This window comes from Cucurbita maxima, unplaced genomic scaffold (assembly GCF_002738345.1).
Source record: "Cucurbita maxima cultivar Rimu unplaced genomic scaffold, Cmax_1.0 Cma_Scf00012, whole genome shotgun sequence".
NCBI lineage: Eukaryota > Viridiplantae > Streptophyta > Magnoliopsida > Cucurbitales > Cucurbitaceae > Cucurbita > Cucurbita maxima.
In genome coordinates, this window is record NW_019272028.1 from 5,233,593 (window position 1) to 5,299,634 (window position 66,042).

General features: G+C 35.8%; 4 protein-coding genes across 4 annotated transcripts; all 4 read left to right on the forward strand.

The window, feature by feature from the left end:
- Positions 1-803: 803 nt before the first annotated feature.
- Positions 804-2,613, forward strand: LOC111487013 (heavy metal-associated isoprenylated plant protein 37). Its single transcript, XM_023134216.1, has 3 exons — positions 804-1,034; positions 1,201-1,276; positions 1,483-2,613. The coding sequence occupies exons 1-3, from the start codon at positions 996-998 to the stop codon at positions 2,388-2,390; spliced, it is 1,023 nt and encodes a 340-aa protein (XP_022989984.1). The 5' UTR covers positions 804-995; the 3' UTR covers positions 2,391-2,613.
- A 2,218-nt stretch (positions 2,614-4,831) lies between these two features.
- On the forward strand, positions 4,832-5,440 carry LOC111487021 (putative calcium-binding protein CML19). The gene has a single exon (XM_023134224.1). The coding sequence runs from the start codon at positions 4,946-4,948 to the stop codon at positions 5,366-5,368; it is 423 nt and encodes a 140-aa protein (XP_022989992.1). The 5' UTR covers positions 4,832-4,945; the 3' UTR covers positions 5,369-5,440.
- A 24,318-nt stretch (positions 5,441-29,758) lies between these two features.
- LOC111487018 (leucine-rich repeat extensin-like protein 3) lies at positions 29,759-30,474 on the forward strand. Its single transcript, XM_023134222.1, has one exon. The coding sequence runs from the start codon at positions 29,853-29,855 to the stop codon at positions 30,279-30,281; it is 429 nt and encodes a 142-aa protein (XP_022989990.1). The 5' UTR covers positions 29,759-29,852; the 3' UTR covers positions 30,282-30,474.
- Positions 30,475-41,933: 11,459 nt separating this feature from the next.
- On the forward strand, positions 41,934-42,464 carry LOC111487020 (extensin-2-like). The gene has a single exon (XM_023134223.1). It carries the CDS (start codon positions 42,016-42,018, stop codon positions 42,436-42,438), a length of 423 nt encoding a protein of 140 aa, XP_022989991.1. The 5' UTR covers positions 41,934-42,015; the 3' UTR covers positions 42,439-42,464.
- The last annotated feature ends 23,578 nt before the right edge of the window (positions 42,465-66,042 follow it).

Consider the following 66,042-nt stretch of genomic DNA (forward strand, 5'->3'; position numbering starts at 1 on the left):
CCCTCAACCTTTTTTTTTTTTTTTTTTTTTGTGCTTCGGGTCATTGTTGAATGTTACCTTCGGTTGAGCTTGGATGTATGTTTTTTTTTAGAATACATTATATATACTAAGAATGATTTCATTGTGCTAAGTGATTGATAATATTATCTCTTTAATTAAAGCATGAATGAATGTAACAAGTTAAGAGTAGAGTGCTAGAGTTAGGATGATTTTACGTTAATCTAGGTCAGGACACCTTCAATAGACTGAATAACCCAAGATCGTGACATGAGATTAGAGAATTTGAAACTTTAAGCACTCCAATAATTATGTAAACAAAATGCTTTACTCCAGGAACGAAGAAATGTATTTTATTTTAAAGTAAATCTACTATGATACATAACTTAATTCGTGTATCTAACTTTCATAACTCCTTAAAACTAACCAAGTACATAGGTCGCTTGTGTACTTTGTATCCTACATGTATCTTAGCATAAAAAAGAGTAAAAAAAAGACAACCAACAATGTTGTCCCTTATTTAAAAAAAGGTACTTGAGTTAGACCCAAAAAAATGGGGCATTCATCCAAAAACAAACCAAGTCTGTGAAGTAGAAAGAGAGAGATAGAGAACAGATAACCATAGAGACAGAGAGATCGAGTAAATGGAAGGTAGTAAGCAGCCAAAATATGGTAACTGAGCGATAGACAGAGAGAAAGAAGTGGGGCTGTCAAGTCGCTGTTGTTTTATTTGTTTCCTCAGTGTTTAACGTTAAATCACATCATCTCACAATTTCAAAACCCCCCTTCTCTCTATCTCTCTCTCTCTTCCCACTTTTTCAAAATCAAAATCTCTCCTTTTCTTTTCTTTTCCTTTCCCCCTTCTCTCCCATGTGCCCCCTTTCCTTTGTTTGCTTTTGAGGTAACTCCCTCAGTCCTCTGAATAAATTAACCCCCCTCCTCCCATGCCTGCCCATTAACCCCCCTTTCTCTCTACACTAACCCCGACCCCCCAAGAAATGACCAAAGAGGATGATTATAAGCTACTAAAGTTTCAGGTTTTCCCCCTTTCTCTACAACCCACTTTCCACAATTCTTTGTTTTTCTTAAAAAAGTTGCCTTTTTTTTCTCTTTACTTCCTGCTCGCTAAAGGAACATTTTGTTGTGTGTGTGTGTGTGTGACTCTCTAAATCTCTGTTTTGAGTATTTGTTTTCTTTTTATAGACTTGTGATCTCAGAGTCAACATTTACTGTGATGGGTGTAAGCAGAAAGTGAAGAAACTTCTTCACAGGATAGAAGGTTTGTTCTTCTTTTTTCTATGTTCTTAGTAATGTAAAATAATATGTTAAGTAGACGGCTGTTTAGTTGGATCTAGCTTGTTTGGTTACTGGGAAAGTGAGAGAAAATAAGAAACATTTCTGTTTGGTTTTGAAATTTTGTGATGAATCTTGTTTAAAACAGAGGAATTTAAGGAATCTTTTGATGAATGTATGTTGTATGAACAGGGGTTTTTCAGGTTGCTATAGGAGCAGAGGATCAGAAGGTTACAGTTTTAGGAAGTGTAGATTCTGCCACTTTGATCAATAAGCTGGTCCGAGCTGGGAAACATGCTGAGCTTTGGTCGCAGAAATCCGACACCAGCTCGAAACCAAAGAGCAACGACCATAAATCTTCTAACAAGGGACCCAAACTGACTCCATTTTACTGCCAAGATGATGACATTGATGGTTGTTTTGGTGATGAGGAAGGAGCGTTTCAGTTCAGGGCAGCTAATCTTGATCTCCACAGGCAGCGAGCGACTCCCAGGAAGACAATAGGCCCAGGTCAGGCAGTTGCCAGAAAGAACATCCCCTCTAGGATGGACCAGAAAACCTTGGAACCTCTGAACATGAACATTCCTCAACCGTTTGGCATGGGCAGAGGAAGTATCAATCCCGGGGAGCCGAAAAGAGCGAATAACAATGACCTGAATTCAATGATGAACATGGCGGGATTCAACGGCGGCAACCATTTAAATTTTGCCACACCTTCTTCAATTGGTGTCAATTCAACAAACACCTCTCAAGGAGGATACTTCAGCTACCAGCCATCTTCAACCTCTGGATTCCCCATGGCAACTGGTCAGTACCATCATCATCATCAGCAGCAGCAGCAGCAGCAGCAGCAGCAGCCATTAATGAACATGAACAACATGGTAAACAGGCAGGCAATGAACCAGCAGCCTCAAATGATGTACAATAGAGCTCAATTGGTTCCACCAAATACAGGATATTACTACAATTACAATTGTAGCCCTGTTTATCCAAGTTATCCTTGTGCAGAGGGTGGTCATTACTACCATGGACAAAGTAGTAACTCTGCAGCTGACATGTTCTGTGATGAGAACACAAGCAGCAGTTGCTCAATCATGTAAGAAAGAAAGGGACAAAGATGATTGTGATGTTAAGGTTATTGGGGTGTTGTTTTTGCTTTGTATGTTTTAGGTGGGGGTTGTTTTTTTGTGTTGAAGGGCTGTTTTCCTTTGTTTTTTGTCTTTTGGAAGTGGCAGTGGCAGTGGCAGTGTATTTTGTGGATTGTTCTTCAAAGATTATGTTTTGTGAAATTTGAAGCTGTCTCGTCGGTTAGTTTTGTTGTTCCCTTTCCTCTGTTTCATATTAAAACTGACTCTGGTGTCTGGTTATGAGGTGACCTGTGGAGGACCAAAAAAAAGGAAAAAAAATGGTTTTTTGTTTTAGGGTTTATGGAGTGGTTGGGTTTTGAACCGATTTGATTCTGTGCAATTTTGGTTGGGTTCTAATTGACGAGTGAAATGGTATCGTCTTATGATGTATTTTGTCTTTGAATTATGGATTGAGTTCTTCACCAACTTTATGACACTTAGTCTTGTCTCGACACTCACTTGATGGGTTGAGCACCGCTTCTGTGTCACAGCCTTGATGGTCTACGTGTGGGGTTCATAACCTATTGTTTTCAAAGTACGGTTGTGACATACTCTCTTAACCACAATAAGAAAATTTTATACTGAAGCAAAGAATCCCTTCACTTGTTGGCAATTGTTCCACTGGTGCGCCCCTCTTGATTTTGCTGCACCTTCATTCTTCTATGGCTTTGACATCCAACTTTGTGCTTTTTCTCAAGCAAATATTAGGGTTGACATTTATTGTGAAATCACCCACTTTAGACATGGGACGATGACTCAAGAAATACACGTGTGCTCACGTCTAAGATCACTTCTGCAGCCTTGCTTGCCTCTCTTGTGCTCACTTTGCTTGGAGTACTTCTAGAATCATTGCTTGCCTATTTCTTGCTCACTCTCTCAGAACTTCCACCTTCTTGCTTTATTGATGGGTAAGACTCCTCCCACTCAAGGAGTTTGGCTTCAACCTCCAAAATTATTCTGATTTTGACCCACAAATGTCTGGCCCAATCTGACACTCGTGATGTATTTATGAAATATTTAATTAACCTTTAAAAGAATGTCTGGTCTTATATATTTTTTTTTTTTTACATATTTAAGAAAACATTCATCAAATTTTGTCTTCTCTTTAACATGTTAAATGTCACACTTCTAAACAGTGTCAACTAGATCAATACTATATAACCTATCGATCTTTGAGCTTCCCTTGTGTTTTTGGACAGTGTCAATTGGATCAACCCTAGAGCCAAACAATCATTGAGTTTCTACTACATTTGTAGACAATGTCAACTCGATCAACCTTGGTGCCTATTGAATCTTGAGCTTCCATTATGTGTCTGGTCAACGTCAACTAGATCAACCTTAGAGTCGATCAATCCTTGAGTTTCCACAGCGTTTCTAGACAGTGTCAACTAGACCAACCCTACAGCTTACCGATCTTTGAGCTTCTACAGCATTTTTGGGTAGCATCAATTGGATCAACCCTGGAGCCCATCAATTCTTGAGCTTCCACTGCGCGTGTCAACTGGATGAATCCTAGAGCCTACTGATCCTTGAACTTCAACTATGTTTGTAAACATCGTCAACTAAGTCAACTTAGCCTACCATATTGTGAACTGGATAAAACCTTGGCCTTGAGATTATAGTGATTGGTTTTGCAGGAGAACGAGAATCCTCCCAACCTATACGGCAATGAGCATTTTTCATAACTTATATTACAAGTCTCGAATCAAAATGATTCCTTTGTGAAAGTAAAGGTATTTTTCATAAAATTTTTAATCAATCACACCAATAAATACTCGGAGTCTAAAACTCATCCAAAGAACTTACAAATTATTTTACTTTAGAACACCCCTTCCAATTTGAATATACTAAAATTTCAAAAATTACTTTCAAGATAAACTCTCGAATTTGAAACAAATAATTCAAACACCGAAAATGATTCTTAGAATTTGGTTAAAAAGTTATGGTTGTTGGGTTAAAAAGTTTTGGTGTTAAAATTAAAGTTTTGGTTCTCAGAATTTGAAGAAATCAGGAAGTTTCCTTCCATTGAAAAAAAGAGAAGAAAGGTGTAACGGTCTTCTCCTTCTTTTCTTCAATGCTGCTAGAAGCTTCCACCACATTCCCTAATGTTCCATTTGTTAGACGAACACGACTCTCCACAATGGTATGATATTGTCCACTTTGAGCATAAGCTCTCATGGCTTTGCTTTGGGCGTATTCCTCACTTATAAACCCATGATCATTCCCTAAATTAGCCGATGTGGGACTTTCATCATCCAACACCATTCACAACATTAAACTTCAATTACCCATATTCTTAAAATCATGTTTTTTTTTTTTTTTACATTGTTCAAATAATGATTTATTGTAGAAATTTCTTTTCTCATCCACCGCGTCTACGGATCGAACCAGTTTCCTCATCCCTTTCGTTATCTCTGTATTTACACGCAATCCCAACGCGCAAATTCCCTCTACATAAACACCTCCAACTCAAATTCATCACTCAAATCAATCACCCAAAACAAATCAATCTTCCCCAATTCCTGGAGATGCCCCAATTCTCGCGCTACCAGAGAGTATTCAACAGTATAGACTCCGACTGCGACGGCAAGGTCTCCTCCCAAGATTTGCTTACCCGGTTCGCGGCGGTCACAGGGGAGCACCTCACGGAGGAGGAGGCGGCAGCGGTGGTGGCGGCCTACGATTCCGACGACGATGGGCTATTGGAGATTGCGGAGTTCGAGAGGTTCGTGGAGGAGGGGGATGGAGAGGGGAAGGAGATAAAGGAGGCTTTCAAGATGTATGAAATGGAGGGATTGGGTGTGATTACGGCGGTGAGCCTACGGCGGATGCTGAGCCAGCTGGGGGAATCGAGGAGCATCGGAGATTGCAACAGAATGATCGCTAAGTTTGATGTCAATGGCGATGGAGTTCTCTGTTTTGATGAGTTCAGGATTATGATGTTGCTCTGACATTGGAAATTCTTTTTAGAACACAAAATGTAGTTTGCACTTGCATATATAATATAAATTTATTTTATTTTATATCGGTTCTTTTGTTCATCACAAGCACACTCGGTGTTTAGAGGATGTTTACTTGGGGCAGGAAATCTACTAGACATGAACTATTTTTATTATTTTTTATGACTTAGTCGACTTGTTGTGGAATAATCGGTATTTTGGGTTGAGCGCAACATCATCATATCTGTTTGGATGATATGACATCAACTATGTAAGTTTAGTTATCGACCCTTAGCACAAGACCACGAAATCACACTAAATCTAAGGGAGCGACATGTGTGCCAGCCAACTACTAGGTTTAGCTACATGGTGGCTCGTCCATCTTAGACAAATTTATAACAATACAACCCTATTTAGGAGGTCAAAGATATTTTTACACACGCTCGAGCACTCATCTTGAGCTAACTACTCATGCAGTCCCTAGTTCCCTCTCAAGATTGATTTACATAATCATGATATCAACCTTTGACCCACTTTTATACACGATAGTAACTTAAAGTAGCCTTGTCAAACTATCATGTATGATCGATTTAGGACAAGCTCGACTGTACAAGTTCTTGATTACCTACCCCTTGGTAGGGGAACTCCTTGGTTTGAGTTTGGTTGACAAACAATGCTAAAAAGTACCTCAGGAAATAGGAAATGGTTTTGACTCGATGATATCCTTCCTAATAAGTATTCTTAGTCATTGTTAGTTGTTGAGGTTTTTGAGGTTCTTAGGATATTTAGGTGGTTCAAATCTCAAACTCATATTTTAAGGAAACTTTCGACCACAAATTGCCATTCACGATCCTAAGATGCTCAATCCATTAGAAATTATTTGACCTAGATTAACATTAGACCATCCTATCTCTAGTGTCTTAATCTTAACCTAGTAAATTAATGCATGATTTGTTAGAAAGATAATCCTATCAATCCCCTAAAGCACAAAATATATTATTTGAATATTCATGCAAGCTCAACAAGGAGATGATGTTCATCAATCACCTAAAGCATAGATCACAACATTTCTTCCTCATTTCTAACACAGCGAAAAGTATCTAAAATAGCGTGCATATAAAAATCTCATCCCAGAAGAATTTTAGTAATTTATACCTCATGCATTGCATTCTCATCCAAATTTCGGTTTTGATGTCATAATCATGCATATTTTAACCATCTAAAGTCAAATATTACTCACATGCTAACATGTCCTAGCGATACCTACAAACGTCTAAATGGCTACTTAGGCGACGTGTTCCATCTCGAGTTATTTTTCGATTTGTTAGGAGATCCAAATTTTGTAAAACTGATGTGGTGGGTCGTAATTGAAGTTAATTTAAGGTGAAAATAGTTGAAGGGAGGTTGAAATAGACAAAAACTCACCCTCCACGCGCCTCACGTGCGTGTTAGAGAGCCGCTCCCAGCCGACCTGCTTTCCAACTCTAGCAGACACTGATATTCTCTTGACGCACGTTTCTCATCCTTCTGCATTCTCAGCTTCGACGTTTCCTTTCTGTGTTTTTTTGTATCTTTAATAGGTCAACACGTGGTCCCTCCTCTGCTGGACGCGTTTCTCCCCCCTTGCTTGATGCATGCTCTCTGGCTTCCTCGAGGGCATGAGTTCGAACCTATTGCAGCGTGTCCATCAAAATTCAACTATTATTTTTAAAATTTCTGGATTTCGTTTCAGTTTTTGTGTTTTTCCTATTTTCTCTTGATTTTCTTTATCTTTTTCTACGTAAATTGATCGGTTCCTTTAGTAGAAGTGTATGACTTGAGATCGAAGTAAGATCCTACAAACGAGTTATTTATTGAGCATTTTTATACTCGTTCATGCAACATATTTTATTTATAGAAAATTAAGCTGTCCAATTGAGCTAAAGAGCATTCACCGTAGAGGTAGTTTTGAGTTTTGATGTCTCAGACTAATTGTGACCTCCACATCTCTCTCCTCATGGTTACATGTACTCACAACCAGATTAGGAAGATAGTAGATTTTGACCCTCACATGTACGACCAACCAAACGGTAACTCTTAACTCTCAAAAGTCTCTCATTCAACCATGTGAGAGCCAAGACAGAAAAGTGCCATGATATAATTGATGAGGACGTTGCATCATCCAACAAATTGTGACCCTCACATGTAGACTGACCAAACAGTAACTCTCAACTCTCTAAAGACGCTCATTCGACCATGTGAGAGCCAAGACAGAGAAGTGTCGTGATATGAGGAGGACGTTACATCATCCAACAAATCAAAAAAAATGTGCATTGAAACCAAGATGAGACATACATCCAACCAATAAAAAAAAAATGTGCATTGAAACCAAGATGAGACATACGCAATCTAAAAACAAGTAGACAATAGTGTCAAAGATTGAAGTTAAGTCGAGGTTCTAGTAAGAGTTTATGCATGCAACTTTGGAGTTAAGTCCATCCATACGAATATGAATGCTTGTCAAATTTGGTGGCGATTGGACACTCGTCAAATGCTATGCAAGACCATATAACCATTCGTCAAAATTAATGCTACTCTTGTCAGTCTAAATATCTCTCTCTAGGACATGTATCCTATGTGAACTACCCTAAGCACATACGTGTGTCATAATGTGAATGAGTGATTCAAGACGAGTGTCTTGTGTCTTGCTTTGAAATGAATTTTTTAAGGACAGTGACGAACGACACGATTGTGCCTAACATAGTCACCTACTGTCTAGTAAGGTATTCATAAATGACTTAGCATGGATTTGGGATAGTCCATACCTCGCTAAAATGTAGATGAATAGATGTTTGAGATGTCCTAATGATAAGTTGACTCATGGATTGATTCTTGATGGCTATTGTCGAACAAGCTATGATGGCAGATGACATTCTCAGACTTTGGGATCACATCACAATATGTAAGCCATGTTGAAAGCCTAGGTGATAAGAGATGAAATGTAACAATGCATATGAGAGACCTTATGAGATGTAACAATGCATATGAGAGACCTTATGAGATGTAACCATGCATATGAAAGACTTTCGCCTAAATTAAAAGAAAGTTCAGATGACTTGATTAAGTGTAGAAGCAAGTCCGCTAGAGTCATAGACGATTGAACATACATGCACGAATGGTGTGTGCGGCTGAACAAGTATTGATTCCACGTAAGTTCAATTGTCAAATACAAAATGGCGTGTGCGGCTGAACAAGTATTGATTCCACACGTAAGTTCAATTGTCAAAGGCAAACCTTTTCTAAGATCATCATGCCTGGCCATGAACAAGTTTTGATAAACCTTTTCTAGGATCACAATGCCTAACCATGGCACAGTATACATATCTATTAGAATAGAGTTAGGATTTTTTCCTTTTTGTTAATAGTATATTTGATATATTTTATCTTATTTTTAAGATTTAGTGGGTAGAATATTTTCTTTATATTCTATTTGAATGAACCGAATGAAAATTAAACTTTTCATATTCCAACTAATTATATTTTTCATATTAGCATGGTATCAAAACTTCTTAATCTTAACAAGATCACTGCTAGTTTTGTGGAGCTATTCAGCATATATATATATATAATATTTTGCTAGTCCTGTCTAATTTAGCGGACTTGGCTCAGTCAACTGGCTGTGTTTGGTTTGATCTAATTAGGTTGATTCTAGCAACTTCAGGATCCATCATTTGGCCTCAATTTCAAGTTTTTAGGGACACACGGTAGGTAATGAGTCTCCATTATTATTTTTTTTTATTTTTTATTTTATTTTTTTTGACCCTGTGTCTACTAAATTTAGTAAGGAGTTTCTGCCTAAGCTTTGGTTTTCTTGGAGATAGAATTTAAATTTCTCATTAGGATTGAAAGACTTATGATAAGTGTTGATTTGGGGTAGTTTTCCAACCCATTAATTTTTGTTTGAGATATATTAGCATTACTCTCAAAGTGTTGGTATTAACGTGGGACGTGGGTATTAACGTAGTTATTTTCTTTTAGGGTTTGATTGAATTAAATATATGTTGAAGGTTAGCATTTGGGAGGCCATTCGGGTAAATGATTTTATTTCTAAAATGTTTTAAGCTATCATTTATTGATGGTTAAACTGTGTCTTTTTTTCTCAAATGTTGTCATAATATGATCGATCAATTGTTATGTAATAATATGATCGATCGATGATATGTATGGTAACTATTTATTAATTTTATACACTTTTGGATGATGCATGCAGAGTTGGCATGTACGAAATTTATACCATTGGTAAGAAGGTGATGTGCCTTACAAATCTAAGGATCTATCAGGCATGTTTTTCTATTTTGATCAAGAGATTTTGGATGGAGGTGTCTTTTATGTTTTTTTTTATTTGGGTAGAACAATTATATTAATGATATAATTAAATTATAAATTTAATTCTTTTTTAAACAAAATTGCAAAGTTAGTTATTAGATATTTTGACCTTTTGTCTGATGGTATACATTCATGGATTGAGATATTTTGTGCATGGTTAAAAAAAAGTGTTGGACTAATTTTGGGTTGTTCATCTGCATTACTAACTCTCGACATTACTAACAGTAATAATAGTATCATGCTCATTAGGAATGCTACCTGATCAGCTTAAATAAGAGAGTGCTACCAAATCCAACCATACCATTGGGTTGATCGATAACAATCAATCACCACTTTTAAGTTTTTCTTTTTCTTTCTATTGTTATTAACTACTATAATACAATTTTTTAGACTTCCAAAACACAAAAGTGACTAAATATATTCAATGACAACCCTTAGAAATGCAGACAACATAGATGCCTCGAGTCGACGTCTCTTTGTAACTACAAAACTTTCAAGCATTCTCTTACTTCAACCAATGACATCATTCATCAAAAAAAGAAAATGTAGAAAAGGTTGCTCAAAGTGTTCTACCCTCTTGTTTTTAGACTAAGGTAGTTTACTTTGCCTACGTAGTAGATGTTCGGTGTCCTGGGTTGAGGAGCTACCTCATAATACTCTGTTGGGACTATATTGTGTTTGCTCCCTTGAACATTTATGGGAGGTTAGTTGGCGACCCCCGAGTGCCTTCCAATTACTATGCTACCTGTGTGACTCCACGCCTTCTTTTTGGAAGGATTAGAGCATCTAGTCCTCTCAACACATTATGCTATCTTGTTAACTAACTAAATGAATCTAGGTCAAACTCACTAGCGCTCTGGCCAAGCGATAGGCTTCTAGGAACCCATATCGTCAAGTTTGACCAAGGTCAAATAGGATGGCGCATCTTGGTGATTTGAGAAGTTAATATTGTGTGTAGAAATGGGTTAAGAGCTTAAGTCGTGATTCCATAAATCAGTTTTTAGAGGGAACAAAGACTATATAAGTAGTTTAGCTCATGATTGGTGTCACTATAGTGTGTGAAGAGTCTCCTTAATAGACTCAATGTACTGTAATCCAGCCTTTAGAGGGACGAGGGATCATATGAGTAAATTAAGTTACTAGCCAGCACATAAGTCGATCCCCTAGATGTTGACAGTATTATTTTCCTATAGAGGAGCCGCCAGTTAACTTTACACGTGTTTAAACAAGATGTTATATTATTCAAGGAGATAAGATGAGGTCATGCTTGAAACTACGATATCGATGGCTCATTGATTTTGTTATTCAAGCTTACTAAGAATGAGAACAGAAATTCAGCTCACCTTGAGATGAGATTCGTCGCCCAACAATTCTGCGACACTAAGACCTAGTGAGTAGCTCCAAGACCCCAAAAAGATTATGTGACACTAAGAGAATCACATGAAACTTTGACGTGCTCCTAGAATCTCACATTTCATCCTAGAATCTCACATTTCAGGGTATACCCCTGCCTTTTCTAAGGTGCCATTACTTCCCCATCAGTTGTCTTAAACTTGTCTTATTGCTGCTTTGTCTTAGTATAGTTGTGGAATTATGTCCGTACTTATTAGAGCCTATATAAAATTCTGTAAAATTTTACTAGAAATTAAATACAATAAAAGCCTACAAGTAGGCTGCTTACTAAGTATTTTTATACTCACCAATTTCTTCATTTTTTTTAGGTGTTTGTTGACAACTAGTCAAGGTGGGAGAGCATTAAGAAATTGTATAGTCATCTGTATAGTTTTAGGTCTTTCATATTTTGTTTGAAATTGTATCTCGAACCCATTTACCATTTGTAATAAATTCGAATAACACCGGCTTGTAGTTGGATTTCATTTTGTTTTAATTCTACAAAATTTCACCATAGTTTATTTAGTTTTATTTTATTTGTCTTATCTTTTTAATCACTATCTAAATTTCTTTATTTGTCTGATCTTATTAATCACTATCTAAATTTCGAAGCCTTGAAAATTGAGACACGACACACTTTTCTTCCAAGTTTCATTTTTTAAGAAGGATAGATTCAAAGAAGCCTAGGCATGGCCGTCACAAAATTCTCCAATCCTTCTTTTTCTCTCTTTTCTTTTTTATGGCTTACTTTTCTTCTTTACTAACCGCCCTATTAGATGCGTCTGTGTCTTTCATATTGGTTCTCATGTCAGTCTCCTCCAAACTCTCCTCTTTCTTCTAATCCACCTTTTTCTTCTCCAAATTCATGCCATCAATTATACTCCTTACACAAACATGTTAGCTTTTTTTTTTAATGCCACGCTTTACAAAACTTATAGTTCTGGTTCAACCCATGTAGCGTTTAGGTATAACATGTGCGATATTAATAAGATTGATCGAGCAATTTGATCGTATTTTTTCACATCTTTTATAAAATTGTGTAGCATATTTATGACCAATTTTGCGAGGAAATTAGAAACCAATATATAAGAGGAATATTTTTTTAGAAAAGGAACCTCTAAATAAAAATAATTGATGGAATAATTTTGGAGTGAAGACAATGCCTATAAAGCTTGGTGTTATGAAAGAAAGATACTACCCATCAAACTTTCTTATCATTTTCTCTGTCATTATTAACACCTCATGCTTTTGCTCTACCTTTTCTAAAACTTCATCATTTTATACAACCACATCCATCCCATTAATTTCTCTTCTAACAAAAACACATCACCATGTAGATATTTAAAAAAAAAAAAAAAAAAAACTATTATTATAAAAAAAATATTTTATAAACAAATTAGTTTAAATTCTTTTTATTAGTTAGATCCATAGTCAGTGATATTTTGTTGATATTCTTATAGTTGGTCGATTATTTTATGACATAATGGAAATACCTGTTTAGTGTTCATGTGGATGTTGAGCTGCCCAACATTCTTTAGCATGAAGTCATCCATGGTTATATATAACGAAACATGCCTAATTTTAGAGTTCTTATGATTAAATGGAAGATGTATTTTGTTGGTACAAATAGTATTATTAATTTTTTTTTTTTAGTATTTAATGAATATAATTTCATATCATTGGAATCACTCTCATTCAAATGTGGTATTAGTTCATTTATGTATCTCTTGTACATTTCGTATGAAAGCGAAATCTTTTCTAGTAGGATGTGGTTACAGAAGCTAGTGAGCATATCATGCTATAGTAAAGGCGGAGTACATTAATGAACTGACACCACATTCGTAGGATTATGAGAGTATGATGGTTAAGAAATACTTAAAAAAAAAAAAAATGGTAGTAAATACCTATACCAACAGGATACACCTTACTTTTCGGTAGTTGAATCATGGAAACTCTACAATTAAACGTATTTGGCTTAAATCAATCCTATGTTGGGTGATCTCATGGAATTTTTTTTTAAGGATGCATGTGAGTGATGAAAAATGATGTTAAAATGATATGTATTGGTCTATTGAGATAGTTTTCACCCTTATAAGCACTTTAAGATAAATAAGTAATGTGGTCATATCCTAGACACGGTAGAAGAATGTCAGGCCATCTAATGTCGAACTCATATTTCAAATTTTATTCTAAATCGTACAATATCCTCATAGTCTACTTTCTCACCTTAATCAATCTTAATAGGTTTCATATGAGTAAGTTTCATGAGTGCGAAAAATTGGATTGTTTTTGAGACAAATGACTGAAACGTTATCACATCAAAATATTGGAGGAACAATTAAGTTGATATGTATTGAGATTTATGTAAGCCTCGGAGTAGTTGAGAATTTAATTTAAATACTAATTTAATTATTTTACTTGCCACTTAATGTTATCCATTATTTGAAAAATGGAAGGTCATTACAAAATGAGTTGACATACGAGAGAATTATATTCAAATAACCTAAAGGATTTATAATAAATAAATAAGTTTAAAGCTCAAGTTCAATTGATATGTAATTTTTCTTGGCTTTCTTTTTATCTTTGGATTTTAACGAGGGCCTTTACTAGGCAGTGCTAAACTTCTGTGCAAGATCTCTTTACCTTAATTTTGTTTGATCTAGGGTTTACCCGTCCGTTTTTAAAAAACTCGAAGCCTCCTATTATCAAAAAGTGAACTCTGGAAGGCATATGACAATCAAGTAAGTAACCACATGAATTCTAGGCAAGTAATATTTGGAGGGATTGCTTGGAAATGCAGGCTTGCTAGTATAACCAGCTTTAAGTGGATAGTTTCATCATGTTTAGAGCCTTTATGATCGGTTAAGCCTTTGTTTTGTCACACTTGATGCAGGTATATTGTGTATGAATGAGTATTCTTCATATAAATTACAAGTAATAGAAATGAGTTAAGATTAGGGCAATAGAGTCATTTTGGCTAGACTATGAACTAGGTTGGAACACCTACAATTGTCCATGCATGGTAGGAATGTGAGTGATGACCAGAGGATTTAGTCCCTAGAGATCCCAACAGAACTAGACTCGAGTAGTTCGAATAGAGAAACCTGGAGACGTAAATCCAAGTCAAAGCCACCAAGTCGTTCTAGGGACCAAGAAGATCACCACGAAAACCTAGGAAGACAAAGGTAATATCATAGACCGATATTATTCAGTACGGTGTCTGGAGAGCATCCATTTCCCTTTCCACTCTGGTATTAGTATTGTCAAGCTAGGCATGGAGCAAGTTGGGGATTAAGTGACCTAATAGTTTTGTTGGATCACCCTACATGGCAAATACGTTTCATGGGATAGTTCTGTTGGATCACCCTACCTGGCAAATACGTTTCATGGGATAGTTCTGTTGGATCACCCTACCTGGCAATTACGTTTCATGGGATAGTTCTGTTGGATCACCCTACATGACAAATACGTTTTATGGGAGGGCATTGATCATGTGGATAGTCATTGGAGTTGGCACGTACTGAGGGTTGCAACCCCGACTTTGGGTGACTATATGGTCCTGTGGGACGGGATTGCCAACTAACCTCCCATGGAAGACGACAAAGTGGTCTTCAAGAGCTTTGCAGCCACATAGGGTTGTCGACTCGAGGTGTCTATCTTGTCCAAATAATTTTGTAGTCAGGCATATCGTACATGTCTTTGTATCTTGATCTCGTTCTCTTTTTTAAGAACCAATTGAACATATGTACATATATATGTTTTACCTTGATTTGGCTATGTTGATGAATGTTTTTAAAATTGTGTGTAACTTTGTAGTAGTTTTCTATTGTGTTCTCATACATCCATGTTGCATTGCATTATGTTTTGGTTTGGACCTAGTTCTCGATTCTCGAAGTTTCAAGTTTTGAATAAGGTCAAGTGTCTTATCCTAAAATACTATTAATATAATTCACTTTATAATTGTAACAAATGATTGGATTTAAATCATTTATGGAGAGAAAATGTCAGTGAAGGTATCCTATATAGAGTTTGTATCATAGCTCGATTTTCATAGTTTCGAATCTTGGATTGTGACTAAAAAGACAAATAAAAAGCAAATAAAAGAAAAAATTAAAATAAAATAAAAGATAAGCTTGCCATAAAATATTAACTAAAACAAAAACAACAACACCACAACTAAATACAAAATAGTGTTGTTCAAATTTATTACAAAAAGGGAAATGAGTTCCAGTACAATTACAAATCAAAATACATATGACTAAAAATATAGAAATGGACCGATGCTTCAGAACGACCTCCTTTGTGACCGTGCAACTCTTGAATGCTCCTCTACCTCAACTGACCTCCTGAAAAACACATGAAAAAAAAAAATTGTGAGTATAAAAATATTTAGTAAGCAACCTATTTGTATGCTTTCATCTCATCCTTAACCTATCAAGTTACCAAGGGATTTTCTTTTGCCTTTAAAAAATTTGGGCTTAATTCCATAGTTATTTGAACTTCTGTGTAGGTCTCGAAGTTTGGAGCGATTCTCTTACGTGTCATAGACTTATTGGAATTTGGCAACTATTTACTAGTTGTGAATGCCTGTTACAGTGAACTAATTTTCTAATTTTTTGTTGTCATGTTTAGTACCGTTGCTTAGCCCAAGTAATGAACCTATGATATCTTGGTTTGAGGTGTCACCTCATCACATCTCGTAAGACAATATGGCGTCTCATTTGAACACATCAGTTTACTGGTGACTTTTCTATAAGAAAAATCATATCATCAATATCCAGGGGAGCGATCATGTATGTCTGCCAGCTACATAGTTTACCCATGTGGTCCCTCATCCCTCCCAAAGCAGATTTATAGTACAACAAGCATGTTCAAGAGACCCATGACTATTTCTACCGATGTAGTGGGACCTAATTGACTAAACGCGCTACACTATCTGCCCTAGGCCTGGTTCCCCATACTTGTTTACTACCTCTTGATCCAACGCTACTAGTGCTAAGGGCATAGAGGAGAAGATATGAGGTGGAGTCTCGGTGATACTATACTTTTTAAATTCTCTTTGTTTCTGTTTTAGCAAAAAGAATTCCCGTCTTTTTACGCCATAGAGTCAACCATAATCACGATTCATGCTTTAGACTAGCTCGAAAATCAGATCGTGACAGCCACACTCGTTTAACTTTGGGCTAGCGGCGGAGGGTGAGATGTATCCGAAATGGTTGCAAATTGACGGAAATCGACTGAAAAGGGATGTTGTCGAGTGAACGGCGAAGGGTTGGAGTCAAGGGTTTGAATACAGTTACATATCTCAAGCGGCCGATGGTTGCACCAAAGGTTGAAGGTTAGGAGAATGTCCAAATTTCTTGAAAAATCCGGCAAGGGCATGACAACAACTCCCACCTTCATGGCGAGCCCTGTCGGTGGTCGGTCGCCACTTGTCGCCACTCAGCACCTACATTTTTTTTTTTTTTTCCTAAATTTATTTCGGGGATTTAATAGAACTTTTTTTTTTTTTTTTTTAATTATTCTAAGGATCAAATTAGAAATGGAAATATAAATTTTAGAGTAAAAAATATATTTTAATTTAGCTTTCTTATTAAAGAAATAAAAAGTAATCCACAAGAAGAAATTATGATAATCCATTAATGGATGAAAAAATATAATTTTTAAAAAGGGTGTAATTTTCATGTGAATTATTGGCTTTAACGGCCAACTATATATAATAATTTGTATCTCAAATGTTTCCTCCCTCTAATTTGATAATGAAAGTTGTTCCATGGAGACAACGGGTTAATTTTTTCAAAGAATCTATTTTAAGTCTACACTCTACCTAAGATAATCAATTTGTTGTTAAATATATATTTTTTTACTTTTTAATATTTTATTTATGTCAAATTAATAATTTCATATGTTGGTCATTATGTTTTTATTAATCGTTCATGATTAGGAAAAAAAAATTAAGATCGACTTAAAACAAATGAAAAAAAATAAAATAAAATAAAAAAATCAATAATAGCATAAAAAAATGTTAATTAAGATTTTGTTTTTAGTATTTTATGTAATGTTGTGATAATCCATAGTATAGCGTTTTATAAAAGTTATAAAATTACTCGACTTTTTATAGCATCTTATATAGATTATAAAAGGGTTGTAATAGAAGCCTTTCAATACCATAATTTCTTCTTGATAGCATATTATAAAACCTATAAAAAGTTTTATATAGTCTAAATAAAAAGCTATGGTTTGTCAATGATACCATTTATTTATAGCTTTACCCAAAAGCTATAGAAGCAGCTTATGAATGATCTAATCTTTTGCTATTGGTAGGGTTTATAGACTTTTTCTTTTATATATATATATAGTGTAGATAAATATCTTTATTGTGTCTTTTGTAGCTTTTTTTAATAGGTTTGTAATGATATGGCTCATGATTCATGTAATAACGGCACAAGTACACTCTCAATTTCGATGAACGAGATAACTTTAGCAATATAATAATCTATTATATATAATTATATGTCATATATTCATTTACTATACAGAACTATTTATAATTATAATAAATAAGTCATTGATTTTTAAATAAGTTCAACTGCAACTATACTACCAACAACATCTTCCATATATTATTTTTAGGTCGGGCTTCTATAAAAAAAAACATTGATATTCCATATATTATTTTTAGGTCGGGCTTCTATAAAAAAAAAACATTGATATCTATAATGACTCTATTTTTCTACTATAATAAAATCATTATCGTATGCATGACGTGACATTTTTTATGTGAAAATCTTTATTTTAAATAGTTCATAATGAAGTTCACGATTAAAAGTCAAATCTTTAAACCAATAAAAAAAAAATATAAGAAACAAAAATAAACTATATATCCAAAATTAGAAACAAAGTATTGCCTAATCTCCAAGACTATAAAGTAAGATGAATTGTAACTACTCTAATATAGGTTCCATGGTCTTAACATGTTGCTTCCATCATCCGAACATGGTGTCTTTACCTGAAATGGAAGAACATGGTGTCTTTACCTGAAATGTAAGAGTAGCCATGACTTGAGTATTTTAGGAAATACTCAGTAAGTGACTCACTATTGCGGTTGTGAAATGTAAACATATGCAACATGGTGAGACCTATCATTTAAAATATCATTTCATTCTCTTAGGCGGTATTCCAGTCTAGCCTAAATTGCATGCATAGTATTTTTCTACACATGGCTCACATATGAAAACGTGGACTCACCAAGCGGGCTCGCACACCTCCTGAGCTTGCTAGTCGAGCTAGCACTCGCCGACGGGGTGTTGTCAGACACCCCAAGGGAATAGCGGTCCTCGTATCATCATGGTGAACATGATTGTCATAATCAGTCTTATAGTGTATGCGTCCGTACTCATCATAATGGAGAAGTATCCCGATGCATATGTACACACAGTTATGCATGAGGTTCCCATACTTTCCATCATGGGATAATAAATGATGCAAGACAACCTCTATTCTTCCCTAACATATTAAACCCGGTAATTATGCACGTATAATTCTTATGCATCATTTCATGTATAACATAACTTATATGACATGGCATAAGGAGGTTTGTGCATCATTGGTTTCTTTATTTCAAAACATATTATGACATATTGTGGCATAACATAGCATAACATAATATGTCATCGCATATCATAGCATGTAATAACATAACATAACTTATCGTTGCATATCATGATATTTCGTTTATACCATAGCACAATTTGAAATACCATAGTGTAACATATCATAACATCACATATCAAAACATATCACACATATGACATGTACAAAGGTCATTGGGCACGTGTCATCATGCATAAAACAATTTATCATAAAAATGTCTAGATCGAAGAAAAAGATAAGCAGTTATTAGTTTAGTTCGTTATTTTAAGTTACAACATCTATACTTTATGACCTATTTTTCATAACCATCCTATGTAGTTCTTATTTCTCCAAATTATGTTGTATTCCATATTTTTGTTTTTAAATTGTGTTTGGGAGCAAAACTTGAATTAAAAAAATATTTCAATATTATTTCGCTATTTGATCACATACTCCAAATATTATTTATGTTGGTAAAATATAAGTTTTGGAGAATAAACCTTGACGGCCTCTTTTTAAGACAATCATTCTTTCACCAACCGATAGAGATTCAGGTCACTCCAAATCCAATTCCTCCAATATTATGGCTAGGATTAAGAACTTTATTTATGGCATCTTTCACCTTTTTGAAAGTTTAAACCAACTTAAATTTGTTATCATATTCATGCTTATGTTATTTTAAAGGTAGAAAAATGAAAACGTGCACGTCCCATAGTCATGAAAAATAGATGGATACTCTTTTAAAATAAATTAGAATAACTTGTTTTATCCACTTAAGATAAAAAAAAAAAAATTTACCATCAATACACTAAGTTTGCAAACGATTCAAAAGAAAAAAAAAATGTCTCGTATATTAAAAGCAAACAATTAAAGTAATGTAGAAGACAAAATAAAATATAATGGCTATCTCACGTGGCAAGAAACGGTCCTCATGTCATAATTTCTACCTGCCCTCTCCCTTATTATTAAGAGGATATTTTGGAGATATATTAGTTAGAATATATCTGAGATATTTAGGGAGTTGTTAGTATAAATTTGATTAATGGTATATTTTATTTATTTACCAGATTTAGTTAGATATATTTTTTTTTCTATTTTTAGGTATTAGTTAATAGTTTGTATCTATTTAAACGAGGTAAACCTGAATGAAGATCATACACTTTTCCAATTCTATTTTCTATTTCTATTTCTTAACATGGTATCAGAGCATCGATCGTCAGCCAAATCCAGCTTTAAAATTTCGGATGTTGATTTAACACATCCTTACTATATGCATCACTCTAATCAGCCAGGATATTCACTTGTTCCAATCAAATTAAATGGAGCAAATTACCAATCTTGGAGTAAATCAGTTATGCATGCTCTTATTGCCAAGAAGAAAATTGGCTTCATTGATGGCACAATTGAGGAACCGTCCCAAGATGCAAATTCAACCGAATTCGAACTCTGGAATCAGTGCAACAGTATGATAATATCTTGGTTAACTCATTCAGTTGAAGCAGATATCGCTGAGAGTATTATTCACGCCAAGACAGCTCATCAAGTGTGGGTTGATCTTCGCGATCAATTCTCACAAAAGAATGCTTCAGCAATTTTTCAAATACAAAACTCAATAGCAACGATGTCACAAGGAACCATGGCACTGTCAACATATTTCACCAAGCTCAAAGCACTCTGTGATGAACTGGAAGCGTACCGCACACCATTTACGTGTAACCAACGTCAAATACATATTGATCAACGCGAAGAAGACAAGTTGATGCAATTGCTCATGGGGCTCAATGAGTCTTATAAAACGGTGAGATCTAACATATTGATGATGTCTCCATTACCTAATGTGAGGCAAGCTTATTCATTACTTGTACAAGAAGAGATGCAGCGACAGGTAACTTCTGAACCTACTGAGAATTTCTCGATTGCATCAGCAGTGCAGAAGAAAACAACATATTCAAAATTCGCCAAGGACAAATCATGTGAACACTGCAATAAAAGTGGTCATACAATCAATGAGTGTCGAATTCTTAAGTTTCATTGTAAGTTTTGTGATAGAAGGGGACATACAGAAGATTAGTGTCGACAGAAAAATAATTCTACAAGGACAAGACAAGTCAATCGACACAATCATCGTGGATACCGATCATCTGCAAATATGGTCGATGTTTCACAGTTGAATACAGAAGAACAGTCACCTAATTCCATTCCAAATTTTTCTTCTGAGCAATTACGACAGATAGCACAAGCCTTATCTGCAATCAATCAAAACCCTTCTGGTAATCTGACAATCACATCAATGTTGCAGGTTTGTTTCCCATATCTACATTATCTGTTAACTCTGCGAGTTCTAATTCATGGATTCTCGATAGTGGAGCTACGGATCATATAGTATCAAAATCTTCTGTTATGACTGATTCAAAGGCTGCCATCATGTCTACAATAAATTTGCCTAATGAAGAGACAGCACGTGTGTCACATACTGGCAATATTTTCCTTAGCCCTAACCTTAAGTTAAACAACGTTTTATGTGTGCCTTCATTCAATTTAAACCTAATGTCGATCAACAAACTTACCAATAACTTGAAATGTTATGTCACCTTCTATCCTGATTCTTGTGTTATGCAGGACTTGGCTACGGGGAAGATGATTGGCTCGGGTAAACAATTTGGAGGTCTCTATCATATTTCTTCATCTCCAATCAAATCTTCAGCTCATCAAGTATCTCAGTCATCTGATTTGTGGCATTTACGTCTAGGTCATCCTTCTTTTTCTCGTTTTAAATTTCTAGCTGATCAATTGCATTTAATAATGCGAGTTATTCTCATAATTGTAGTATCTGCCCGTTAGCAAAACAAACTAGGTTGTCTTTCCCAAGAAGTTCAATAACAACCCATTCTGCCTTTGATCTGATACATTGTGATGTTTGGGGACCACATAAAATTCCTACCCATTCTGGTTTGCGTTTATTTCTCACTATTGTTGATGATTTTACTCGATGTACTTGGGTTTTTCTAATGCAACATAAGTCAGAAGTACATCATTTGTTAATGAACTTTGTTAAATTTGTTCAAACTCAATTTCATACTACTATCAAGATAGTTCGATCAGACAATGGGACTGAGTTCCTATCTTTGCAACCATTCTTTACTTCTTGTGGTATTGAATTTCAGCGCACTTGTGTCTATACTCCACAACAAAATGGAGTCGTAGAACGTAAGCATCGCCATATCCTAAATGTAGCTAGGTCTCTTCTTTTTCAGTCACAGGTTCCACTTAATTTTTGGGGAGAGTGCGTTTTAACGGCTGTTTATCTTATAAATAGAACACCATCACCAGTGTTATCTAACAAGACACCCTTTGAAGCACTCTACAAACAATCACCTACATTTCATCATCTTAAAGTTTTTGGTTGTAAATGTTATGCAACTATAGTACATCCTAAGCAAAAATTTGAACCTCGGGCAATTCCTTGTGTTTTCGTAGGATATCCTTGTGGTCATAAAGGTTACAAATTGTATGACATGCAATCTCACAAATTCTTTATCAGCCGTGATGTTAAATTTTGTGAAGATGATTTTCCTTTTTCATCAGCTTCACAAACTTCGACATTAGCTCCTTCGACTCCTGTTGTTCCACTTCATGATCCATCCTACTTAAGCATCCATCCTCCACCTTCCATTCCTCCTTCACCTCCTATCCCTTCACCTACTACTTCGTCGTCTCCTCCAACTTCTCCAGATTTGCCCACTGATTCCAATCCTATCCCGCCTGATACATCAGCTCCACTCCGACATTCTACTCGCACTAAACAGCCTCCAGCTTGGCATAAGGATTATGAGATGTCTTCTGGAGCCAATCATTTAACCTCTAGCTCAAGTCTCGGCACTGGCACCAGGTATCCCCTTCATCATTACCTTTCGTTCTCTCGTTTTTCTCCTACTCAACGTGCTTTTCTAGCTCTTATTACATCCCAGACAGAACCTAAAACCTATGACGAGGCAGTTGGCGACCCTTTATGGCAGCAGGCTATGAATGATGAAATTGTAGCTTTGGAACGTAATCATACATGGTCTCTCGTTCCTCTACCACCTGGTCATAAAGCTATTGGTTGTCGCTGGGTGTACAAAATTAAATACAACTCTGATGGTTCTGTTGAACGTTATAAAGCTCGACTTGTAGCAAAGGGATACACTCAGGTTGAAGGTATTGATTACACAGAAACATTTTCCCCTACAGCAAAACTTACTACACTTCGTTGCTTACTCACTGTTGCTGCTGCTCGAAAATGGTTCACCCATCAGTTGGATGTTCAAAATGCCTTTCTCCATGGTAATCTAGACGAGGAAGTTTATATGTCTTTACCACCAGGTCTTCGCCGACAGGGGGAGAATACAGTATGTCGGCTCCATAAATCTCTTTATGGATTAAAACAGGCTTCTCGCAATTGGTTATCCATATTTTCTACAACTATACAAAATGCAGGCTACACTCAGTCCAAAGCAGACTACTCTTTGTTTACCAAGAGTAAAGGTACTTCTTTCACTGCAGTTTTAATCTATGTTGATGATATTCTGTTGACAGGAAATGATCTCAAAGAAATGCAATATCTCAAGACTAGTTTACTCCAGAAATTTCTTATCAAAGATTTAGGAAATTTGAAATATTTTCTAGGCATTGAATTTTCTCGGTCTAGAAAATGAATTTTTATGTCTCAAAGGAAGTATGCTCTAGACATCCTTCAAGACACAGGCCTTACACGAGCACGTCCAGAAAAATTTCCTATGGAGCAAAATCTGAAACTTTCTTTAACTGAAGGAGAGAAATTGAACGATCCAAGTAAATACAGACGGTTGATTGGCAGATTAATATATTTGACTGTCACTAGGCCTGACATAGCTTATTCAGTTCGTATGCTTAGCCAATTTATGCATGAACCAAGAAAACCACATTGGGAGGCAGCTCTTCGAGTTCTGAGGTACATCAAAGGCACTCCTGGTCAAGGACTCCTACTGCCATCTGAAAACAATTTAAGATTACAAGCATATTGCGATTTTGACTGGGGTGGTTGTCGAACTTCCAGACGGTCTATTTCTGGGTTCTGCATTTTCCTTGGAAATTCAATTATTTCTTGGAAGTCTAAAAAGCAGACTAATGTGTCCAGATCATCAGCAGAAGCCGAGTATCGAGCTATGGCAAATACTTGTTTAGAGTTAACTTGGTTAAGATACATTCTTCAAGACTTGAATGTTCCACTGTCCGAACCAGCATTATTATATTGTGATAATCAAGCAGCATTACATATAGCAGCCAATCCAGTTTTTCACGAACGTACGAAACACATTGAAATAGATTGTCATATAGTTCGAGAAAAGTTACAAGCTGGAATCATCAAACCGTGTTATATTTCGACCAAAATGCAATTGGCAGATGTTTTTACTAAAGCTCTGGGAAGACAGCAATTTGACCTTTTGAAGGACAAGTTGGGTGTGATCGACATACACTCTCCAACTTGAGGGGGAGTATTAAGAGGATATTTTGGAGATATATTAGTTAGAATATATGTGAGATATTTAGGAAGTTGTTAGTATAAATGTGATTAATCGTATATTTTATTTATTTACAAGATTTAGTTAGATATATATATTTTTTTTTCTATTTTTAGGTATTAGTTAATAGTTTGTATCTATTTAAACGAGGTAAACCTGAATGAAGATCATACACTTTTCCAATTCTATTTTCTATTTCTATTTCTTAACACTTATCTAAAAGCATTTTGAAAAAAGTTGAGCATTGCAATGCTCGATGAGACTAAAGTAGTCTCATGGTTGATATGCATACAATCACGATAAAATATCAAGAAACCAAGGTGCATATAAATTGTTAAAACAAGTCCACTCTCATACACACAAATGAGTAATTGTCACCATTAAAATCGCATGACAATGATATGATCTCCATGCATACAGATAAATGATTGCTGCAAGGCGATATCGATATCACGAGGAGGTGGTATAATTCTCCTTCACATATATAGATAATTGTCCTCCAGGCTATAACCTATAATCCAATGTAATTTTCATGCATGCAAATAGGTAATTACAACAATTTTCATGCATACAAATAAGTAATTGTCTTGTGTCTTACGGTAAGTCTCATGTATATAGTCTATGATTTTCATGCACAAAAATAAGTAATCACTTCGGATTTACATGCATATAAAAAGGTCCCACAATATTCAAAAACTCGATTATTAGTATGAAGAACAAACCAATGCACAGAACATTCATGTATATGCATACTAATAGTTGAAATACATTTAAAACGAGAGTTATCCAATAAAAGAGTGTCTTACATTGAATCCACACTAAGCAATAGATTAATACTGCTTCATTCACCCTTAAACTAGCAACCACTTATAATTGCTGATCAAAATAGCCTAAATTAACCTCTTTTAATGTAATTTTAGTTTAAAACACAAAGAACCATAAAAATGAACCTTAAATGAAATCGAGAGAAAAAAATTGAGTCAAACCGATTAGCTGGCTCAGAGCAATTGATCTAAGTGAATCAAATCTAGCGTTTCAAGTGAACTAGGTAAACGATCCAACAACAAGAACGATCCAAGCAATCTTGTGGCTCGTGTATGGTCTCCACGAGTGTGAGGGGTCGGTTCCTCCTTTCGACAGTATGAAAGAACGCCTTCAACATGTTCACTGCATGATTTCCTGCATTTCCTCCAGCGACAGTTGGCATCTTCTCCTTCCACAACCACGACATAACATGTGTGCCGACTATCCCTCCTGAGTGATCTACAACTAAGATTGATGGTGATTTAGAACTCAACAACCCTAGCTTGAGACCACATTGATCGAACTTAAGAAAAATTCGAAGGAGAATTGATCTTACCTTTCTCCAATTCTTATTCCAACTTATGAGGGTTGAGGCACGACGTAAAACGATGGTGCAATCGATGACAGGCAATGAAGAACTCAAAGGAATTTAGTTGTGAAAAACTAAATAAAAATATGACCAAGCTTCTTTGGGAAGAATATGAGCTGAGTATCACAGTCATGCTTGTTCAAGGTGTGTTGTCTACAACCGCATGGCTGATGTCTCGGTCATGCTTGTCTTGGACGTGTTGTCTATGGTCGTGTGTTCGTTCCAAACCTCTTTTACATGCTTTCATCTAAGATAGGTCTTTACTATTTCATGTTGTGTCAATACTGGGTACATGACCGTTCACCAAAATCGTGTCTACACTGGCCAAAGCTAAAATGACCCAAAATGTACGGGAGGGGATGCTACTAGTAGTCAATTCTTCCTACCCTGAGTTATATGCTATTTAATTCATAGTGTTTCTTTCTTTGCTTATAGCCATATAACGTTGCTTTCTTCAATTCTTTCAAATAATTTTCTAAAATATTTCTCCCAAACATGACTCGAGCCTCAAGCAAACATCGATGTTGTCCGCAACGTCCGAATTTCTCATGGCTGACTTGTTCGCTGGGTTAGAACAAATGTTGTACAGTCAATGTCCCACTGTCGTTAGAGTGCAATCCGATTGGCTGAAATCGAAGAACAATTACTCTGCATGAATGAAGTTCGTGATGGAATAGGGCTTTTGGAGTCTCGCATGAATGAGATTGCTTTCAAAGCTTATAGGCTCGACGAGATGGCAGACCGCCTTGAGGCAATGCCTACCCAGGAACTAATAATTAGGGTCGAGGCCCTAGAAAACAAGGCCACAACTGTTGGTGACTTCAAATGTAGGGATAGCTCGACGGGCTCTGTTGCCCGAATGGAAACATGGGTCGAGGGCTTAGACAAGGCCCAACAACTGATTGTTCAGATGGTCTCAGAAATGTACGAGGATTTAAGAACAAACCTCAGAGCAGTCAGGGCTGAAGTGGCAGATTCAAACTCAAATTCAATCTCACCATGAGAGGGTTGGGAACCAAACATCAACTGGGGGTAGTACAATTTAACAAGATAAAGGTCCTAGAGTCCAAGCCCTTCCATAGGTGAGATGTCAAGGCTCTAAAGAACTTTATTTTCGACCTAGAATAGTACTTTCGAGCCACAAATATCGTGGAAGAAGAAGCGAAGGTCATGTTGGCAACAATGCATCTAACCGATGATGCAAAGTTGTTGGTGGAGGTCCAAGTACATGGACATTCGAGATGGTCGATGTACTGTGGTCACTTGGGATAGTTTGAAAGAAGAACTTCACTCATAGTTCTTCCAAAGAATGTTGAGATAATCGAAAAAAGGAAGTTAATAGAACTAAGTCATCCAGGCGATATCTGAGACTACGTTAAGCAATTTTCTGGGCTTATGTTAGTTATTTGTGATATGTCTAAGACAGACAAGGTCTTCACTTTTATTGAGGGACTGAAGCCATGTGTGAAAATCAAGCTCTACGAACAAAGAGTTCAAGATCTTTCCACGGCTTATGCTACTGTCGAATGATTGTTTGATCTTAATATCGATGAACCCCAAGAGATAGGGCGGAACCAGGCATCCGTAAGTGGTGGAAATGAGAATTACAGACCAAACTTTCCCAGAGGTGGGGAAAGTGAAAGACTCGAAGTCAGAGAAGAGGAATACGAGTCCTCTCAACAAGGAGGTAGGACTCCATGGTGGAGATCTCATAGACAGAACAGTCAAAGTCAATTTGGCAACTTTACCCATCCTAGGAGTTGCGAAGAGAACTCTCATCAAGTTGGGGACTCTGACTAGATGAACCGACTTTGTGGTAGTCAAGATAGACGACTTTGACATTGTGTTAGGGGACTTTCTACTAGAACATAAAGTCATTTCCATGCCCCTAGAAAAAGACTTAGTAGTAACGGGGTCTAACTCGATGATTATTGAGACAAACACCCATCAACAAGGAAGGGTGAAAATGATATTCGTACTACAGCTGAGAAAGGATCTTAGCCATGATGAATCTACGCTCGTTGCCATTACTGCATTTGAACACGGAAGCTCGAGTGAGCCACCTCTAACACAAGCCTTGTGATCAATTCAGAAACACTATGACGTGAGACAAGGAAGTCAGACAAATTAATTATCTCCACCTAGGCAGATAAATAATAATAATGTTATATCAGGGGCGAGATCGCTTGCCTCAAATGAATGTCATAACTTCTACCAGCAACTAAATGACTGCTAATAATCTAGTTTTTAGACCCACAAATATTGTTGTTAGTAATCACTCAAAAGTTGGGCAAAAACATCAAGCCAATGTCATTGCTGAAGGAGAGCGACCAAAATAAACCTCTAAAATAACACATGTTCACGTAGAAATATCATCTAGACGAATGAAGAGAATGGTCGGTTAGAAGCATCAGCCACAAAAATTTCAAGATGGAGATAAAGCTTTGATCAAGTTGATGTCAGATCAACTCTGAGGTCAAAACAACCAAAATCAAAGACGGGTGCGAAAATATTATGGACTAGTTGAGGTTATCCACAAAGTCGAGAAGACATCATATAAGATCCAATTGCTACCATGGATGCAGACTAGCCCTGTTATCCACATTATTAACATGAAACGTTACTCTCCAGACCTAGAAGACGTAAAGCATAGAGAGACAACACAACCTCACACAAAGAAAAAGAATTCCCAAGCAAAGAAAACAGAAGAAACTTCAATAGAGAAGACACCCAGACTTAACGAACCAAGAAGTGATTTTCAATAGTTTCTTGCAGATTGGAAGAGACTCGTCAATGTTACGATCAGCTGGAAGCACGTTGAGAGACCTGAAGTTTGCCTCAACCTACATCATTAATTTTGCGAAGAGTTGATTGACAAAGACGTCAACCAATTGAGTGGGGGAGGATGTCACAGTCATGCTCGTTCAAGGCGTGTTGTCTATGGTCCCATGTCGAATGTCCCGATCATGCTTGTCTAGGATGTGTTGTCTATGGCTGCATGCTCGTTTCAAACTTCGTTTACATGCTTTCATCTTAGATAGACCTTTACCATTTCATGTTGTGTCAATACTAGGGTGTATGACCATTCACTAAAATCATGTCTACATCCGTCATTGCTAAAATGCCCCAAAATCTACTATAAGAGGATGCTCCTAGTCGTCAATTCTTCATACCCTGAGTTATACGCTATCTAAGTCGTGTTGTTTCTTTCTTTGCTTATAGCCATATAACGTTGCTTTCTTCAATTCTTTCAAATCATTTTCAAATGTATTTCCTCGTTCACAGTTTCTAAAACATGACTAGGCTAGGGCATACGCCGATGTTGTCCGAGACGTCCAAATTTCTCACGGTTGACTTATTCGCTGAGTTAGAACAAGTATCGCACAATCGCTGTCCCACTGCTATAAGAGTGTAACTCTGACACCGAGCACTTGCATTGTCAATGCGATTGAGTTGATCCTTAGACGTCAAACGCGAGATGGAACTCCAAACAACATCCAAACTCCACCTCGATTCCCCTTTGAAGTTGTTGAAGTAGCCGACGATGCAATATCCCAACCCATGATGCAAATAGGCAAAAATATAATTTCTCCTAAGCTATGTGAGTTTGTTTCCGTTGTATATCTTTTACAACTTAGGGTTCTTATTTTTTTTTAATATAGCATCATTGACCACATAATTTGAAGAAGGGTTTGTTTGTTTATTGCCAAATTATTAATATGTAGGAACAAACAAAAAGGAGTATAGTCACAAATAAATAAATAAACTACAATTACCACTTCCCCAACTCCATAAGAAATTCAATGAAATTATATGTTCAAAGTCATGGGGTGGGCAGCTAATTTGTTCCTTCTGTTTTTCCACAAACTAATTTATTATCTATAATTATATTCACATCAAAATCATAATAAAGCAATGTGAATCAGACGCCGTTAATTGATAGAGCCGGTTGGTGGGGCCCTCAACATGGACCATGCACATGCACTTTGATTCTTCTCCCAGCCAAACTAAAAAAAAAAAATTAATTAATTAATTAATTAATAAAAAGAAATAAAACTATTCCCTTAGCTGGGAATCCAAACAACCCCCTTTCTCTCTCTTAAAAACTCCACAAAGTTTTATACAGTTTCCATGCACCCAATTCCACCTCAACTCATTTCCCACTCTCAAAAAAATGCTTCCTTTCAATTCTCTCCTCTTTCTCACCCTCCTCCTTCTAATCTCACCCTCCTCCTCCTCCGCCGCCGTTCGCCGCCTCGACGACACCCCCGTCTCAGCCACCCCCGCCGACCCCACAGTCAAGTGCTCCCCATGTGAACAAAACCCCCCATCTCCTCCTCCTCCACCGGTCTACCCCTCCCCTCCGCCGCCCTCTCCTCCACCGCCGGACGTTGTCGTCTACTACTCTCCCCCTCCCCCTAAGAAGGATCACAAGAACAACGACTGCCCACCGCCGCCGTCTCCCAACTTCATGTACATAACCGGCCCTCCCGGCGACCTCTACCCCATCGACCAGAATTATAACGCTGCCGCCCGGAGACTCGTCTCCGCCGCAGCCTCCGCCGTGATTGGGTTGGCTGTTGCTGGGGTTCTGATGATATAAAGGGAGGGAGATGGATCGAATTTCTCGTGAAGGTAAAAACTAATTATAATCCTCTCTACGAGATTTTCCGATTTGGGATTGTTTTTGAATTTTTATGGATTTTCTTGTCTAATAACACTGTAATTTGTACTAAATATTGAATTGTCCAGAAATTTGTGGTCAGAAAAGAAAATATATGTGTTTTTTTAGTATATTTTGGAAATTTATTTTCCCCTTTTCAATCAAAATAACAAAAATTAGGTCAACTTTAATTATTCAATATGAATGGATTGGATTCAATCTTCATCATCACTCAACCATATAATTGAATTATATATATATTTTTTTTTTAATTTTTTTAAATTTAATTCCATCACGTCTAATTGATTTAAAATGTCACCTACATTAAGAGTTTTCTAGTGGATCCAAAAAATAAAAGGGTTCTGAATAAAAAACACCCAACTATAGCTTAATCATTTTTTTTTTTTTTGAATGAAAATGACAAATATTGGATTATTTAGAGAAATTTATTAACAAATTATTTGGGTCCCATCGTTAAAATGTGACTTGTTGTCACTTCTGTTATATAAATATTCTCAAATGGTGTCATTTTCTCAGTTACAAAAAAATCGTAATCAGTTCTAAACCTTTAAATCAATCAAACTCTACCAAGTTAACCAACACTTATCCATTAACTAACTTAGATCGTATGTATTTAAAAAGTGAACGTGTGTCAATTAAAATAATAGTGTATTTAAAATTTTCTTTTTTAAATATTTTATTATAAGGATAATAATATTCAAAGGTTGTAAATTCAATTACTATATAATTATATTAAAATAAATTATAAAAGAAAATAAAGAATAAAATAAAAACAATTTATTCCAACGAGTAAATTGGATAAGTGGGGTTGACGAATATTAAGATGACACGTGTTGAGGTCCACTTCCCGAGGTGAAATTTGCATGTTGTATTTTAGAATGTGGACCTCATTCCAAACCATTGGATCTGATGTCAGAGAGTTTCTTGAGATGCGATGAGATCAAGTGTCAGGGCTTATCCTGCATTCCTAGGATGATCATCTTCAGTTTCACACAAGTGCGGCCCCACCCGAGTTCTTTCTCCCTCCCCCTCTCCAAATTGGTTTTTTCCACTTTTTTATTTATTTATTTTACTTTTCATTATCCACGTGTCACTCATATTTTTCAACATGTCTAAATCAATTAAAATATAGTTAAATGAATTGCAGGATTAAAATTAACCATAAATAAGAATTAAAAAAACTTTACTTTTATTATAAGAATATTTGTTAAGAATGAGATAGAAAATAGTATTGGAAAGGTATATATTATTATTGATATTGATATCTTTTAAATAGGATATAAGAAATACAAATGAGAAAAATATAAAATAATTAAATACTGAGAATAAAATAAAATATATTGTAAATCAAATCATAAATAAAGAATATTATGATATAATATCTAAAATGTATACTATAAATAATATATACTCTAGATATTATATCTCAATACTCCCCTCAAGTTGGAGAGTGGATGTTAATCACACCCAACTTGTCTTTCAAACAATAAAATTGATGTCTTCCCAAAGCTTTAGTGAAAATATATGTCAATTGCATTTTAGTCGAAACATAACACGGTTTGATGATTCCAGCTTGTAATTTTTCTCGAACTATATGACAATCTATTTCAATGTGTTTCGTACGTTCGTGAAAAACTGGATTGGCTGTTATGTGTAATGCTGCTTGATTATCACAATACAATAATGTTGGTTCGGACAGTGAAACTTTCAAGTCTTTGAGAATGTATCTTAACCAAGTTAACTCTAAACAAGTATTTGCCATAGCTCGATACTCGGCTTCTACTGATGATCTGGACACATTGGTTTGTTTTTTTTTTTTTACTTCCAAGAAATAATTGAATTTCCAAGGAAAATGCAGAACCCAAAAATAGACCGTCTGGAAGTTCGACAACCACCCCAGTCTGAATCGCAATATGCTTGTAATCTCAAGTTATTTTCAGATGGTAGTAGAAGTCCTTGACCAGGAGTACCTTTGATGTATCTCAGAACTCGAAGAGCTGCCTCTCAATGTGGTTTTCATGGTTCATGCATAAATTGACTAAGCATACGAACTAAATACACCATGTCAGGCCTAGTAACGGTTAAATATATTAATCTGTCAACCAATCGTCTATATTTACTTGGATCATTCAACTTTTCTCCTTCGGTTGAAGAAAGTTTCAGATTTTGCTCCATAGGAAATTTTTCTAGACGTGCTCCTGTAAGACCTGTGTCTTGAAGAATGTCTAGAGCATACTTCCTTTAAGACATAAAGATTCCTTTTCTAGACCTAGAAAATTCAATACCTAGGAAATATTTCAAATTCCCTAAATCTTTGATAAGAAATTTCTCGAGTAAACTAGTCTTGAGATGTTGAATTTCTTTGAGATCATTGTCTGTCAACAGAATATCATCAACATAGATAAGAGCTGCAGTGAAAGAAGTACCTTTACTCTTAGTAAATAAAGAGTATTCTGCTTTGGACTGAGTGTAGCCTGCATTTTGTATAGTGGTAAAGAATATGGAAACCAATTGCGAGAAGCCTGTTTTAAACCATAAAGAGATTTATGGAGCCGACATACTGTATTCTCCCCCTGTCGGCGAATACCTGGTGGTAAAGACATATAGACTTCCTCGTTTAGATTACCATGGAGAAAGGCATTTTGAACATTTAACTGATGAGTGAACCATTTTTTAGCAGCGGCAATAGTGAGTAAGCAACGAAGTGTAGTAAGTTTCGTTGTAGGAGAAAATGTCTCTTTGTAATCAACACCTTCAACCTGAGTGTATCCCTTTGCTACCAGTCGAGCTTTATAACGTTCAACAGAACCATCAGAGTTATATTTAATATTGTACACCCAATGACAGTCAATAGGTTTATGGCCAGGTGGTAGAGGAACGAGAGACCAAGTATGACTACGTTCCAAAGTTGCAATTTCATCATTCATAGCCTACTGCCATAATGGATTGCCAACTGCCTCATCATAGGTTTTAGGTTCTGTCTGGGCTGTAATAAGAGCTAGAAAAGCAGGTTGAGTAGGAGAAAAACAAGAGAATGAAAGGTAATGATGAAGGGGATACCTGGTGCCAGTGTTGGGACTTGAGCTAGAGGTTAAATGATTGGCTCCCGAAGACATCTCGTAATCATTATAATAAGCTGGAGGTTGTTTGGTACAGTAGAACGTCGGAGTGGAACTAATGTATCAGGTGGGATAAGATCAGATTTAGTGGGTGAATCTGGTGAATCTGGAACTGATGAATTTGGAGAAGGAATAGGAGGCGGAGGAGACGACGAAGGATCATAATGGATGTTTGAGTAGGGTGGATCATGAAATGGTAAAACGGGAGTTGAAGGAGCTAATGTCAAAGTTTGTGAAGCTGATGAAAAAGGAAAATCATCTTCACAAAATTTAACTTCACGACTAATAAAGAATTTTTTAGATTGCATGTCATACAACTTGTAACCTTTGTGTCCACAAGGATATCCTATGAAAACACAAGGAATTGCTCGAGGTTCAAATTTTTGCTTAGGATGTACTATAGTTGCGTAACACTTACAACCAAAAACTTTAAGATGGTGAAATGTAGGTGGTCGTTTGTAGAGTGCTTCAAAGGGTGTCTTGTTAGATAACAATGGTGATGGTGTTCTATTTATAAGATAAACAACCGTTAAAATGCATTCTCCCCAAAAATTAAGTGGAACTGAAAAAGAAGAGACCTAGCTACATTTAGGATATGACGATGCTTACGTTCTACGACTCCATTTTGTTGTGGAGTATAGACACAAGTGCGCTGAAATTCAATGCCATAAGAAGAAAAAATGGTTGCAAAGATAGGAACTCGGTCCCATTGTCTGATCTAACAACCTAGTTTGTCTTGCTAATGGGCAAATACTACAATTATGACAAAGAGTAGCATTATTAAGATGTAATTGATTAGCTAGAAATTTAAAATGAGAAGGAGAAGGATGACCTAGACGTAAATGTCACAAATCAGATGACTGAGATACTTGATTTGCTGAAGACTTGATTGGAGATGAAGAAATATGATAGAGACCTCCGAATTGTTTACCCGAGCCAATCATCTTCCCCGTAGCCAAGTCCTGCATAACACGAGAATCAGGATAAAAGGTCACCTAACATTTCAAGTCATTGGTAAGTTTACTGATGGACATTAGGTTTAAGTTGAATGAAGACACACATAAAACATTGTTTAATTTAAGGTCAGGATTAAAAGAAACATTGCCGGTATGTGACACATGTGTTGTCCGTCCATTAGGCAAATTTATTGTAGATATGGTGGTAGCCTTTGGTTCAGTCATAACAGAAGCTTTGGATACTATATGATTTGTAGCTCCACTATCGAGAATCCATGGATTAGAACTCGTAGAGTTAATAGATAATGCAGATACTGGAAACAAACCTGCAACATTGATGTTATTATCAGAATTACCAAAAGGACGATGATTGAGTACAGATAAGGCTTGTACAATCTGTTTTAATTGCCCAAAAGAAAAATTTGGGATGAAATTAGGTGACTGTTCTTCTGTATTCAACTGAGAAACATTGGCCATATTTGCAGATGATCGATATCCTCGATTGTTGCCTTGATTGAATTGTACTGCCCTTCTAGAATTATTTTTTTGTTGACATTGATATTCTGTATGTCCCCTTCTATCACAAAATTTACAGTGAAACTTAAGAAATCGACACTCATCAATTGTATGACCACTTTTATTACAGTGTTCACATGATTTATCCTTCGCGAGTTTTGAATATGTTGTTTTCTTTTGCACTGACACTGCATCTCTTCTTGTACAAGTAATGAATAGGCTTGCCTCACATTAGGTAATGGAGTCATCATCAATATGTTAGATCTCACCATTTTATAAGATTCATTGAGTCCCATGAGTAGTTGCATCAACTTGTCTTCTTCGCGTTGATCAATATGTATTTGACGTTGATTACAGGTAAATGGTGTGCGGTATGCTTCCAATTCATCCTAGAGTGCTTTGAGCTTGGTGAAATATACTGACAGTGCTATGGTTCCCTGTGACATCATTCCTATAAACCTCTATATCTTAAAAATTGCTGGACCATTCTTTTGTGAAAATTGATCGTGAAGATCAACCCACACTTGACGAGCTGTCTTGGCGTAAATAATACTCTCAGCGATATTTGATTCAACTGAATGAGTTAACCAAGATATTATCATACTGTTGCACTGATTCCATAGTTCAAATTCGATTGAATTTGCATCTTGAGACGGTTCTTCAATTGTGCCATCAATGAAGCCAATTTTCTTTTTGGCAATGAGAGCACGCATAACTAATTTACTCCAGGATTGATACTTTGTTCCATTTAATTTGATTGGAACAAGTGAATATCCGATCAGAATGGTGAATATAATAAAAATGTGTTGAATCAATATCCGAATTTTTGAAGCAGTATTTGGCTGATTCCGCCATAGAGAAAATTTTGATATTTAAGAATACCAAGATCGGTACTCTGATACCATGTTAAGAATGAGATAGAGAATAGAATTGGGAAGGTATATATTATCATTGATATTGATATCCTTTAAATAGAATACCAAAAGTACAAATGAGGAAAATATAAAATAATTAAATACTGAGAATAAAATAAAATATACTGTATATCAAATCATAAATAAAGAATATTATGATATAATATCTAAGATATATTCTATAAATAATATATACTCTAGATATTATATCTCAATAATATTCGAGGTCTCTTTCCACTCGAAACTTAAAATACTAGAGTTAGGATAACTTTTTAAAAGAATTATTATTAGAATTTAATTCATTTTAAAATTAGAACATATTTTTTGTAACAATATTTTGAATACAAGAATTAAGGATTAAATCATATATTTTGATAAGGAGAAAAGGGTAGAGGAAAGGATAAGAAATTGAAGGTGTGGATGACATTAAAAAGAAGTTCAAAGAGGAAATGATGACAACAAAAAGTAGAAGAAGTTGGAGTCTTTAGAGGTTGAAAGGAAGTTTCCTTTTTAGACCAAATTCAACAAAGAGACAGATATGAATGAGTTTTTAGGGATGAAATTTTGGTGCAATTCATTCCCACTTTCTTCTCATTTCTTATCAAAACCTTGCTTTCTACGTATAAAGATGGAAGGGATTGCAAAACAAAAGCTAAATCAACATGTGTCCCTATCACTATATAAATTTTACATCAATTCTAATGTAAACCCGACCTGATCCTAATCCTGTCTTATTGGCCCGACCCAATCCGACCCTGTTGGATTCAGTTCGACCTGACCTGGTTCATCCAACTGGACTTGTTTCGCCCATTTTATTGATTTTGCCCATTTTAACTCCATTTTTCGCACTACCTTCACCGGTTTTCATAATCTTTCTCAATGCAAGACCTATTTGATGAGTTTGGCAATTTTTTTAAACTTACTAAGGACCCAAACCCGACCAAAAAGTATCACGTTATCCAAATAAGTGAGACCTTGGAACTTCGAATTTAGCTATGCTCATAGTATGTATGAAACCATGTTATAGAAATTTTAGCTTAAATAAAGTTGATTTGATCTATGAAATATCATGCTCAAAGTTATATGATACATGTTTCTCGAAAAATGATTTCTTGAGCTCTGATGAAAGGAATTGAAAATATACCTTATAGAGAACTTACTATCTATCTATCTATATATTTGAGCATGAGATGATATACATGAAACATTATTATGCATGATTTTCTAAAAATAAGTATGAATTGAACTATGAACGGTATGAATTAGATATTTATGACTAAGTATCCATTTTAGGTCGTTATGCTATATCTCTATTGTATATGTATGTGATTTTAGCGGTTATATGGAGTTGATTAGGGGTTCGCCAACTACCTCTTAATTGTAAACTTACTTGATCGTTAGTGGTTCAGATAACTATAGAACTAGCCTATGATGAATTATGATGTAGGATCATATTATGTGGGGCTACTTAGGAAGCTTGTCAATTAGCTTCCCTTTTAGTGAACTTGTCACGAGTGACAGAGGTCCACAGTTGTACTTTAGAGTTGGTTGATCTTTAGAATTTTGAATATTTGCTCATGCATGTGAGTTAGCGGGATTATACGAGGACTATTAGGTGTTTGCCAACTAACTCTTAATTGTATAATTGCACTTTAGGGGGTTCCTTGGAAGTTTGTTAGTTAGTTTCCTTTGAACCTGCCTAGAGTGACTTGGTCCACATTAAAATGCATGAACCTTCTAAGTGTAGTACCAAGGTCGTGCCTCCCCCTATTATTTAGGTTGAGAATTTATGACTATAAAGAAAGAGACCCGTAGAAACCATCAACTAGGAAAAAGAAATTATATTTTTTTTTCCTATTTTTTTTTTGAGGTGACCAATATATTATTTTTTTACGAATAACTATGTACTTGAAGTAATAGTCGTATAACCAAGTACCGAAAAACACAAAAACCCAAGCTTTAATGTAAAGGAAAAAGAGAAGAGCTTGAGTTAGCCGAGTTTCCCTCCTAAGCCTCTACAAGGGATGGGTGAATGGCACACCTTCGATTCATGAATATGGTTCGATTTGGTATTGAATTTCTTTTTGTTTTTATAGATCATGTTTCTCTTGTGACACCCAAATAAAGAAGAGGTACATGAATGAATTGAGATCACATTTAAAATGAGAGTGATTTTGAAGATGACTGAGAAAGACTTAAAAATATTGAAAGTTGCTACCGATCCCAACCAGATGCAACTGCATTGCCATTAAAATACTTAATTTTTTATTTTTTATTATTACTTTAATATAAAAGAGAATATATTCCTCATTTAATAAAAGGTTGTTACAAATGAAAAAGAAAAGGGCATAGAATATTCTATCTTTTATCAAGAGGAAGGACTTATCCACGAATTTAGAAAAATATCTTTTTTTTTTCTTTTTTGAGATTGATATAATATATTTAATTTTCTCAAAAATAAAAAATAAAAAATAAAAAATATCGGACTTGTCGTATTTGTTAGAAATCAAAATATATATATTATCATATTTATTAAAATATTGACTTATTTAAAAGTACATACATATATTATTGTGATTAAATACCAATTTTGTAGTGATGTATACACAATCATTATAAATTATTAATTAATTCATTTTATAGAAATATAGAAGAAAATTTCAACTTGTTCATGACTTTATTGAGACGACTTGACTTCAAAATCGGGTACAATTATTTCATAAGTTCTTTACACGTGTCATGAAACTACTCCTACGCATAATATTCTCATTATTTCTTGTAAAAATTGAGCATTTTTCATTAAAAAAAAGAAGAAGAATATTTCACATTTTTTTTTCACTTTTTATAGAGAAAAAATGTCATATCCTATGTAAGGATTATCCATTTCTAATTTAATTACTAAAAAGTCTTTTTTTTTAAATAAATAATTAAATAACGAGAGTTATATGAATGAGTCGAAAACATATTTGAATGAGAGCTATCATGAAGATAAAAGATTCCGAAAGATTTAAAAAAATTGAAAATTTTTAACTATACTAACAAGGTGCACCTTGTTTTTAGTAGCGCAATCATTGAAACTCTATGATTAGGCGTGTTTTTTTGTTAGGAACAATTTTAGTATAGCATTCACTCTTAGTAGTGAAAAAGTAAATAACGTGACCATGTCGCAAGGAACATAAGAAAATGTCGGAACTATCCGATTTCAAATTCGAATTTCAAATTTTTATTTGAATCAGGGATACTCATAGTGTATTGATTAAATTAATTTATCAATTGGCTCAAAATTCAAATTCATAAATTTATTCATCACATCAAAATGGGTGAAGAATATTTCTAACTTTTTTTGGCATTTCACTTTTATCCCTTCGATCCACTTTCCTTTAAATGTAAAGAATATTAAAAGTATAAAATCCCACAAAATTCCAAAATTAGAATCTCGCTCGAAAATTCACCAATACAATAATCACTTATACAAAAAAAAAACCGACATAGGGATATTATTTTCGATGATAGGGAACCTTCTTAACTTATTACCGATAATAGACTAATTTGAACTACAAAATGGATCAACAAAATCTTCATCGCTACGAATCTGGCTTTACATGTGCTGTCTTCTTTTCTCCTCTTATTACTCGTCCCCAAAGTTATGATCCAAATTCTCAACTCATATCTTTTTTTTTTTTGGTATTAAACTCAAGCAGCGTGTTAACTCACACTCAATTAAGATTCTAATTTGTCTAAAAACTGGTTTAAGTTAATTTTAATATTGAGTGAAATGAATGAAAAAGAATGAATAAGATTGAGAAGATAAAGAGAGTAAGGCATTAATAGAGATAAAGTGGATGAACCAAAGAAAAAGAGTGGGAAGGAATGAATGGTAGATATAACAGCTTCCATGAGAACATCATCCGAACAAATCCAAATCACTTTATGGATATTTCAACACCAAACTCTCCACCGACACTAACATCATTGCTACTCTAATCATCAAATTATTAGCATAAAAAATGGATGGAGATGTTAATCACTTATTTCTTCCCCTTTCAAAATCACCAAGGGAAGATGGGAATTGAATCTCTTATGTCATTTTCTTTTCTTAGTATTTCTTTATATAAACTTAAACTTTTTTAGTATTTGGCTCTACCATACGTGTCTCTAGCTCCAAAATCAGCTACAACATCTCGAGTATTTGTACCTTTAACTTTGTTCGTGTTTCTCCTTTACTTGGATGACATATATTCACCAGTTTTTGCTTTGGTTTGTCCTTGAACCACATTCTACTAAAAGAGGTACCACTCTGATATCATTTGTCACGATCAATTTCCAAAATTTGGGACGTGATCACTTTACCTTGTCCTTGACTTTACCAAGCATTTTTATCTCTAGATTGTCTTGATCTAACAACTTTTAAAATATTATTAAATAAAATTATAATTCAAATCTAACCACCAAAAAATTATTAAGAGGTAAATAAAACCAAATACATTAATGACACTATTATATATAATAGATGAAATTATTTGATGCAATTAGAGATTGTAGATTAAACTTAACCTGCATTATATATCTCTAAACTTTTCAGCTGTATTTGCATTTGCGTGATATTTGGGATCTTGGAAATTGAATTACCCTTCTAAATTCACCAAACTTAATGTCTATTCACACAAATAATGCTATAGACACAAAAGTATGCAGTTCTGCTTTACTATTGCCTACTAATCACTTGCTCGTCGGTTTCTCGGGCTCCGCATTGCAAGTTCGATCCTAGTATCTTGCCTTCCAGATAGTCATAAATTTTGTCTGAATCTCATCTGTTTCTTTAGTTCAATCAAGTTTAAACAATAAAATTGTGAAACGGATAGAATAGAACGTTTGAAACCTAATTCATATTTTGTTAGGATAACTTATGTGTTTAAACTATTTCTTCCTCTCAAAATACACGTTTATTATTGCATCACATGCATGGTAGGCGTGTTCCCTTTGTCAAGATTGCCCATTAAGTGGAAATGGTTGAGAAACAACAATTTAAATATGACAAATTTTTTTTTTTTTTTCTTTTTTGAGAAATATGTAAGAATTTAATGTAATGATGTGTAAATAATAGTATACGAAGGATGTTAGTCCTTGGTGGGTTCCAAGCAATTACTTCCTCAACCTCTTGTCATTATCCAATTTTAAGAGATAGCATGACAGCTTGGAGGATTCAAAGAAGGCCTAAATATATCACATCTTTATGTTTCAATTTTGTCGATTACCAAAAACACCATTAAAGGTAACTTAAAAACTTTATTTTCTAATATTTTCTAAACCTAAAATTTCTGTGAACCACTCACTCTTGTAATAACTCAGGTTCATGATTCAAATTCAATATCAGATAGTCTCATCATTGCTCTGCATCTTCTATACCATGGTCACATTACCTAATTTTTTTTTTTTTTTAAGAGTAAAGATTATCCCAACGTACCAACACGAATCTTTCAAACATGTTTTGTCGCATGCATTCTAAGAAAATTCACACGAGTTCACCTAACATAGAATTGCTTCAAATAAAGTACGCGTAACTATGAAGTTTCTATAATTGAGTTATCGAAAAGAAAAGTGCACCTTATTGGTATAAGCAGTAACTCTTTTATTTCAAAATACAAATTCATTACTGAATCGCGTAAATACCTAAAAGATAACAACTACCAACTAACATCCTTTCCTTTTTGGGCTGTTTGCAGTGTTTTGACACATCAAAGGTGTGTTAGAATACATTTTTTTTTCAGCTTATAATGCAATTTTGGTGTTTATATTTTGGGTTCGTCTACATATTTCTAAATATTCAATTATAGTTTCTCCACTTTCAATAAATTTAAATTTTAAAATTGGTTCTTACCCTAAGTTTGAAGTTACTTTTATTGATATTAAATAAATAAAAATAATATGAACCTATTTTAGAAGATATACATAATAATATTATTTTAACATTTACTTCCAAAATATAGTTTAAAAATAAAATAATTAAAAAATGCAATCACTTTTTCAACGTTCTTTCCCCCACCTTGACAAAACCCGGTTGCCTATTGACAATTATCTTCACTTCACTTCCCTTCACACGTCTCTCAAATTTTCTCTCTCTAACTTCCCATTCTCTCTCCTTCCAAAAATGGGTTCACACCTAAACAAGGTTCTCTCCCCAATCCTCCTGGCCTTGATCGTTTCCGTCCTTCCGCCGGCGACTGTCTCCGACGACACCTGCCCATATCCCTGCTACCCTCCGCCAACCGGCACCGGCTATCCCGCCACTCCGGCCACCCGAACTCCGCCGTCGCAAACAGACTCAGGCTCCTACTCTCCTCCAGCGTACTACTCCCCCCCGGCTGCATATTACCCATATAACCCGCCGCCGTACGATGGCGACAGCTTCGACGGCATCACTCCACCGCCACCGGATCCGATTCTGCCGTACTTCCCTTACTATTACAAGAAGCCTCCTCACAAACCGGAGGATGAATCCGGTGGTACCGCCGTGTCGGAGATCGGAGCTGTTGTATTTATTTGTGTCTCTGTGTTCTTGAATTTTATGTAAAATTTTAATTTAATTTCTTTTGATTTCCCCCGGTCCTCTGCAGCGGTGTTGAATTATGTTACTCCATGGTGGGTTCCACTTTATTCACTAATTCAAATCATTTATAATTTTCAACAATTTCTATGATTTTCTCACAAATTTTTGTCCATATACACAATTTATCAACTATAATTCTTTTATAATTTAATAAACATTACTAAACAACAAATATTTTCCTTTACAAAAAAAACTAAGTTTGAAAGTAAGAGTAGAGTTATGTGTTCGGATGATAAAAGTCTCACGTCAACTAATTTAGAGAATGATCATGGATTTATAATTAAGGAATACTATCTCCATTAGCATGAGACTTTTTGAAAAAATCTAAAGCAAAGCCATGAAAGCTTATGTTTAGAGTGGACGATAGCATATCACTGTAGAGAGTCGTGTTCATCTAATATTATGAATTCTATCTAAGTTGTTCGAGTCACCAACTCAACCAATCCAATATTTCAAATTAGTACAAGAGAATTATGGGTCAGACTCAAATTTTTGAAAATCAAAATTTTTAAATACATTTAATTTCTTGATTTTCTAATGAGATTTTAATATTTACATTTATGATAACATGACGGCTAGAATCACCCTGGGGGCTGCAGTTTTAGCAATTGGTTAAGATCTACTCGACATCACTAAAAGCCCAGAAATAGCCTCACCTTATGGGCTGGGCTTTCTAACTTTTAAGGCCCAATTTATATTGGGCTTTAAGAATTAAGCCCATTACTTGCTTCCAAGGCCATACAAGGTTCATTAGTGATTTAACATGTCAAATTCAAAACAGTATAATAATATAAAACCTAAATTATTAATGATTAAATGATAATAATTGGTTAACGAGGGATGTCAAATTAATTTATTTTCCTTTAAACCCACAACTTTGTTGGGTTGTATTTGGAGGAGCTAGGCCTCCCATCACTCGATTGCTTCTCTCCCACGTGCTATGCTGTGGTTCAATTATGAAACCCAAAAGGAAATTAATGATTGGAACGTGTGTAAATTAATCAAGCTTTGGTTCTTTACTGATTCATTAACCTAAACTCTATCTAGCATGTGATATTAAAAGGGCATACCTCCATTCGTCTCCATCAATTACACATACTAGTTTCAATTCTTTAGGTACTATTAGGTCGTCGTAAAGTTTATGTCCCTTTGGAATGAAAGTCAAACTAAGTCGATTCTGATCCGATAGAGCACTAAATGTCGATCTCTTCAATTTATAATGAAAGTATTTCAATCGATTTGAGTTTGGTTAGTCAATGGGATTGGATTAAAATAATGTCTAAAACCCACATGAGTTTCAAATTTTTTATCATATATATATATATATATATATAGCATTAAACTTTATACAGTTTGAGCCAGGGAATTTGATGTTAACTTGTGTTGATTGTAAAGAAAAAGGTATCGAGTATGCATGTGGGTTGGAGAGTTCTTCTAAAGAGTGCCACTTGAACACAGAGATTGAAAAGGATAAGTTGATGACATGAAACTCTAAAAAAGAAAAATAATAAAGGTGGTGGGAATGAGAGGAGAACGGAATTTATTCAATTAGAGTAGCAATATAGTCGTCTCTTTTACTACCATTGACGTGGATTCAACAATTTGCATCTTCCGGGTACCACAACTTAATAATTCAAAGAGGTTATTAGGAATAACGCCTATCATAATAGTATGTTATAGTTCGAAATTTGAAATTTGTTTTGTTTCTTGTTTCATCTAAAAGTTCTCATATTCACTTACCTATCTATGTTATTTATGAAATTTTAATCGAAAATTTGCATGGACCTTATATCAATAAAGATATTGCCCTTCACATGCATATCCACGATATTTCTTTTATCTAACAAATGTGAAACTTTGGTCGTATTTCCAACAAAAGTACTTTTGCAGTTTCTCTATGAGACCCCATATTGATTGGAGAGGGGAAACGAGTGTCAACGAGAATGCTGGACCTCGAAGGGGGGTGAATTATGAGATCCCACATCGGTTAAAGAGGGAAACAAAACATTATTTATAAGGGTGTGGAAACTTCTCCGTAGGAGACACGTTTTAAAAACCTTGAGAGGATGTCTGAAAGAGAAAATCTATAGAAGACATTATTCGGTAGACTTGAGCTATTACATTCTCTCTCCTAAATCTATGAAAAGTTCAAAGCTATGAACCAAATCGTGGTGGCTCCTCGAATACTTTTCAAAGGTATATCCTACATAAACCCTAATTTAAGATATGGAAAAAGTGAAATGTGTTGTCATGACTTGGTTTGTCAAAAGGGATCTCTCTCTCTTGCAATTGACGATTAATGGTGAATGTGTTTTGGTCCTTCTCCAATGGCCCAGCTTGTGTCCGTGGTTCACCCTACACGAACCATCACCCTTCTCTTTCTCTCTTGCTCTCTTTTCACAATGTAGATTGATTAGTTTTTGTATGGATGTATTATTTATGGCCATTACGAAACCCTTAGTTTTCAATAGTTTTGGTCCTCTTTCAATCCATCCATGCACATGCATTGTTATCCTTATTTCGTCCATATATCTTGTCCTCAAACCAAATCATATTCTTTGAATCTACCTAATCAAAAAGTTGGGAGAATATCACTAGGATTTCATTCGTACAAATACACCAATTTCTCAGTTCAATGATTGTTAAGAGATAAAGACCGAACTATCGACTCTTAAAATATAAACACGTAAAAAATACACAATCCAACGACTTGTTAGACTTGTTAATTGTGATAGAGAGAGCTTCTTTTGAGAAACCGTGGTCATATCAAATTTAAATTTGAAAGAATATTGATATGACAAAATTTCAAATGGTTTTAGTTTTGAGTTGATTAAGTTGAGTTATGTATTATTTTAGATGCCATTTACAGATATGTTCATAGAATCGTCTCAACTAAATTATTTTAATAAGTGATAGTTTGGATTTTTTGTCAGAGAAATTTGAACTTGTAGCCTCAAGAAACAAAGTACAGGTTGATTATCATTAATTAATATATGTTCTTAAAATATATATATACAAATTTTCTATCTTATTTATAATATTGTAACGAGGGTAACTCATACTCAATAATTTCGATAACTAGTATACGACATAGCCAACTCTACCTAAATTTAGCTCAATCCATGTTGGCCAATTCATGTTCTTAAAATAATAATAATAATAATTTAATTTAATATGAATATATTTTCTTATTTGCGTAGATTTAATATGAATATATTTAATTTAGTTTAATATGAATAATAATAATAATAATAATTTTCTTATTTGTTGGGCAATTCGTGTAGCCTCATGAAACAAAGCTACATTTTCTTCTTTGAAATTGATAAGAATGAAAAGATTAGTGGAATGAAATTAATAATGAAGCTGAACGGAAGAATATATAAATGAAATAGGATTATAGAGCGACCCTGAACTAAAAAAGATTTAAAAGAATTGAAAGTCATTACCTACACAAACAAGGTGCCGTTTTCTTTTTAGTGGCTCACTCATAGAAACTCTATGCTTAAGCATACTTTACTTGAACAATGGGTGACTTCTTAAAAAAAAATTTCAAACGCAGATGAGTAAGAGGAAAACATGTTGGAAGGACTCGTGTTGGTATGTAGAGATAGTCTTCACTCTTAAGAAGAGAGGAGTAGGTAACGTTATCATGTCGCAGGAGATGCTGAAGAATTTTGAGGTCATTAGATGCAAAATCTAGATTCCATATCAACATAGATCGTTATGTGGATTCAAGTAGGGATTTGTCAAATTCTTTGAAGTTAAAAAGATAAGAACTTCATTTTTTTTTTTTTTTTTTTGGTTTCTGTCGAGACTTTGCAATTCTTGATGATCTTACTACCGATTGATCGAGATAGGTTCGAGTTAATTAAACTCTCACCTATTAAATTTGGTGAATCCAATTTGAACATGTAAAATTACACACCCATCAAACGGAATCTCTTTGTATGTGTCAAATAAAGCAAATCTTCCATTAAAGGAGGAAAATTTTAGCTGAAAATCTTCTATTTAAGTGTCGTTGGATAATAAAAATGTCACATGGTGTTGAAGGCTCATTGGAAGAAATCATAGAGAGCCCCTTTTCTCTTTTAAGTTAAAGCAACTTTAAAATTTGAAAACATTTTACATTTAACATCCTTTAATACGTTAAAGAAATCAAGTCTTTTGTAATACAAAAATGTGTCCCATCCACATGTTACTATTTTCATCCATCAAAAAGCTTGATATTGATACATTGCATATACTTCTGAAATAGACATTTTCTTACGTTCTATTTAATTTGATCAATGTACGTATTTATCTTGAATTGCTTTAGAGAGTGAAAAGCTTCTCATAAATCGACACAGTTCATTTCAACATGTCTTGTTTGGAGTTTGTACATTTGAGATACAAAAAATAAAGAAATTATATAAAAAAATTTCTTAACCACGCATATCACGAATCTCTCATTCAGATGTGGCATTCATTTATTCATGTACTCTTCTAAACTCAAAATCATAGAGTTCCTTTTTGTTCTTTGCAAAGCATGAAAGACTTCAAACACAATTTCAATAGATCACTCAAATCTTTTTTGTTCAAACATTGAGGATTTTTATGATACATTGCTATGCTTAGACTATGATATCAATACCAATTATTAAGAACCGCAGATCTTTTACATATCTCTACAATATGATCTTTCATTTTCTTAGTGAATATGAGACTTTATTTACACTCCTAGATGCTACTTTATCAATGTCCTAGAAAACGAACGATCGTGACATTTTGATTATTTTGGTACCAATTACTCCAACCAAGTGGCTTATCTTTTGTGTGCACCCATAATTATAAAGGAAAATTTTACCATTGAAGGAGGAAGCTTCTTTCAATGTTCAATAAAAAAAAATAAAAAAAAAATGTCATGTGAAAGTGTTTGGTACATATTCCAACAAATCTTACAAATCTTCGTGTTTGTACACATTAAAAAAAAAAAAAAAATTAGAGTTTTTAGGGTAGCTTGGCATGTCACCAATAATTTTATCTTTTTTTTTTTTTAAAAAAAAAAGGAAAAAAGAAAACAATGCTAACTACAATTTCTTTGGTTCCTTTTTTTAACATAAACTTTTAAAAAATTATACATAACTCCTTAAATTTGAAAAAAAAAAAAAAAAACTTAAATTTAGACACTACTGAACCGATAGAGTTTGAGATGAGTTTTAGGTTTAAAGGGAGGCAAATAATTTTATGTTTCTTTAATAAAACATTAACCTTCTCATGTTATCCTAGAACTCAAATTAGTCATTTTCTTAGGATGTCATTATTATTTACTAAGCTAATTTCAATTAATGCTTAAACTTTCGAAAGCTCTTCTTGTAGTCTTTGCTAGGAGGGCAAATTATACTTATGTAAATCGATTGAGTAAACTCAAAACATTCCATCAAATATTTTACGATCATGTCATTAAAAATATTTTACTTTAAACATTAGACATGGATTAAATGTTTATAAATTCTGAAAATTGGAAAAACACTGCTTCCCATCAAAGTTTAGAAATAAAATGCTATCAATATATTCTAACATAGATACTAGACTTAAATGCTGAAAACTAACTATTAGGACTTGATTGTATGGCATCTTTCTTCGCTTCAGATACCATCCATACATGGATCTGATCTCTTGTCTTTATTTAAAAAAAAAATGTTAAACTAGTTGAGTATTTAAAAATACTCCTTCTTGAGCTAACATCCAGCCTTCACAACTTTTCCTTTTATTCCTCAAGTTTACTGATTTTATTAAGGGTTTTAGAGACGGATCCTTTTGAATTTTCTCTAAATAATGCCTAATTTGGAAGATAAGATAAAGAAGAAAGAAAAGAAAGAAGAAAAAGGAAAAAGAAAGGGAGGGTTAGGGTTTCTTGCGAGAAAAATTTAAAGTTGTTTTCAATCTTTAGATCCGCCAAGTTTGAGGCATTATTTGGCTCGACATCTTTCACGGAAGTTGCTGAGAACAGTATTCTCTATTGATATGAGCTTTTGAATCACCAAAATTGATCAAGAATCAAGGGAGAACCAGAAGTATAATATAGTTTTTTGATACTTTATTTTTTGCTTACATCGAGGCTTTTACGTATATGATTGCTTTTGGAAATTGATCATTTTGCATTAGGAGATCATTTTGTACAAAACTTGTGAAGGAATTCAAGAAAGAAAGAAAATGCTTGGAAGATCTGATTTTACTTAAAAGATCCAAAAACGGTAAGAATCAAGAAATCACTCCTATTTTGAATGTGTTATCTTTGTTTAGTGGATAAAATTGTGAGAAATCAATTTGTTTTGGATTCCAACCATTCAATCTTAGAACTGTATGCCATATAAGATGAATTCTGTTCGTTAGGAACTCTCAAATTTTATATTAAAAACTACCCTCCATGTGATTGATTGATTTATCTCTCTATTTGAGCATACGTGAATGAACTGAGTTAAGAATAAGACGTTAGAGTTAGGATAGTTTTACAATGATCGAGGTCATGATGCTTCCTGTGGACCGAGCACTCGAGGATCGAGAGAGGCCATTAGAGAGTTGGACCTAGTTCTCCCAAAATAAGATTAGCCACTAGAGTTAGTCTAGAAAGTTCTAGAAATTAGATCCAAGATTTAAACCATTTAGATGCTCTAAGAACTTAGGTAACCTCCAAGACACTCATACAAGACCAAGAAAGCTTACTCTGCCTAGAGATGTTCTGAACAGTATCACCAAAGCCTAACTGCTTCCAGATTATTTTGGTACCTAATTAACCCTATTTAGTGACGCATGTCCATGGCTATCTAAGCTTGCTCAAGTCTAAAGAACACCCAAAGCTCAGATGTGCTATCAAGTAGACCAATCATAGTAACCAACAAATAGAATATTCATTTACCAAGAAATAATCTACCTGATAAGACATGTATTACCAGCACAAGGATTATAGCTCAGTTGGTAGATCACCTTGTTTACACGCACCAATATTTTTTAGAGAAGTACATCAAGTAATAAAAAAAGTTGATCTTATTGAAAAATCGATGTCTTACTCCATTACTTTGAGGGAACAAAATAAGATCCATTGCGGTAGAAAAGGTAGACGCCTCTAAGATCTCGATTTGACTTTATGAGAGAAAGACAAAGATGTCCAGATTGATTGAGTTTTGTGATGAGCATGAGAGCTACTTCAAATTTCGAGGTCTCCTGGAAGTTAGGTAATTGTAGTACTTAGGCTCAAACTTCCTAAAGCCTGTTGTAACTTATTATTTTAAGGATGCAATTAGAGTCGGCAACTAGGTTACTTAGAATGTTTATACTCATCTAATACTATCTTTCTTTTTTAGGTGATTGTTGATTGCTTGTTGAGGTGGAGGGAACTGCTCAGTCACAAAGGAGGGTCGACCCTAGGCGTCAATTTTATGCGTTAGGGGTTGTAGTCCTTATTTCTATATCTCATTCTCTAGTCCCCGTTTTGTAATAAACTTTTGAACAGTATTTTGATTTGTAAATACTTTTAATTTTGGTGTTTGATTTTAAATTGCACAAAATTGTATTATATTTTTCGTGGTAGTCCACATCATGGTCCATGATTCAAAACCTCGAAAATTGGGTCATAACAGTTAGGATCAAGAAATGCAATCACATGCAACATGAATCATAGTATGACCTACTTTACATGACTATTCTTTGGACTCTACTTCCGTTTCCGAAGTAGGGTTGGATGCATATTGCTCTTCTATAAATGATTCATGCATGCACACCTGAACCCACTAGGTAGGCTCGTATACATACCCCCTAGGCTTGACTTTGAACTAACACATGATCATGCTGTAAAAAACCAATAGAAAGAAATGTAGCGTGTATCATATCATAGTGTACATGTTTGTACATAACATACTAGAAAAGTAACTCATGCTCATGACATACAACATGCATGAGGTCCCTCATGGGACATGATGCACAAAATATTTCCCTACATTTTATGGACATGAATTCTTTATGAGGCAAACATACATGTGCATGACATATCATTTATACTTATCATACATTGTTCATCAACGTGTCTTATAGGACATAACGTGATTATATTAACATAACATACATAACTCAATAAACATGAAGGACATGCATCACAAATAGTTCATTGGCATATCACATATGTTGGAATTTATGTCTTAAAATCTCATAAATCAATAAACATTAAACGAACTAAGGCAATTTAATTTTCCTGTTCAACACATGCATCACAATAGTTCATTACCCTTTAATATTATTTATTGTGGAAGAAAAAAAATCAAGGATAATATTGTAATCTTGAATTGTATGTGATTGACATACAAGAGAATCATGTTCAAGTAATAACATAGGGCCTATAGTATATGGATAAGGTTGGATATCTTATTGTGGTAACACTATTGCTACGTCCTACTTTGTAATTGTCACAAAAGATTTGATCCAATTCATTTATGTAGAGACATGTGAGCGAGGGTATGAGATACAATGAGTTTGTATTGGGCTGGACCACAAAATATTTAATATTTATAAATATGTTAATTGATGTAACACCCCCTAATTTTCATGCCTAGATGATAGTATATGCATGAGAATGATTTTGCTAAGGAAGGTCAGATATTCTGATAAGATAAGGAATCACTGCAAGGGGAGTAGATTCGGATTACCTTGTTGATCGAATATCTTAAGGCAAGAACATTGTTTGAGATTCGAATCACTCCACAAGCAAGATCGATCATGTCTAGCTTGAATGATTCTTGTTGATCAAATATCTCAACGCAAGAACACTTGTTTGAGATTCGAATCACTCCACAAGCAAGATTGATTATGTTGAGCTTGAATGATTCTACCTGCAACCTAAACTACATAGAATTGCAAAGAAACTTAGCCATTGGTAGAAAAGCACAAATTCTTCTTTTACTATATTTTCCAAGTCTACCTACAAATACAACATGCATGGCTTTATATAGCCTCAAAATGAAACTATTAAAGGCATTTCAAGAGTGGTAACATTCATACTTAATGACTATAATTAACCATGATGTAATTGTAACCTAAAGTAAATAAAAAGTCGTAAAATACATTAATGAAATATAATAACTCTAAATTACTCTAAAATGTAGTCCACCCAAAATTTATAATATGAAACTTCATTCTTCTTCAATATGGCATGAATTGAAATATCTTTTGATAATTTCAACAATATTTTCTTCACATCTTCATTTAAGCATATTGTATGATTGATGTCTCTTGGTTCATATCATGTTCAGTTAAACGTCTCGAACATAGTTAAAATAAGCAATATTATGACCATAGAGATGTATATGAATGTACCAACGTATACAAAAATATTTTATAGTTTGCGATAGATATTGAAAGTGGTAGTGTCAAAACAAAATTTTGTCACTGTGAAGTATGCAAATATGAAATTAAAGTGTTGGTATGAAAAAAAAATTATGCGCTAAGACCATAAAAGTTTTAAACTTAAATTGATTAGTGAATGACATGAGTGCCATTAACGGAAGTTGAGTTTTGAAAGTAGTGCGATGAAGAAAATTTTTCACCATGACATGAATCGAAAGGTTTAAGCTAAGTTTGAGAATGACTAAAGCCTTGGGTTGTGAGTTGATTTAGAGTTATTAACCTACGGTTGAATAAGACTTATGATCCTGGTCAAAGTTTGATAAGTATCCTAAGTTTTATTACATGTAAGGATATGTTTATAGAATACACATTTTTAGAAAAGAGTTTTGTTACATTTTCTTCTTAGTATTACAAAGAAGTTGAAAAAAATAATTATGCAATAAATTGATTAAACTATGATCTAGGTGATGCAAGAAAACAAGTCTATCTTAAATAAAAAAAAAAAAATGAGAAAGTTGAAATTAAGGTTAAGTATTTAAGGTTTTCCAACCCTAATGTCCACATAAATACTAACTTCAATGAAGCGCGTGAGCTACAAACGTACTAAATAGATTCTGTTGCTCATGAAGTTTTAGGTGAAGGTTGAATATGACATGATAAGGTTATGTATGAATTTTGGTGACCGTTAGATTATGACAAGAGGATAAACCAAGGGTAGACATAAAATGACTAAAATGCTCTTATAATTATGCACCCCATGCTTATGACCAAGGTGACCTCTAAATGGTATGAAATTTGATGAGAAGTCTTATGTCATGGTTTAAATGGATATACAAGGTTACGAGGCTATTGGAATATGTTGATTATTTAAACCAAGATTTGTGGTGGTAAATGACCAAAATATCCCTACAAGAATTCTAAGATGTTTTCAAGATCCTAATAGACTCAAAATGCTATAGAAATTTATATGAGACTCATTTATGGCATTAAGGGTAAGTATAGAAGATACTAAAGGGATTAGGATAAATTTGGGATATGAACCAAAAGGAAAAGTATAACTACCCCTTAAAGATACTCTATAAGAACCAAGGTTTTTATGAATATCAAGTGACAAGATGCTTATGAAACATTTATGCTTGCAAAGAAATGATCATGACTCATATGGATTAGGGCGCACTTGTTAAGAATTTTTTCTCAATTGTGTTTCAAGACTTAACAAAGAACTCTTAGAAAGAGAACTTGAGAACTACCTTACTATCGACTCAGTCAGAAGACTTGCATTGTATGACGACACGTGCCTAGTGACCCTTCCACGTGTCATTTATGTTTTATATTATATGATGATGTGATTATATTATATGATGATTAGACTATGCTATATGATGATGTGACAATATTATATGATATATATGATGTCATGTGATGATGTACATGATAACATTGTATGATGATGATGCATGAAAACATGACGGTGTAAGATATATGATGATGAGATGACTTAATATGACGTTATTTCATATTAAGACGATGTGCATGTATTAAATGTCATGATGCATTGTGACGATAATTTTTCTAAGACACAAACCTAGTTAATGTTAATGATAATGAATGTATGTTACTTAGAGTAATATGTAAACGATATATTGTTTCAAAAAGATGATTTAAAGATGAAAACTATAGGCAGCTCATGCATTTTGTGTGTACATATACATCGGGTTACTTCCCCATTTATGATGATCAGTACGAACGTGTATACTATGATGATGATGATAATAAAGTCTCGCATGACACTTAGGGTCTGTTGATCGTTGGACATCACTACAGATAGCTAGTCGACTATGATGGGTCCAAGGGGGTGCAAACCACTTGAAGATTCACACTTGTATGTGTGGATCGTGTGTAAGAAAGTACTACACATCAAATTTTGTCCAAACTAGAGGCCAACCCTATGATGGTTTTAATGATAGGTCTCTAGATCATGAGTCGCATGTGTTTGCATTCCTTGACCTCAATAATGGGGTCACTTACGGAATATTTCTTAAAATATTCAAGCTATGTGCTACTTTTATTTCAGGTAAAGACAAGACATGAAGGTGTTAATATAACATATGCGGAAGCAATTTGGATCTTAGGCACTTTTAGAACATCAATTATAGTAAATAACTAGCATGTTCATAAGTATTAAAACTTATTGAGTTTGAATACTAACCTTTTGTAGTTCAAATTCCTTTTTCCTCACGAACCGGTTTCGAACCACCACTAGTGTCTTCTCCACTATCCTCCGACCTTAGAATGGGATTGTGAAATCCAGTGAGTGACTTAAACTTGGGAGGGATTTTGTATATATGAAGAGAGTGTTTGTGAGAGGTTTTTCTCAAGGTTTTTCACCAAGAAGAACCCTTTCATGTATTATGATCACTCTATTTATAGAGTCATGTTTGCATGTTCATGCAAATTTGAGATCACCAAATTTTGACACTCAAAATTCCACTCAAATGTCTGGGATTATGTGGCAAGCATGCATGCTTGAGTTACCAAATTTTGACACTCAAAATTCCACTCAAATTTATTTGGCAAGCATGAAGTTTGGTTAAACCAAATTTTGAAACCTCAAAATTTCACTAACATGGATTTTTCTATTAAATGAAGTCAACATTTTGACTTTTTTCATTTGGATTCAACAAACAATTTGAATTATTAATTTCAAATTAAAGTAATATTAAATGATTAATTAAACTATTTAATTAATATTTAATATTAATTCAAATTTCAATCCCAATTAATTTCTAACACTATTAAGATATTTAAATCTTATTTAAATATCTAAAATTCTCTCTTTTTGTTTAATTCGTAAATAAAACAAAAATGTGGTTAAATATATCGTATATATGTAGCGCATTCTCCCTAATTTGAATTCGAACACTTCGAACTCACTCGTCACATTGTTCTATGGTTTAGTCCGATATGAGCTAGCAGAGGGACCTAATGGACCTATAGATCATGGGCTCCAACGATCCAAGATTAACCGGTTAAACTCTTTAACCTTGTTAACCAACATTCATTAACTACTAAGACATTCCACTATAGCCTAGTAGTTGCACTCCCCTCACTATAGATATATTTCTGTCCATTTGATGTAACCATGATTAGTAAGTCGATCCTTCACAGGTTGTTCGTAACTAGAGCTGGGTCAATTTACTATTTTACCCCTGAAGTTACTTCTTGTTTCTTATGTCTCACTAATCCTCTAATGAACAATTGATTTGTGGTTCAACCAGTAAATCAGATCCCTCTCAGGCCAATGAGAGAGTGGGGCCCCTTGTTCAAGACCTGGAGTCAGTACTTAATGGAACTACCTCTCTTCTATCCCTAAAAGTGGGTATGAGTGAATTCCATCTTGCACCCCACGTCACAAGCCATTTATCCAGTCTTACCCCTGAAATGAGAGGCCTATTGAGTTGGCGAACTTGAGCCACTCTCACCCATGCAAATCTAAGGATAATTTCGAATAAACAGGAGTTCATGGTTAGCTCAGGATTAAGATCGAGTTACCTAGGTCATCGAATGAAAAGAAAATCAGTCTCAACAGTAAACAACATTATAAAGTGAGAGTAATTTTCTTCATGATCCGATCTTATGCAATACTCATTGCATAGGATGCTCCCACTCACATGTCTCCACATGTAAAATTTTAGTGATCACATTGTTTATATCATATACAAAAGTGGACCGCATCCATAGTATCCCCAGAATAAGGTACTCAGCCTTATCCTTATACTATAGATCATTTTGACTATATACTTGAACTTGATCAACTCTTATGTCTCTACATATAGTTCAAGTAATCATACTATAGCCAGAGTGTTCTTAGTTTATTGGATTTAGATTAATTATCGTAAAGTTCACTTTATTCAATAACAATTTTTACTGAATAAACAACCATATTAACTTTATTGAAAATAGAATATGTTTTTGTTTACCAACTATGAGTTTTAGGACATAAAACCCAACAAGACACCTGTGCACGGCTGACGACGACGTCGCAAGTAGAGACCATGACACGTGTATATGATAGTGGTATTTTATTTTTTTAGTCTTAGGTTAATATAGGGTGTTTTTAATTTTAATATTTTACTTGTTTTATTTAGTATTTCCTTACGTTGTTTTAAAGATGCTTTTAAACACATAGATCCATGATCCTATTTTATGATAAAGTTTCAAAGGTTTAATTTCGGATAAGAGTATAGGTCATGATGACGGTAGCAACTTTAGGTTAGTAGAAATCTAGGGTGGTTACACAAAATTTGATGGAACCAATAATTTTGGTGTTTAGCAACCCAAAGTCATGATTTGTTGGCCATACAAGTTCTTGATGTTTCTCTCGAAGAGGCGATGCCTGAAGATATGATAGACGCATAATGGAGGAAAGTAAGCCGACCAGCTTTTGAAATTATTCAGTCTTATCTTGGCAAGGATCAAAAGTATCCATTTATGAAGGTGACTATGGCCAAAGAATTATGGGATAAGCTCGTGGTCAAATATATGCAAAAGAGGAAAATAAACTTCATTTGAAGAAGAAACTCTTCCATTTTGACTACAAGAAAGGTAACTTAATGGTTGAGCATTTAGATGATTTTAAAAAAAAAAATTATCACTAATTTGCTCAATCTTGACGTTATAATTGATGATGAAGTCAAGACATTGCTAGAGTCAATGATATTGATTTTAAAGACGAATGCGAAAAGTCTCGATCAAAGTCAAAAGGTAGATTAGATGATTGGAAAAAACTTGAAAAAAGAAAATGAGTGCATGTTGTCGATAGAAAGGTCATTGTAAGAAAGATTGCCCAATCTTAAAAGGGAAAGGGTCAAAGTCCAACGTTATTAGAGATGATGACACTGAAACAGATAATGCCTTGACAATCTCCCTATCAGCCAATCATATCATTGAATGGATCCTTGATTCTCGATACTCTAATCATATGTGTCCGTATAGAGAGATGTTATTGGACTTTGAAGAGCTCAATGATGTTTTTGTCTATATGGGCAATGCTAGTATTTGTAAGATGATGGGAATCAACTCAGTAAAAATCTAGATGTTTGATGGGGTTGTACGAAAACTCAATGATGTGAGGTATGTCCTTGCCTTGAAGAAAAATTTGATTTCGCTTGGTGTTTTGGATGCGAATGGTTATCGTTTCATTTTAGGAGGAGAAAATTTGAGAGTAGCTCGCAAAGCTTTGGTGGCAATTAGAGGGACTAGAAGAGGTAGCATATACTACCTCAATGGAAATACGATAATGGGGCATGCTGTTGTGACAAGTTTGAAAGAACAAGATATATCGAAACTATAGCACATGCGACTCGGGCATGCTAGTGAGAAGGCGGTTCAGACATTGGTGAACTGGGTAGTCCTTAAGGGTGCCAAAACTGGTAAGATTGAATTTTGTGAACATGGTATATTTGGTAAATAGAAAACTGTGAAGTTTGGTACACCTGTACATCAAACAAAGGGCATCTTGGATTATTTTCACATTGATGAATGGGCCCCACGAAGAATATTTTATTGGGAGGAAAGAGGTGGCTTGTCACACTTATTGATAACTACTCGAGGAGAGTTTGGATGTATCCCATGAGGCACAAGAACGAGGTTCTCCAAATCTTCTTTGAGTGGAAGTAAATGGTAGAGAATCAGACGTACAAGAAAATAAAAAAGTTGAGATCAGACAAAGGTGGAGAATATACTTATGACCCATTCCTTAAAGTATGTCGAGGTGAAGGGATTGTTTGACACTCCACTGTTACTAGTAAGCCACAAAAAAATGGAGTTGCTGAAGGGATGAATCAGACTTTGATAGAGAAGGGTCGATCCATATTGTATATGCATAATTCTGAAAAAGAGCATTGACAAGTTGTCAAATGGATTCTTAGGAGCATTTTGAGTACTATTTAGATTGGTATTAAGTTTAAAAAACAAGAGATGTTTAATCTTGACAATTTCGTAGTTGGCTACGTAGATTCTGATTATGTTGGTGATTTGGATAAACGACGATCCACTACTGGTTATCTATTCACTATGGCTGGTGGACCTGTTTGTTGGTATTCAACAGTACAGTCCACTATTGCATTGTCTCCACCGAAGTAGAGTATATGACCGTTACTGAAGCTTTTAAAGAAGTTATTTGGATGCATGCTTTAGTTAATGACTTGGTATTGCTAAAAAATACGTAGATGTGTTTTGTGATAGCCTAAAAAATACGTAGATGTGTTTTGTGATAGCCTAAAAAATACGTAGATGTGTTTTGTGATAGCCAAAGTGCTATTTGTTTGTCAAAAAATCAAATCCATCATGCTCGTAGTATATTGATGTTCAATTTCATTTTATTCGAGAAAATTATCCATGAAAGTGACATTTGTTTATTAAAAATTGGAACTACTAATAATTCTGTGGATATGTTGACAAATGTGATTGCTCGTGAAACGTTTTGGCATTGGATATGATGAATGTTAGATGGAAGTAGTCTGTTAAATTTGAGGAAGCCAAACTGGTTATTTGCTTGAGATTATCTGAGACGGTGAAGATTGTTGTAAGTTGTTATGAATAAAAGGTTTGTGCATTTCCTACGCATGTATAGGTGTTTATTTGGTTCATAACTCTCATTTATTTAGTTCATAACTCACCGTTCATCTCTCATTTATTTTATTTATAACCCTTTTGGTTTATCTTCCATTTTGATACATGAATCATTTTGATTCGTGTATGACATTAATGCTTCTATACTTATATAAAGTGTTGTCTATGATGGTTGAGATGTATTGAGTTTGATTGATTTGTAGTGTGAGAGTATGAGATATACACTTTGTAAACACTTTAATTCTTGAGATTGGTTAATACCGGTGGATATAGAGAAATTTCTTCTCTTTGAACCATGTAAATCTTTGTCTTTTTATTTAATTTATGATTATGGGTATGTGAGTGCTATCGATCTTGCTTCCACTCCTTTTACAACACTACAATTGTGAACAATATGTAAGGAAGGTTTTTTAAGGAAGGTTTTCATGGGTCTATTTAGAACATCTCATCTAGTATACATAATGATATCATGAACTAAGAAAGCATTTCCATGTGGATGTCAGCACGCAAGGCACAATATCAATCTCAAGCAAGGGTGTCAGTTTTATGCGCAACTAGGAATAGTATGAAGAGAAAACATGATAGTATCGTACATAGAGCATCAGCATTGTATTGTGAAATAAGAGAGAGTTTGGTGCGTGGGGAAAAGAACAAACAAATAATGATGAAATAGCACATTGATATAGAGATCATATTTCTACATACACAAGAAAAAGAAGAAAAAGAAGAAAAGAAGGTACCTTTGCTCAGCTTTACAACCCCTTTATCCTTCCAATAAAACAGTGGGTGGGGAATCTAGAAATTGATCATCTTCAATCCCTCTCAAACACGCATGTACACAAACCCTACTTCTGCAAAGGATAAAAACACTTAACCAAATACATTGGTAGGACCAAACAAACACAAGCACTACTATTCCTCTTTTTAATACTCAAAGCAAAAAGGAAAGCAAATGAAACTGACTTGTAAATCCAAACACTGTTAGATAAAACCTGAGTTTTACCGTTTTTCTTATTCACACGATTTCAGAAAATCGTGAGTTTGACCATTCGACAAATCACGTCGAATGGATCACCAGAGTTTTAGAAGGGAGTGGCACAGATTTAGTTGGCCACTCTCCAGCCAATTTTAGAATTCCTTTTTACTTTAAATAGGAAGATTTGTTCACAAAATAAAACAACCTGAACGCAGTCAAATTCAGAGTTATTTTTCTCTCTCCTTTTTGTTACGCACTTTCTCAATTTCCTCTCACCGAAATTCTGTGAAAACCAACAAGTGGTATCAGAGCCAAGTTGAAGATCGGTGTATATCATTGCAGAGGAGCCAACCTATCAACAAACAAGTTGAATAGCTCAAGTGGTTAGAGCATTGACCTAACATCACAAAGGTCTCAGGTTCGAGTAGAAAAAAATGCAAAGTGTAAAAACACACACATCGTGGGGCCCATCTCGGGTAGGCTCACTCACTCCTCCACGTCGTCGTCGTGTGCCGACATCTCCATCACCGCCGCCACGAAGAGGGCGTCAAGTTATTGTTGAGCGGGTGATCAGGGAGACAACGACTGCCGTCGTTCAGTATCCAATATTGACAAAGTCCAATTATAACGAATGGATCTTGTTGATGCGCGTCAACCTACAAGCGCAAGGGTTATGGCATGCTGTTGAGCCAGAGGAAGGAGAAACGATTGAGTACCGTGAGGATCGGTTGGCGTTTGCCGCCATATTACGATCTGTGCCCCCAGAGATGCTGGCATCTCTCTCCACCAAGCGCACCGCGCAATCGGCCTGGGAGGGAATCAAATCCCGTCGGGTCGGTGTACAGCGAGTGCGGGAATCCAACATCGAGCAGTTGCGGAAGGAGCTCTCGGAGATCCACTTTAAGGACGGTGAATCCGTCGATGATTTTTCAATGCGGATCACGGGGCTCGCCAACAACATCACCACACTCGGTGGCAGCATCAGCGAAACAGAAATCGTGAAGAAGATGCTGCAGGTTGTCCCTGATCACCTCGAGCAAGTTGCGATTTCAATCGAGACATTGCTTGACGTGAACGACCTAACGGTAGAAGAGGTGACCGGAAGACTGCGTAACGTCGAGCAGCGGAAGAAAAATACCATTTCAGCTGTCGACAAGGGGGGTCGTCTACTCCTCACAGAGGAGGAATGGTTTGCACGTCTAAAGCTCCGTGACAACACCGGCCAGAGCAACGGGTCCTCCTCCAGCCGCAAAGACGGTAAGAAGCCATGGATCTCCCACGGGCGCATGCGCGGGAAAGATGGGAATCAAAAGAAGGAGTCGACCAATGGCAGGCCAATCTGCTCGAACTGTGGGAAGAGAGGACACCTAAGCAGGAACTGCTGGAGCAAGCTTAGGAACAAGGAGAAGGCCGAAAAGGCCCATGTGGCTCAATCCGAGGAGGACGAGCCAACTCTCTTCATGGTAAGTGCATGTGTCCCCACTCTCGATTCCAAATCCACGGAAATGGCGGTAATCAACAACGATGTTGAACTCGAGAAAGAGCTTCAGCTGGGCGTAGCAAAGGTGGCACCAGCTAGGGAGCCAATTCAACTGGAGGAGGAGCGAGTGTTCGCTCAGATCAGCGAGCGGGACGAGCAACACAAGGACCGGCGATGGATCCTAGACACAGGGGCAACAAACCATATGACCGGGGCTAGATCTGCATTCTCCGAACTCGACTCGGGGATCCGCGGGACGGTGAAATTCGGCGACGGATCCATCGTAGAGATCGAAGGACGCGGCACCATCCTATTCGCCAGCAAGGGAGGCGAGCATCGCAAGCTGACCGACGTCTACTTCATCCCGAGGCTCAAGGCTAACCTTGTGAGCCTGGGTCAACTCGATGAGACAGGCTGTTTCATCTCCATCGAGCGCGGACTACTCAAAATTTGCGATAATCAACGACGGCTGCTCACACAGGCAAGGCGCACGACAAACCGTCTTTACATCCTGGAGTTAGAGATAGAGCAACCTGTCAGTCTCTCGGCCAAGATCGAAGAGGTATCTTGGAGGTGGCACGCAAGGTACGGGCATTTAAACTTTCCTGCTCTAGAAAAACTACAGAAGGAGGAGTTAGTGCACGGTTTGCCAGCAATCAAAGGTGTGAACAAGCTGTGCGACGGGTGCCTCATCGGCAAACAGAGGCGCACACCCTTTGCGTCTCGAACATCCTATCGAGCCGATGAGCCGTTGGAGCTTGTACACGGCGATATCTGCGGGCCCATCAAGCCGGCGACTCCAGGCGGTAAGAGTTTCTTCCTCCTATTAGTCGATGACAAAAGCCGCTTCATGTGGCTGACCCTGCTGCAAGCGAAAAGTGAGGCGGCAGAGGCGGTTAAGTGCATTAAAGCGCGAGCGGAGGCCGAATGTGAGAAGAAGATGCGAGTGCTGCGCACAGACCGAGGCGGAGAATTCACCTCGACAAGTTTCGGTAAGTATTGTGACGAAATCGGCATACAACGGCACCTAACGGCGCCCTACTCCCCCCAACAGAACGGAGTGGTGGAGCGCCGGAATCAGACCATCGTCGGGACAGCAAGGTCATTGTTGGTGACGGCCGGGATGCCTGGGAGATTCTGGGGAGAGGCAGTAATGACGGCCGTATATCTCCTCAATCGGTCACCAACCCGAAGCCTTGACGGGAAGACACCATATGAGGCCTGGTACAACAAAAAACCAGCGATACATCATTTTCGCGTGTTCGGCTGCGTTGCTTACATGAAGGTAACACGTCCCCACCTCGCCAAGCTCGATCCTAGGGGGCTGAAGGTCGTTTTTATCGGCTATGAACCCGGGAGCAAGGCGTACAGACTATATGATCCTGTAGGGGGGCGAGCTCACGTGTCTCGCGACGTCGTCTTCGATGAAAGCACCTTCTGGCAGTGGAATGACGTGATCGAGGCAGACCATAATCCAAATCAATTCACGGTGGAGTACCTCGTCACTGAGCCGGAAGAAGGAGGAGCCCAGCATCAGCAGCCGTCACCGCCGCCAGCAGGTGCAACCCCTGAACCAGTGGAATTCGCAACACCACGGACTGCGGATTCGACGCTGGATGCCGATCACGATACTGATCTGGAGGCCAGGTACCGGAGGATGGACGACCTAGTAGGAGGAGGTGAACCACCTGGACTGGCAGTGCGAGAGCTCGAAGAAGTGGCCGAACTACATGCCATCAGTGCAGATGAACCGAACACCTTCGCCGAAGCAGAAAAGAACCCGTGCTGGCTGAAGGCAATGCAGGAGGAGATGACATCCATCACCGAAAATCAGACGTGGAGTCTGGAGGATATGCCGCCGGGACACCAAGCCATAGGGCTCAAATGGGTCTTCAAACTGAAGCGCAACGAAAAAGGAGAGGTTGTGAAACACAAGGCCCGTCTGGTAGCGAAGGGCTACGTCCAGAAGCAAGGAGTGGACTTCGAAGAGGTATTTGCGCCAGTGGCAAGGTTAGAATCCGTTCGTTTCTTACTTGCAATTGCAGCACATTACTCTTGGGAGGTTCACCATATGGACGTAAAGTCTGCTTTCCTTAACGGAGAGCTGAAGGAGACTGTTTATGTCCGACAACCACCTGGCTTCCTGGATAACAACAACCCCAATAAAGTATTGCGCCTGCACAAGGCACTCTACGGGCTTCGACAAGCTCCACGAGCCTGGAACGCGAAGCTCGACAGTACCTTACTGTCACTGAAATTCAAACGTTGCGCCTCTGAGCATGGCATGTACACGCACGGCCATGACACGAAGCGACTAATCGTGGGAGTGTACGTCGACGACCTCATAATCACTGGAGGTGACATGGAAGTCCTCGGAAGGTTCAAGAAGGAGATGTCGAAAAATTTCGAGATGAGCGATCTCGGCGTGCTCAGCTACTATCTCGGCATCGAAGTGCAACAGAATTCTACCGGCATCTCCATCTGCCAAAGTGCATACGCAAAGAAGCTGCTGGACACAACTGGACTTGTGGACAGTAATCCTACAAGGACGCCAATGGAGGCCCGACTCCAACTCAGGAAGGCTGGCACTACGACGACAGTCGACTCCACCAATTACCGCAGCATTGTCGGGAGTCTACGCTATCTGGTAAACTCTCGTCCTGATCTTGCTTATTCTGTCGGATATGTGAGCCGGTTTATGGAAGCGCCTAGGGAGGAGCATTTAGCGGCTGTCAAGCGCATCCTGCGCTATGTAGCCGGAACCAGAGGCTGGGGTGTAAGATACTGCGCAGGGAGCGGAAAGGAGAAACTCAAGCTAGTTGGCTACAGTGATAGTGACATGGCCGGTGACGTTGATGATCGTAAGAGCACTAGCGGAATGATCTACTTTCTCTCAGGCGGCGCAATCTGCTGGCAATCAACAAAACAGAAGGTAGTTGCTTTGTCTTCCTGTGAAGCAGAATACATCGCCGCTTCGATGGCAGCAACACAAGGGATCTGGCTTGCGCGACTAATGGAAGAACTCATCGGGAGAGAAAGTGATCCACCAATGCTATACGTAGACAACAAAGCTACGATCTCCCTGATCAAAAATCCAGTTTTGCATGAACGAAGCAAGCACATAGAAATCAGATTCCACTACATTCGAGAATGTGCAGATCGAGGGCTCATCAAAATTGATTACATCCGAACAGAGGAACAACTTGGAGACATCTTCACCAAGTCCCTGGCGCGGGTGAAATTTGAAGAACTACGCTCAAAGATCGGAGTTCAAATAGTAAGGTAGATATACTACAGGTTTTAGGAGGAGATTGTTAGATAAAACCTGAGTTTTACCGTTTTTCTTATTCACACGATTTCAGAAAATCGTGAGTTTGACCATTCGACAAATCACGTCGAATGGATCACCAGAGTTTTAGAAGGGAGTGGCACAGATTTAGTTGGCCACTTTCCAGCCAATTTTAGAATTCCTTTTTACTTTAAATAGGAAGATTTGTTCACAAAATAAAACAACCTGAACGCAGTCAGAGTTATTTTTCTCTCTCCTTTTTGTTACGCACTTTCTCAATTTCCTCTCACCGAAATTCTGTGAAAACCAACAAACACCCACTGCCAAACTTGCCTCAAAGACTTGGGATTTGATCCCTATCCCTTTCTCCTTTTCTTTCCAGCCACTCTATCCCTTTCTCCTTTTCTTTCCAGCCACTTTATTATAGAGATTTGAATGGTCAGATTCACATTGTTACATTTTTTTTATAAGTGTGTGGAAATATCTCTCTAATAAACACGTTTTAAAAAAAAAAAATCCAAAAATAATAACATCTATTAGGTAAGAGCTTGAAAGGTTAAGTGAAGATATTATGATTATAAATGTGAAACTGAAGGTCTTAGTAAAGATATTGAGGCACTTTTGGTCCTATATCTTTGAGGGAACCCCCACAAGCTGCAATAATGAGTAAACACGGACAGCATTGATTGTAATAAGTGTTGGATTGAGCCCTGAAGTCTGTGGCAGCCACATGGTGGGAGTATGGGTGGCCACATGAACCAGGGCCCTCAAGTCCACCTTCTTGGGTTGGGTCACGTGTGCATGCAGAATAAATAATGAATGAAAAACTCATCATCTCTGAAAAATCCTGAGTTTTAATCATCTCATAATGCACATCCTTCCTTTCTCTCCTCAGACCCACTTGGCCGAATATCCCTTCCTTGTCGCTGTGATTGCTGCCATCAACTTTGCCAACACAACACACTCATAGCCCCTCCACGGCTTTGTCTTTGTTTGTCAATTTGGTTTGGTTTTGGGTTCTGGTTGGCGTTGTGTTCTTGATGTTCATTCTTCACCAGATGTTTTTTTTTTTTCCCTACTTTCCAAATAAAATATTAGTATTTTTTCTTTTTTCTTTTTAAGTTTAAAGGTATAAGAAAACAAGGGTTATAAGAATATGTAATTTTATAAATTAAAATTGATTTGAGATAAAAGTAATGAAATATAAGTTTTATCGAACATGTTAGACATTTAAAATTCTTGAAAAAAATCGAAAAATAACATAAATAGAATAACAAAATTATATTGTTTGCGTAGAAAATGAGATAAAGAAAATAATAAAAATGGGAAGAAAATTGATAAAGGGAAAAGGGTCTTCATACCAATTATAATACGACAAGTCGTACGAAACTTGGGTTAAAGTGGGCAACTCTGTGTTTATTCAAACCGACGCGTCGCTTTCCCATTTGAAAGCATGTCGGTTTTCCTAATCAATTGCTTCCCCTCTATTATTCACTACTTTATTTAAATCATATTTATTCATATTGCTGTTTTAAATTTTTTGGAAAGCAACCTCATTTATTCAATATCTTCCTTTTTGATGTTTTTGTTCAAATTTTTAACAATTAAAATTGTATTTTTTTTCAAATATTTTTTTTATTCTTATAAAATGTAGCTAAGATTACAAATAATTGAAGCCCTTTTAGTTGGTATGCTTTTTAGCTTTTTGATTTTAAGAATTGAATTTGAATTAGACGTATTAATACGTTTTATATTCATTTCATGTATAGACTTCAAATGTTTTTTTTTTTTTTTTTTTTTTTTTTTTTTTTTTTTTTT

What these genes read in the sequence shown, in the direction of transcription:
- LOC111487013 (XM_023134216.1), top strand. Translation starts at nt 996, where the DNA reads ATGACCAAAGAGGATGATTATAAGCTACTAAAGTTTCAG. An exon ending in ATAAGCTACTAAAGTTTCAG is followed by an intron (nt 1,035 to 1,200) that starts GTTTTCCCCCTT and finishes TTCTTTTTATAG; the next exon opens with ACTTGTGATCTCAGAGTCAA. An exon ending in ACTTCTTCACAGGATAGAAG is followed by an intron (nt 1,277 to 1,482) that starts GTTTGTTCTTCT and finishes TTGTATGAACAG; the next exon opens with GGGTTTTTCAGGTTGCTATA.
- LOC111487021 (XM_023134224.1), top strand. Translation starts at nt 4,946, where the DNA reads ATGCCCCAATTCTCGCGCTACCAGAGAGTATTCAACAGTATAGACTCC.
- LOC111487018 (XM_023134222.1), top strand. Translation starts at nt 29,853, where the DNA reads ATGCTTCCTTTCAATTCTCTCCTCTTTCTCACCCTCCTCCTTCTAATC.
- LOC111487020 (XM_023134223.1), top strand. Translation starts at nt 42,016, where the DNA reads ATGGGTTCACACCTAAACAAGGTTCTCTCCCCAATCCTCCTGGCCTTG.